The sequence below is a fragment of the Lissotriton vulgaris genome, chromosome 5 (assembly GCF_964263255.1).
Source record: "Lissotriton vulgaris chromosome 5, aLisVul1.2, whole genome shotgun sequence".
NCBI lineage: Eukaryota > Metazoa > Chordata > Amphibia > Caudata > Salamandridae > Lissotriton > Lissotriton vulgaris.
In genome coordinates, this window is record NC_141693.1 from 1,784,031,310 (window position 1) to 1,784,103,398 (window position 72,089).

A 72,089-nucleotide genomic window follows, 5' to 3' on the forward strand; every position below is an offset into this window, starting at 1 on the left:
TCTGGCTATGATCTGATTTTTTAGTCTGAATACTAAACGGATTTGTTCCTGTGAGGTGTGGAACGGTATTGAGAACAGTCTTTTGAAGAATGTAGATTGTGCTGTATTTAATGTTGTAGCAGCTTTAGTATTCAGGATTTCTGAGCCATACGAGATGGAAGATAGGAATTTTGTGGCGATCCCTTTTAGCAGATGACCAGTGGAGCAGCCTATGAGCTTTTTCTTCAGGATTTTAAAGACAAAGAACAATTGGTTTGCTTTTGTGCATCCTTGTTCCACGTGTTGCTTAAAGTTAAGCTTGCAGTATAGAAAGAAGCCTAGATATTTATAGGAAGAAACGCGGGCCAGTGGTTGTTCGCCCAAATTCCAGGTGAAGGTGTGCCTGTTTAATGTTTTATTATGTTTAGAAAAATGCATTACTTTTGTCTTTTGATGGTTAATCGTAAGTTGGTTTAAAGTGTATACGCTCCTAGTCCTGTGATCAGTTTCTGCAGGCCAACTGGTGTTTGTGCTAGCAACACAATGTCATCTGCCTATTGGAGGCACGGGTCGGTATTTTGCCCAATTTTGGGGGGGGGGTCAGCTGGAATTGACTGAAGGCACTTGTCGAGATCTGACGTGTAAATGTTAAACAGACAAAGCGCTAAAACACAACCTTGTTTTAGCCCATTTAATGTTGGATTCTTACCGGTTATGCTGGACCCGTCTCCTTTCTTGATTTGCACCCACGTATGAGAATACAGATTGATAATGGCATCAAGGAGTCTGGGAGGTACCCCCCAGGCTTGCATTTTGACCCATATAGAAGCTCTTGAAACTTTATCGAAAGCCGTTTTGAGGTCTACAAAGCAGGCATACAGAGGCCTTGATTTTGCAAAGGCATGATTGGCTAAAAGAGTGACCACAGAGATGTTCGCAAGGGTGCCCATCCCCACCAGACATCCAGTTTGCGTAGGATGTATTAGGTTTGTTTGACTGACCCAAGCCTCTAACTCTACCAGGAGATTAGATGCGTAAATTTTCATCTCCACGTCTATCAGCGCAATCAACCTGTAGTTGGAGGGATCCGAACGGGAACCCGACTTATAGATTTGATTAAGAATACTTCCTCTACAGGACTCAGGGATCAAACTGGCGGCTGTAACTTTGGAAAAAAGAGGAGTCTGGACTTGAGACCAGAATGCGGGGTGTAGGAACTGGGGTCACCAGTTTCCCGGGGGGTAGCTTGGCACGAGCAGGTAGGCACCCGTAAGCTTAGGTGTAAAGTGACCACACAGCACATACATCCACTGAGACAATGAAACTCACACAATGACTGAGACAACACCAGTAAGTTTGATTCAAATCAATAAATTTTATCTAGATCAAGGTCATGTCTGGTAATTCATTTAGAGCAATCAATAATCACAGTAGCAATAACTCATTAAGGCAGTTCTTCAGGAGAGTAAAGGGAACAATTCAATCATCAATCTACATGTTTCAATAACCATTTCATTAGGCACTTAAATGTTTCGTGACTCAGCATTACTCATTTCATTAGAGGGGTAAACACTTCAATGGAGTAACTAGAGGCATTCAGGAGCCACTTCCTCAAGCCGGAGTGTACAGCCTTTCATTAAAGATCAGGCAACATGTCAATATGCCAAACCCAACATTTCATTAGGTAAAATAAATCAGTTCATTAGATATGCATCAACCTTTCATTAACCAAGAGTAAACATCTCATTAGGTAAGCGTAAACCTTTCCTTACTCAGGAATAAACAAGGCCTTACTCTCATGAAGCTGGTTTCTGTGGCCCATAGGAGAAACATTAACAGACCCCTAGCCAGGGGTTAACTCTTAGAGCCCAACTGTCACTAATGGGCTTGGTCCATGTTCTGGCCCAGCTTGGGGGCCTCCTGCGAGTAATTAGAGCCAACGGGGCCCAGCAACAGTGTTCCCCAGGGGAGGGGCGAACTCTGGGCCTCCTGTGGCCTTCCATGCTCCTCCCCGGGCATTTTCCTTATCTCTTCAGGCCTTCCCGGCCTCTTGCAGAGGTTGGCGGCTGGTAGGGAGGGCCCGGCTCTCTGGTAGGCCCCACGCGGCCTTCCGGTCGATTGCAGGCCCTCTGGGGGGCCTGCGCTGGCAGGTGGGGGCTCTCTGGCTCCTCCTGAGCCCTGATGCAGGGCTCCTTCCTGGTGCCGGGCTGAGGACCAATCAGCGGGCTTCTGTGGAGGGGCGCGCCTGCGGCCGCCAATGGCAGCGCGGCCTGCGGGGAGTCCCAGCCTTCCTCCCAGTGCCGGCAGCCAAGGCGGGGGGCGCGGCCAAAGATGCGGCCGGGCACCCCCGTCACATGGTGAGGGAGGTGGTGGTGTCGGGCCTATCGTGGCCTACTTGAAGTGCACGGCGGCTTCCCCAAAGGCTCCGGGGCCGCCGTGGCGCCTTCGCACACTCGGGCCGGGCTGCGGCGGTGACTGGGGCGGTGACTGGGGGCCCTGGCCGCACCGCACCTGGCGCACCGAAGGACAGCGCCTCGCCTCAACTTTCTTTTGGGCCAGGCATGGCCCACGGCAATACGGCGGCGGCCCTCTCCTGGTGTCTGGGGGCAGATGGCGGCAGTGTCGGCGCTCCTCAGGGCAGCGCCAGTGAGTCTCCGGGCTGCGGCGGTGAGTGGGGGCTAGTCAGCGCCTCAAGGGAGGTAGCGCTGCGGTGCACAGGCAGGTCGGGGGTTCACAGTGCTTGAGGCAGTCAGCACGAACAGCGCTTCGTGAGCAGCTATAGGATCTGGAGTCACAGCGCTTCTCAAGGGGGCTCAGTAGGAGAGCGCTGGATAGGTAGGGGAGGCAGCTTCGCAGTCCCAGCAGTTCAGTAGGGGGGAATGAGGCAGCACAGCGCAGGGGCACAGGGGGCAACCCAGGGGGGCAGAGATGGCACAGCCCAGTACCTGATTGATCCCCAGTAGTCCTGGTGAGCGCAGGGGGGATTTCTTCTTGGCACTTGGTGGTTCAGGCGCCCTTTGTGGAAGCAGGTTCTTGGTTTCTTGAAGGGGAGGGGGGTTGAGTTGAAGGCTGCTGACAGGATTCCTCAGCAGGTCACTGCAGATGGTCCCTGGGTTCCCCTCGCGCCGGACCAGATCAGTGGGCTAGTTCAGTGTTCCTCACACAGCTTGGTGGGCAGCGCCTAAACCCTGTCACCCCCAGTGGCATAGGTTCCTGACTAGGCCCTACCACCTAAGTCTCCTGCGTAGGTTCCCCCCGGTCAGTGATGCCCCAACTGACTAAAAACGTTCCCTCCTTTCTTTATATATGCCCAGGTCAGGTGACCACACTCTAAGGCGGCAAAAGCAGACCCCGCCCCTATTCTAGAAGGTTTCAGGAGCTTCCCTACTTTAACTATGGGCAGGCAAGGCAGGCTGGTATTGCAACAATGTTTAAGGGTTCCAGCCAGCTCCTGGCAACTAGGGTGCTACTAAAAAGACCACTCCGCAGTAGCAGGGGCCTGTGGCAGCCATGTTGGAAGTAGAGAGCACCTGCACCTTAGCATTGGTTAGCAATGGGAAGGTGCTCGGAGACCTAAGGCCAACAAAAAAGAAGGTGGGAAAAATTAGGCAAGGGCAAAAAAAATAGGGAAAGACCACCCTAGGGCTGACAGGTCTAACACGGGGTTATGCCGAAACAGGGCATTTGGTAGTCCGTTCGGACCTGGGGCTCCCTCGGAATTTAAATTTTTTATAGTTTTAAGAAATTGAGTTTCTGAAAACACAAAATCCTCAAGGGATTTGTGGTTCATGGTATCATTAAATTTATCTCGACCTCCAGCATCCTTCTCTGTTGATGATTCACAATTTGGGGCTGATAGGGGTGTAGTTTCATTATATAGGAGTTCGATGTGAGCTCTCCATGTGGCCTCCAATATATCCGAATTATGATGTTGATTCCGGCCAGAACAGGTATAGCACGTGCAAGCTTCCGTCACTCACAGAACAGGCATAGCATGTTATCAGCAGAGGAAGCTTCCGTCGCTCACAGAACAGGTATAGCATGTTGTCAGCAGTGGAAGCTTACATCGCTCACAGAACAGGTATAGCACGTTATGAGCAGTGCAAGCCTCCATCACTCACACAATAGGTATAGTACGTTAACAGCAGTGCAAGCTTCCATCTCTCACAGGTATAGCACGTTATTGTTGCTCACAGAACAGGCATAGCACGTTATCAGGAGTGCAAGCTTCAGCTGCTCACACAACCGGTATAACATGTTATCAACAGTGCAAACTTAATACACTCACAGAGCATGTATAGCACGCTATCAGCAGTGCAAGCCTCCATCGCTCACATAATAGATATAGCACATTTTCAGCAGTGCAAGCTTTTGCCGCTCACAAAACAGGTATAGCGCGTTATCAGTAGTGGAAGCATACATTTTTCACAGAACAGGTAGATCACATTATGAGCAGTGCAAGCCTCCATCGCTCACACAATAGGTATAGTACGTTAACAGTAGTGCAAGCTTCTATTTCTCACAGAACAGATATAGCACGTTATCAGCAGTGCAAGCTTCAGCTGCTCACAGAACCGGTATAACATGTTATCAGTAGTGCAAGCTTTCTTCACTCACAGAACAAGTATAGCACGTTATCAGTAGTGCAAGCTTCCTTCACTCACAGAACAAGTACAGCACGTTATCAGCGGTGTAAGCCTCCATCGCTCACATAATAGGTATAGCACATTATCAGCAGTGCAAGCTTCTGCCGCTCACAGAACAGATATAGCGCATTATCAGCAATGCAAGCTTCCGTTTCTCACTGAACAGATATAGCACGTTACTGTTGCTCACAGAACAGGCATAGCACGTTATCAGCAGTGCAAGCTTCAGCTGCTCACAGAACCGGTATAGTATGTTTTCAGCAGTGCAAGATTCCTTCACTCACAGAACAAGTATAGCACATTATCAGCAGTGCAAGCCTCAATCGCTCACAGAACAAGTATAGCACGTTACCAGCAGTGCAAGCCTCAATCGCTCACAGAACAAGTATGGCACGTTATCAGCAGTGCAAGCTTCCGTCACTCACAGAACAGATATAGCGCGTTATCAGCAGTGCAAGTCTCCATCGCTCACAGAATAGGTATAGCACATTATCAGCAGTGCAAGCTTCTATCACTCACAGAACAGATATAGCGTGTTATCAGCAGTCCAAGTCTCCATCGCTCACAGAACAGATATAGCACGTTATCAGCAGTGCATGCTTCCGTTTCTCACAGAACAGATATAGGGCATTATAAGCAGTGCAAGTCTCCTTCGCTCACAGAACAGATATAGCATGTTATCAGCTGTGCAAGCTTCTGCCGCTCAAAGAACAGATATAGCACGTTATCAGCAGTGCAAGCTTCCATCACTCACAAAACAGATATAGCGCGTTATCAGCAGTGCAAGTCTCCTTCGCTCACAGAACAGATATAGCATGTTATCAGCAGTGCAAGCTTCTGTCGCTCACAGAACAGGTATAGCACGTTATCAGTAGTGCAAGCTTCTGCCGCTCAAAGAACAGATATAGCACGTTATCAGCAGTGCATGCTTCCGTTTCTCACAGAACAGATATAGGGCATTATAAGCAGTGCAAGTCTCCTTCGCTCACAGAACAGATATAGCATGTTATCAGCTGTGCAAGCTTCTGCCGCTCAAAGAACAGATATAGCACGTTATCAGCAGTGCAAGCTTCCATCACTCACAAAACAGATATAGCGCGTTATCAGCAGTGCAAGTCTCCTTCGCTCACAGAACAGATATAGCATGTTATCAGCAGTGCAAGCTTCTGTCGCTCACAGAACAGGTATAGCACGTTATCAGCAGTGCAAGCTTCTGCCGCTTACAGAACAGGTATAGCACGTTATCAGTAGTGCAAGCTTCTGCCGCTCACAGGACAGGTATACCACGTTATCAGCAGTGCAAGCTTTCAACTCTCACAGAACAAGCATACCACCTTATCAACAGTGTAAACTTTCGTAGCTCACAGACGCGGCCCGTGGAATGAGTTGCAGTGGGGCAGAGAGGCGGGGCGGGGGAGGGGCAATGTGGGGGGTGCTAAAATCCGGTTTTTAGCACCCCCCACCCTGCCCCTCCCCCGCCTCTCTGCCCCACTGCAACTCCCTCCACGGGCCGCGGCTGGCTAGCTCATAGAACAGGTATAGCACTTTATCATCAGTGCAAGTTTCAGTCGCTCACAGAAGAGGTATAGCACATTGTCGTCTCTCACAGAACAGGTATGGCGTTACATGAGAAGCACAAATGTCTATCACACATAGCATAGCTAGCTACACGCCTACACCACTACCTTAAGTTTTTACTTTTCAGCTCGGACTGACGTTTGTTTTGAGAAATGAATGCATTTTCTTTATCCTCGTTAGAATCCCGTTCGTCCACAATCGAGATGACGTCGTTTCCTTACTAACTCACCAGGCTGGCACCCATGCTACTATGTTTAGCAGCCTTTCCGGTGCAACATCATCAGCACTTTTTATGCCAGTGGTGATGTCAGCTTTCAAGCTCTTAATAAGGAAATTACACGGAGAGGCGCTGTCAGTAAAAAATACTTTTTGCTCATGTTGTTGAAATGCTGGCGCGATCATGTGGCCCCTCCTGGATGTCACAGTGACCCTGGAACCTGACAGGGGCTCCGCATTAACAAGCAACACACAGGTGCCACCCAATTTCTGCAGCTTCCTGCTGGCAGTGGGCCTGAGTCACAAGTCCAAGTATAGCGGTGACGTACATGTACAGCTGTAAATGGCTCTATTTATACCTGCCAGCTAGGCACAAAAGGATGCTTGTCAGGCGTACATGGTTGGCTTTTCCACAGTTTAACTTTCCACCACAAGTGCGAAGAATCTTTCTCAGCAAAGGCCCACCCAAGAGGTGGGGCGTGGAGTGACAGGGTGTGGTTTGACTTGTCAGTGCCCATAAACTTGTGGGCTTTGACAAACTCCTGTCTGACCCTTTCTCAGCCTGGATGCTGAGCTAAGTGCAGGAGTTGCTCCCCAGTCAGGTTGGGAAGAGGAATCTCTGGTTCCCAAATGTAATGGGGGTGTAGAGGAAGAGTGGAGCAAGCATTAATAGAATAAATTATTTGAAATTGCAATTTCTCCGCCTTTCCACGATGTGTAATTGTATCTTATGTACACTTATCAATTTGGGAATGTCAGCCGTTTAAAAAAAAACATAACTCGATCAGTAGGCCGCCAGGGACTCTGTGAATGGCACAGCTTTCCAGTGAGGTCACTGGCATTTGTGAGTAATGCAAAAGCATATAGCAGCCCTGCTGAAAAGTATTGGCATCATCGTGCAATAACCTGGGGCGTTGCTACCTTGGTGCAGTAGGTGCAGCGACGCCAGGGCCCCGAGGGGCTTATTGAACATTGTCAATGTTTTATGTTACTACCCCAACAGCAGTGAAAGGGGACATTTTCCTTGCTTGTGCCAGGGTCCATGGCACATTGCTGCGCTACTGGCAGTAAAGTTAGAAGAGCCCCGAGGAAATGAATGAAAAAACTACTATGTTGAATTAGTTATAAGTGACCCTTGCCCAAACTGTCCATTAAAGAAACCCAACCAAGAATGTCTGCTATCGTCCATTAAGCATGCTGCAACCCCCACTGTGAAGTGTTGGTAATTTAGCATAAAATGTATGGCAGAGCTGTTGAGATCTGACACTGCTAATTTATTAAAAGAGTTTTATATAGCACTGGCAAGACCCCGGACAGTGGTACGAGGGGAGAGGGATAGATATAGACCAATGTATGTGGAAAAGTGTCAAGAATCAAAGATGGGTGTTGGAGTCCAGGTGGTTGAAGTGCCTGTTGAGGAGAAGATCTGTAGCAAATAAAGTTCTTGAATCCAGTATGTATAAATAGGTTTGATTTATTGTAGATTAGTCCAAGTTAAGTAACAATAAAATGATCCATAGATGTTATAATAAAAACCCCACCAGGAGCAGTTCTTCTCTCGCTCAGCCTGCCTGCCATCAACTGCCTCTACTCAGAGCAGTCAGGTACCCAACATTCTACGGTGTCATCATACATTCTACCAGATACAGTGGCTAGGCAATGGGGAAATCTAAGCAAGGGAAATGCAAGACATAAGCAAGATGTAACACATCCCCCTTCCTTAGAAAACAGCAAACTGAAATTAAGAAAATATATATATACAAAACAGAGAAAAGAACACATTGCAAAATGAAGAGATCAGATTACATTGCATTCAAAAAGATAAGACAATTGCATTCTGAAAAATAATAACAATTGCGTTTTGCATATACATACAATTGCATTCACAAATATAATTGCATTCTCAAATAGTGACCCATCCCCCTTCCTAGGGAATGTTCATATAATCTTCGACAAGTTCCATAGCCAAAATAAATAAAATATGAACTCCTCTAAACATTAGAGCACTTGCGTGGTTCATATCAGCCAATAGAGTAACTTGCGGCTCTTAATAAACTTAAACAATTAAACTCCTCAGAGTTCATCTCAAGAAAATTGAGCAACCAGCCAATCGAGTAACATGCGGCTTTAAACAACATTGAACAATGGAACTCCTCAGAGTCCATAACCAGAAAATTGAGCAACTACGGCTCTTCACAGCATTAAATAATTGAACCCCTCAGAGTCCAAAACCAAGAAAATTGAGTAACTTACAGCTCTTCATAACCCAAAGCTAGGAAAAAAAAAAAACACCTCAAAACTGAGCACCGAAGTGGCTTCCCAGAAAATACATATCCAAAATGGAGCGCCTCAAACATGAGCACCGAAGTGGCTCCAGCAAAAATACACTCTAATAAGTAAAAACACCTGAACAAATAATCTTCATAAAAATTCAAAATAGAAATGAACAGCTCAAAAACAATTGAGCACACTTGCAGAATAGAAATGAACACCTCAAAAACAATTGAGCACACTTGTGGTTCAAAACAGCATGTCAGTAACAAACATATCTGTAAATGAACACTAGCAATAAATAAATTGAGCACCCCAACAAAAGTTGAGCACACACGTGGCTCAATCCAACACATGTAAACTCATAACTCTATTCAAAATAAGAAGTAAATATGCATTTAAATAACATAGACATCAAACACTGTGAGTTATGTTAACAAGAATAGAATAGGCAAGATTGTAAATAAGAATAGTAAGACATATTGATAGCTTCCAAAATAAAAATAAAAAATTAAAATAACAAAAGTAGTCACCGAAGTCTGACTGTTGAAGTGCTGACAGTGTGATCTCTCACCCAAACTCCGAAGTCTTTAGTTGAAATGCTGCCGCTAGTGTAATCCTTCAGCCCAACTCATCATCAAGAAGCAGAAAAACAAAATTCCTCACCAGCAAAACTTCGAAATCTCAACAATATTGAACTTATTTGTAGATCGTAATGCCACATTATTTGAAATCCGTCGGTGCACGTTGCCACATTATTGGAAATCCGTCGGTGCACGTTGTTATGGCAACCTAAATAACAAATTAAAATGGCCGCCACGCTTTTAGAACGTGCGTGATTGCATGAGCACGTACAGGACACGTTCATGTGATGTTCACGCTGTCTCCCTTAATGCACTCACGCGATACTTGTGCCGTTTCCCTTCCTTCCCTGTGTGACGCTTGAAATGAAGGAAAGAGCGCACTCGCGAAGAAGACCTCGGTCTCGCGCTGCATCTTGCGTCCAGGATCCAGAAGTCGCTCTCGTGTTGGCGCCTCGTGATTCACCAGCCATAGATATTCAAAACATGCAGAGGTGAGAAGCGCGCGGTAAAGATTGCTGGCACATTTGAATATTCACAAGTTGTACGGAGAAATTTAACGGCCAATTAATACTTCTTTGTAATCAGTCACAAAAGTTTCAGAAAAGAAAAAAAAATCCACAAAAACATATCTTGTATGTGCTCCCGCAAATAGAGGGCTGAAATGCGCTCCCATTAAACAACAAACTTGGGACCAATGCCTTGAAATGATTTCAGAAATGCCAGTCTTGACTTCTCTCACAGAACACAAGGCACAGAATAAAATAAAACGAAGCTGCCAAGTTCTTCGTGTGAATGTCACTGAATATATTACTGTTGAATTTTTCTTTCCAAGTGCAGACTAAAAAAAACGTGACACTGGTGGGGTTAACCAGGGCGTTTCAGTAAATTTACCTTTTCTTTTCCGGCTTAAGTGGTTCCTTGGTTGCAGTAGTACTTCATTTAAACAGTCCTTTTTCCACGCATAAGTTCAGTTCTTCACCTCGTCGCCAATTTGTAGCAAATAAAGTTCTTGAATCCAGTATGTATAAATAGGTTTGATTTATTGTAGATTAGTCCAAGTTAAGTAACAATAAAATGATCCATAGATGTTATAATAAAAACCCCACCAGGAGCAGTTCTTCTCTCGCTCAGCCTGCCTGCCATCAACTGCCTCTACTCAGAGCAGTCAGGTACCCAACATTCTACGGTGTCATCATACATTCTACCAGATACAGTGGCTAGGCAATGGGGAAATCTAAGCAAGGGAAATGCAAGACATAAGCAAGATGTAACAAGATCCTTTAATGGTCTTTTGAAGCTCATGAAACAAATGTAATGGTGACATGATGCGTACCTGTAGCAGGTTTGTTGGGGTCCCGGGAGCAGAGATCCACCAGCCAATGAGCAGGATGCAGAACAGAAACAGCCAGCGCAAATATAATCGATTACATATACAATATGTTTGACATAGGGCACTCATGTTTGCTTTCTCTGCCTTCGACAAAATTTACCACCCAACACTACTACACACCCTAGAATCAAACATAGGAATCAACAACATTGTCCTAAAATGGTTGCTCTCGTGTCTTAACCCCTTGGGCGCGGCCGCGATTCTGCGCTTGTGCGGCACTTCTGAAGAGTGGGCGGATTCATGACGGCCCCCAGCCGTCATCAGCACACGAGCACCGTGATGCATGACGGCTGGGGGCCGTCATCAGCATGGAAGGGGTAAGATTCGCTCACAACTAGTCAAAATTAATGACTAGTCCGATTCAACAAAGGTGTCCCGCAGTGCTCAATCCTATCCCCCACATTATTATCTATATGAACCATTGACAAAGATCCGGAAAGAAGCCAACCTCCACTACCACCTATACCCTGACGACAAGCAACTATACCTAAAAATCAGATCAGCAAGGAACATCCTCCACCTAAATCAGACATGAATTTAGGAAGTATGTACAAAGTGCAACACTGGCTACACACAAATCACCCACAACTCAACTACTAAAAAACAGAATTTCTACTAATCTCCCATCAAAACAACACATCTCAAATACAAGAGTGGATTACTCAAATGGACGCTGTTAACTGCCAACCAACAATAGTAGACCACATCAAATCACTAGGGATTACAGTGGACAGCCCACTCATATACCGCAGCACAATCTCAAACTCATCAAAGAAATAAAACTCTTCAAATAAATCAAACCCTGCATACCCAAAAATGTGATCCAAGCCATGGTGATTTTCAGACTAGACTACGGGGACTACGGGGATGCAATCCTCACTGGAAACCAAACACCAATATAGCGCAATGAAAGCAACACTCATTGCAGCAGCCGGGCTCATTTCAGGAGAGAAACACTCTGACCAATTTCGCATCCACTCTTGCAAGATGCAAATGGCTACCAGTTGAAGCAAGATGCATCCTCAAAACAGCCTGCATCACACACAAGGCACACCCAAGTGTCTATCGAAAAAACTGACCAGATCAGGAAGAATCCGCACACTCAGGAGCACAGAAACATTGCTTCTGGAACAGCCGAAGTAGAAAAAAACCTAAATCATACACACGTTTATTCACATGAAACGCACCAAGGATGTGGAACTCTGTGGTAAAGGAAGATGCACAGTCCAACTGTGTAAGTAGATAATCCTTTATTGTAGATTGCTTGTAGGATAGGTAAGTAGGAGAAGATATGAAGTATAGATAAAACCCCACCAGGAGCAAGCTCCAAGCAGCTCAGCCTGAGTCGACCAACTGACACTGTGAGCCAGAGAGACACCCAAACATTCTATGATGTCATGGTACATTCTATACCAGTGGAGAACAGTAGAGCAGTAATTTACTACAAACTCCATTCCACCAGAAATCAGTGCTATCCCATCAACAGCCTACTACAAGAAAAGCGTAAAACCTTTACTACTAGAAAGAGACCATGGCATCACGAGGGAATGAAATTACCAGCACTGTGTCCCAAGCCCACTAGGACCTCAACACATATCACTGGCCGACTACCTGAAAGAAAGTATAAACCAAACTCCACATCCAGACCAAGAACCCCTCACCCCCCCAAACTCTAACCAAATGAACAACTGGAAACTATGGGGAACAACATAGTACCTTGCTCACAGACGGAAAGCAAACCGTCTGCAGCTCATAAACCTTACAAACTTTAAATCTCTATCACCAGGAAAGTGTTGAATTGGACAATTACCCCAGATATTCGTTAAAACAAAAGGTATTTACAAAGAACGTTCTATGATTATTGTACAGCGCTCTAATATCCTCTGGGTCATGCATGCGCTATATGTAACTCAATAAATGAATAAATACATAAATAAGGACGTTAGAAGACTACAACACATACAGACTATGTAAGTGAGCAGAAGGCGACTTCAGTTCTGCTCTGGGGTGAGGTGAGGGGGAATTGTTGTGTATTCTTACCTCCGACCCCCACACTCCCCTCCCCTGCAGACTCAGCCTTTGCCCTGGTTTCTGTGGTGGACTCTAGGCCTCAGCTTTGCAGATCTCTCCTCTCTTCACCTCTGCCACTGGGAGTGGGAGGCCACCAGCTGCTTCTGTGATTATCAGGAAGTACCACTCATAACCGATTGGGCGGACCCGATAACACTGAGCAAGAGGATGAAGGAGAGACAAGTGTGTTTATTCTCGATCGCTCTTGAGATCGCCCGGTCTGATTTTGGAGGGGTGTGAGCAATGGTGGTATTGGGAAGATCAAAGAGCTCCATGATATAATGTGTCTTTAATGGGTTTATTAAAAAGTGTTATCATGCCAGAATATCGAAACCAAAATAACATTGCCTGTCAGAAAGATATTCTGCTAAATATTGCTTACAAAAATAATACCCTATGGGGAGGTGCTAATGAAAAATCTATAGACAATAGAATGAGATTTAGGTAAATGATAATTAGTGCACACTGTTTCTGGAGACAACATCTTTGCTGAAAATAGTCAGGCATACAGTGGTTGTGTGATGGTTGTGTGATGGTAACCTGGGTTGGGCTGGGCTGGGCTGGGCTTGTCTTCCTGAATCACGTGGAGATTTCCTGGGCGAAAGCTGTGCACCCCCGTGGATGCCAACAAGGTAGGATTGGGTACAGTATTGTCACAAGACAAAGGTAGTGATCATCACACCACTGCTTTTGCATCGCACGTTCTGAATCCACGTGAATGTCAATAATCTGTGATCGAAAATTAGATGTTAGCCTGTACCAAAGTGCACGAAAAGGCCAAGCTATATGCCTGAGGAGCATGATTCCTGATATGATCAGACCATAAACCTCTAGTACCAATTCCGAATGGAAGCCACGTCCATTCAACCACTTCACTACTAGGTTAGTAAATCTCACTTCCAAACTAATGGAGCACCACTGTGACGTAGAACACTTACACTAATGGAGCACCACTTTGACATAAAACACCTACACTAATGGAGCAGCACTGTGTCGTAGAACACTTACACGAATGGAGCACCACTCTGATGCAGAACACTTACACGAATGGAGCACCACTCTGATGCAGAACACTTCCAGTAATGGTGCACCACTCTGAAGTAGAACACTTACACTAATGGAACACCACTGTGACGTAGAACACTTACACTAACAGAGCATCACTGTGACATAGTACACTTAAACTAATGGAGCACCACTCTGACGTAGAACACTTACACCAATGGAGCACCACTCTGACATAGAACACTTACACTAATGGAGCACCACTGTGACGTAGAACACTTGCACTAGTGAAGCACCACTGTGACGATGAACACTTGCACCAATGGAGTACCACTGTGACGTAGAACACTTACACTAATGGAGAACCACTCTGACGTAGAAAACTTACACTAGTGGAGCATCACTCTGTCGTACAACACTTAAACTAATGGAGCACCACTGTGATGTAGAACACTTACACTTGTTAAAGATTAGACTGCAAACGTCAACATTATCGGCGCCATCTTGCCCCTTTCAAGCTCATTTGTGCGCGTAGGCGGCAGCCATTTTAAGCACCATGACCTTTCTGCCCCTCGCTGATAGCCAGCGCGTCTCTCTCTCTCTCTCTCTCCTAACCTCGCAGGCATCCCCCGCACGCTGACAACCCCCTCGCTCTCACATGCCTTGGGTCATAAACCCCTCTTCAGCGCAGATCGGCCTCAGAATCCCATCCTGTTCCCAGCGCGACACCTCCCTTCATTCCTTTTCATAGTCTCAGGCCCTTTGATGCAAACCCCCCTTTTCCTGTGTGCCCGTCTGTCTTCCTTGTTCCCAAGCCACCACCTGGCCCTGCGGATACTGTTTATTACCCCGTACAGTAGGAAACCTCCCCTCCCCATCAAAAGACCCTCGAGCCGATCAAAAGCCCCCCACTCTATGAGATCCGATCAAACTCCACACATTCCGTGAATCGGCGGAATGTCCAGCTGCGCGATAATCATCACCTGTTGTGACCGGGGTGGGGAATTCAACTGTAAATGTATGTGGGAACGGGCCTGAAGGGGAGATTTCGAGGATGTTCTTTCACATATCAAAGTGTTGCAAGAATGTGTTACGTGCAATAAAGATCATAAACCTGTGTATAAGAGGCCAGGCCTCAGAGATGCGGTTAGAGCACCTCGTGACGATACTTGCTGTCCGAATTGATGTGTTCTCCTCCGGAGAGAATAAACCCTCGTTTCCTGCCTTTCAGTCTCCAGCGCCTGCTTCTTCATTGATTAATATTGGTGGGTCATTGAGGCGACACCGCCGGGCAACACTAAAGGGTCTTTGGTCACTGGTTGTCTTTGCACCCTTTTACAATTGGCGTCCCAAGCGTGGGGCCCATCAGCGACTCGTGGATCCAGTGGGAGAGGTCCTGACGACAGAGTGAACGACTGCAACGATCGGAAGGTACCCTGTCCGATAGACCCTCGTCTGACAGCCGATCATCCGAACTTCACTGGTTCCGAACGGACCTCTCTCGAGTGATCTACGGTCCTGACTGGGAACCATCAGGAGTGCCACGAGGAGTACGAAGAGAAGAGGACGATCGGGCGCTGGATTCGGAAGACAAGAAACTGTCCATGCGGTCCGGGTAAGGTCGTGTAAACACGACAAATTGCGAAATGATTGATAATTGATGAAAAATACTAGTATTACTTTTTGTTAATTTATTTGGAGATTCGCTGTCTGCAAACGGAGAAACAACAGGCTCTCCCTTTACAAACAGTGAAGGATAGGTACGCGTCCGTTGGACCTATCTTTCTCCCCCACTGATCAATTGCCCCTCCCCATTGATTAACTGTTACGGATCGTTTTCTGGAGATTCTCTGTCTGCAAACAGGAAAGAATATGTCCCCTCTTTGCAGATAGTGAAAGGGTAGGTGACGCGGACCTTTGCGGGCCTACCTATTCTCCCCATTGACCATTTTTTATTTTTTATTTATTGACCAAACACTGATTGCCCGCTATTGGTTCTTGAGGTATTCACTGCCTGCAAACAACGTAGAATAGAAATATTCTGTCTAGTCTTTGCACGCAGTGATAAGATAGGTAGTGCTGACTATTATCCCCATTGTGATCCGTCATGCCTGTCTTCTCCCCACTGGTTAGTAGCCTGTTTAGCCCGGACCGCTTATTAGAGATGAACCATCCGGCTCCGCTGGAAGGCACCCCTAATAAGGACATGTTCATGAAGCATGGATTGATCGCTATAGCCTATAGCAAGCTGTGGCATAAATATACGAAAAAGGATCGAGAAAGTCAGTGGCCACTGATAGGATCCTTTGATGACGATAAAATAAACGCACTAGAAACAGCCCTTGGTAAAAACAAGACGACGCCCACTATGCTTGATAGCTTCGGCATGTGGCGCAAAGAAACTGAACAACGTAAAAAGAGAACTGAGAGTAGGTTGGGAAAGGAGCTGCGGAAAGCAGCCCACCTAGCGGCTCAGAAACTAGAAAAAGAGATAAAAGAAAGAGAGGAAGCCAAACAGAAACTAGAAATAGAAACGTCAAGCCAGTGTCCGGTTTGAACGCCCTCCACACTCTACCCTGAATTACCCTCGAAACAACGAGCCAACGATGATCTGCTGCTAGGTCCTCCGATCATCTACATGCCCCCTCCATATGCCCCTTCCCAACCCTTAGCACAGCACCCACCACCCCCAGGTACAAGCGAGAGTAGCGCCACAGCTTCGGCCCCCATGGCCTCTGTGCCGGCCGAACTCCTTGCATTAGATGCTACGCAAACGACAACGTTAGGCGACCCCGAGGCCCGAACGGTTGGTTCTGCAAGAACACACAGACTAAGCAAAAATGAGCGAGCAGGGGTTGACAAGATAGCAAGGATACTGGTAGAGAAGAGGGAAGATGAAGAGTCCATCACGGATGTGTTTAACTCTTATACAGGGAGTCACAGACGACACTTTACTGTACAACTGTGTTACCACGTCTTGAACGCATAGGAGGACTGATATCGAGACAAAGGTCCCCAGAGCCTAACGACTCTGTACCGGAAGGTCGATATCGGGGATGAGAGTGAGAGTGATGTGACGGACCTCCTTACGCGTACGCTTGAGGTTTTCCGCCACCTCACTGAACGGAAACCGACAATCGAACCCACGGCATCCGTAGTGACCAAACCACGAACTGAACAATCTAACGCCATGATGCCGATACGAGAGGCTGCCCCTTACTGGGTTCCTCCACGAGGTGAAGGGACTCACGATGACGCAAACAACAAAGATGCAAAAGGAAGGGTAGTGTACAATTGGGTCTACCAACCATGGGACCGGCAAGAGATTCTGACATTCCGAAAATCTCTGCCTGACCTACGTAAAAACCCCACTGCCTTCTATACTGAGTTGGGTACAGCCCTAGGATCAACGATTATGACCCTGGCTGACATCGACTTGTTTTTCGGGTTATGTCTACCAGCTGATGTGTGGGAACAAATCCGGAAAGTCGACCACTCTGAGCTGTTTGGACATAACTGGTCACAACTCGATGGCATAGATAGACAACGAGAACCCGGACAAAAGCCTTTGAAAGCCATTTTAGACCTCCCGGATAAAATCGTACAGAAATTAAAAACTCTGATCCCAGAAAAGAAAGTGGACTGGTCGATAGTAACGGCCTGCCGCCAGAAACCTCAGGAGGATGTATCAGACTACTTCTCCCGGTTCGAAATGGTGTTCTCCGATTACAGCGGCCAGGACTTGACCACTGCAACCGGACACCATCTGTTTGTCCAGAATTACGTTAAGGGTCTGACACCAGAGGTCTCCTAGAAACTGCAGGCCAGCGAGAGTAGTTGGGCGGCCTCCAAACCTACGGCTATCCTCCAGATGGCCCAATATTATGAACATCAGAAAAATGAAAACGACAGGGCAACAGAGAAAAAGAAGAAGGACTTAAAAGAGAGGGTGATGATTGCCCAACTGCAAGGGGTGACTATAGGACGAGACCAAAACCGGGGAAGCTATCAGACGAACGTCCCTAAGACTACACCTCCCAGGGACCGCACTTTCACTCCCCACGTCGGACGTACAGACATTAGAGAGGACCAGTGTGCTTTCTGTAAAGGAACGGGCCATTGGAAATCTCAGTGCCCAGTTCTGTTGGAAATAATCAAAAATAAAGACCCCAGAGACATAGCAAGCGGACCGAGAAATAGGGGACAACAGCGAGGGCCCCCAAATGACACGACTAACGATAGATCAGGCAGACCAAATACATTTGACCGACCCAGACAGAACCAATGCCAGCAATCTGACTACGATGACGTCCACGACTTTGCATAGGACTGCTCGGGGCAAGGGAGGGATCCAGTCGAGCTCTATGTTGACCAGCAAGGCCCTTACGTCACTGCTAAGGTCCTGGGTACAAAGTCTCCATTTCTGGTAGACACTGGCGCAACACGTAGCGCGTTATCAAAACGACTGATTCCAAGGGCACCCTTGTCTGGCTCACTGATAACATCGACAGGTTTCGATGGAACGCCCTCCACTAACCCTTTGTCCGCCCGATCCTCTTCGACTTAGAAAGCAACACCACTGACACCACGTTTTTGCTTTCCTCCAATAGCCCTGACGCAATTATGGGACTTGACTTATTGAAACACTTCCGAGCGACAATTAGATGTTCCCAAGACGGAGTCCGAGTTTTTCTTTACGACAATCCCGTTCTGCTTAGACATTGCCCTCCCAGACACATGTTTTCTATCACCAACGCTGACACTTCCCTGCTTGACACACTGCCTCCGTATCTGTGGGCCAAAACGGACTCGGACGTAGGGCGCATGATGATTGACCCAGTGCACATTACTGTCCGACCAGATGCAACACTCCCAAAACTTCCACAATATCGGATATCGCCCGAGGGCGAGAAGGCATTGGTAGAGATTATTCAGTCACTGATAGATGCAGGAGTGGTAGAGGAAGTGGTTAGCAACGTTTGCAACAGCCCAATCTTGCCCATCATCAAGAAGCAGGGAGAAGGAGATGAGAAAGCATACCGCTTTATCATTGACCTTCGAGAGATCAACAAAGTGGTGGTACCCCAGTACCCTGTGGTCTCGGACATCACCACCATCCTGACTTTGATTCCCTCCACTGCCACCACCTTCACTGTCATTGACCTCAAAAACGCATTCTTTTCCATCCCCATCCACCCAGACAGCCGATATCTCTTCGGCTTCACCCTAAAGGCCCGCTCATATAGGTTCTGCCGAGCACCCCAGGGCTACACAGAAAGCCCTAGCATCTACAGCCAGGCCCTCAAGAGACAACTGGATAAAGTCCAGTTACCCGATGGAGTGGTGTTAGTGCAATATGTCGATGACATCCTTTTGGCAGCCGACACCACTCCATTAGCTGTCACAGCCACCATTCAACTCCTGCACTTCCTTGCAGAAAATGGCCACAAGGTCTCCAAGAAGAAGTTGCAATTCTGCCAACCCCAGGTCACTTACCTAGGCCACCTTTTGTCCAAAGACGGAAGGAAACTGACTCCTGACCGGATCCAAACCATTCTCGAAACTCCTATCCCTAAGACTCAGAAACAGGTTCGCTCCTTATTAGGCCTCACCTCCTTCTGCCGACAGTGGTTACCCAACTTTAGCCTCATAGTAAAACCACTGCTTTCACTGCTAGCTAAGGACGTCCCTTTCCCACTCCCTTGGACCTCTGAGTGTCAGACCTCCTTCGCGCAACTACGAGATGCCCTCTGTTCGGCCCCTGTGTTAGGTACCCCCGATTATACAAAGCCCTTCTCCCTTTACACTCATGAAAGGGAGGGGTGTGCTTTATCTGTCCTGACCCAGTCCATCGGCTCAAAGCAACGACCGTGCGCTTACTTCTCTGCCACTCTTGACCCTGTAGCCAGAGCCCTGCCTGCCTGCCTTCGAGCTGTAGCTGCTGCTGCGATCTCTATCCGACAGAGTGAGGGGATCGTGCTCTCGAATTCCCTCACAGTATTGGTACCCCATGCAGTTGACACCCTCCTAAACCAAACCAAGACGCAACACCTGACGAGTGCACGACTGACTGGATACGAACTGACTTTGCTCGCACCCCATATCACCCTGAAAAGATGCACCACACTGAACCCGGCAACTCTGTTACCCTTACCAGAGAACGATCCCAATGTGCACCCTGTACATGACTGCGTGACTCTTACGGACGAACAGACTAGAAGTAGGGTTGACCTCAGAGACACGGCCTTTCCCGACCCTGACGGAGAGCTGTGGGTGGACGGTTCTTGCATCAAACTCCCCGATGGCACCACTTCAGCTGCCTATGCAGTCACCACGGCTCGAACTGTAGTCGAGACAGCCCGCATCACGCAACGATCTGCCCAGGCAGCGGAACTGATTGCCCTAACACGAGCCTGCATTCTAGCAGCAGGAACCACAGCGAACATTTACACCGACAGCCAGTATGCCTTTGGGGTGGTTCACCATTTTGGGCTCCTTTGGAGGGAGAGGGGATTCTTGACCTCACACGGCACCCCCATTTTGCACGGGGATCTAGTCTCCGCCTTGATCGAAGCCGTCCTTCTCCCCAAAAGGCTTGCAGTCATGAAGTGCCAGGCACACAAAAGGGTGACAGATATTATAGGACAGGGAAATGCACTAGCTGACATCACTGCCCGAACGACAGCTGAGAGTAGGACGACAACACATATGTACGTGACCAGGTCACAAGCAGAAAAATGGACTGACGCTAGGGATACTATTAGAGACATTCAAATGGCTAGCACACAAAACGAACTCACTGAATGGACACGGGTGGGATTAAAAGATGACGAAGGCTGCTGGCGGACAAAAGACGCAAACAAATGGCTGCTACCTGACTCGTACCTGATTCCCATACTGACTATGGCACACTCCCCTGCTCACATAGGGTCAGCCCCCATGATTGAACTTGTCTCCAGAGTTTGGCACAATGATAAAATCTCAGACTCCGCCAAACGTCTGGTCCAACAATGCATGATATGCCTGCAACACAACCCCGGGAAAGGAACTGCAGTACCCCGGGGAGGGTTTGGGGTCCCAAATCACCCGTTTGAAGTCCTGCAGATGGACTATATTCAACTAGACAGATGCCAAGGCCTGAAATACGTACTTGTTGTGGTATGCGCATTTAGCAAATGGGTGGAAGCATACCCAACCCGTGACAACACTGCTACGGCCACTGCAAAAGTACTATTAAAGGAGTTTTTCCCCCGTTACGGCCTTTGTCGAATTTTGTGGAGCGACAACGGCCCCCACTTCGTAGCCGAAGTTATCCAACTCATCTTGAAGGGGTTGGGTGTAAAACAAAAGTTCCACGCAGTCTTCCACCCCCAATCTGCTGGACTAGTTGAACGACATAATGCCACACTGAAACTTAAATTGGCCAAAATAGTGGCTACCACAGGACTGAAATGGCCAGACGCACTCCCACTGGCCTTGCTCTCAATGCGTTCCACTCCTACCAAACACCACTTGACACCATACAAGGTTATATTCGGCCGGCCTATGAATGTCTGGTCTGCACCGAAACCACCTTCCATTCATGACGTCCCGGACGTCCTAATGTCTGATTACTTATGCCAGTTGACTAAAACACTGTCTGTTATCCATCAACAGGTGCTGCATGCCATCCCTGACGCTTCCAGGGGTCCCGGACACACCATCCAACCTGGGGAGTTCGTTCTGATCCGGAACTTCCAGCGTGCCAAGAGTCTGGAACCCCGGTGGACGGGCCCCTGGCAAGTCCTCATCACCACCCGAACAGCACTTCGAGTGGAGGGAAAACGCAACTGGGTGCATGCACACCACTGTAAGAAGATCTCCTCGACCCTGGCCACGACAGAACACATCGACAACCAAGAAGAGCTCCTGAACAAGGACCGACCGCCACTAGCCTGTTATCCTGATACCGAAGCACTTGAACTTTCAAAATTCTCTGATCCCACTGTGCCATCCAGAGAAGGGTATTTCCTGCGCCGAAAGGAGGGAGCTTCGGCTGAGTAGGCCACGGACTAAGTTGAATCTCAGAACGGTGACCTACACACAACCAAAGGTTACCGGGAAAGAAGCTAAACGAAGTCTGTGGTTCTACTCATCACCAAGCACCTTGAAGATGATGGAAGCGCCAGATAAGAAGATGATGGAAGCAACAGGAAATACCCACTACAGAAACCCAAGAGCAGACAGACTCCACAGCTCAAAGACAATTGCACTCTTCATCACAATCCTTTTCTGCTTTCTCCTCATGACCACATTCTGGATTGTGGAAGAAAACACACCTGCTCACGAAACATTCCTGACTACTGCTCAGCCTACCACCATGAAGGAACATTATTTGATTTCGCTCTCTCCCCAACTCAGAGAGAGGCGAAAGGAATTTTGGAATAACTCTTTCGTACAACTACTTCACCAGCACAACCTTGCCACCAATGCCACCAACTGGTGGATCTGTGGGTTGCTACCCCACGCCACTGGACACTCGATACCATTCATCCCTTCACCTTTCTCAGTTCACGGCTCCTGTCTTGCTTGGCTGATCCTTCTGCAAGAAAGCTTTAAGGACAATGCCACCTCCAGCAAAACCGTAACGCATTTCTACCACGGGGTCTGGCGGAACAGAACAAAGACACACTTCTGCCCGCAGACCACCAACAACACAATCCACTTGGACATTCCTGCTAAAGAGCAAATTGAAATGCAGGTGTTCAATAATCCAACCAGAACCACCTTCTCCTACCTGCGAAAACGAACGGCTGCCACTCTGACTGTGGCCCTGTCAGTCATCAACGTCACAGGCCACATGTGCATAGAAGGGCTTGGGACTCAGCTGGTAGGCCACAGTGCTTGCCGGTTTACCAGAACTCTGGACTCCACCGACCCACCTTCCTTTGTGGCATCCCCAAACATGTATTTCGTCTGCGGCACGAAGGCTTACACCTGGCTCCCCAAAGGCTGGGGGGGCACTTGTTTCATTTCCTTCATCCTTCCTCCGACTTATGTGGCACCAGCAAATCATCACAGACAAAAACGAGCCAAGGACATTGAACAAGCCAACTCAACAGGAGCGCAGTTCCTCGATGCTATGAAGGGACTTGTCCCCCTCTGGGGCCCGATGGCAAACAGCCGTGGCATCCGACATCTGACTCAAGCAGTTGAGACAACAATGAACATCACGGCTGGTATCCTTGCTAACAACACTGCCGAACTTCAAGCGGTCCGCTTGGTGGCCCTCCAGAACCGCCTTGTCCTAGATGTGGTTCTTGCGGACCGTGGTGGAGCATGCCGCATTATTGGGTCCAGCTGCTGTACGTACATACCGGACAACTCACCCTCAGTGTACAAAGCCATCGAACATCTTCATAGACTCTCTTCAGAAGTCCACCAAGAACAAGAAGAATGGTCGCTTGGTGGTTGGTTCTGGAACACCGTTAAGAACTGGGGCTGGAGACTATTCACCATTATCCTGATTCCTGTAGTTGTAATATGCGGTTTATGCTTAGGAATTCAATGTCTGCCACCTCTGTGTACATTATGCGTGAATTGTATTTGCCCTAAGACTGTGGACTTTGGAAACGAACGTATGAGAGCATTATATGATGCCGAGGTTAGGAATTTGATGAAGATTGACATTGAGTAAGCAAGTTGGCTAAGATATGTTGAAAAGGGAGGACTGTTAAAGATTAGACTGCAAACGTCAACATTATCGGCGCCATCTTGCCCCTTTCAAGCTCATTCGTGCGCGTAGGCGGCAGCCATTTTAAGCACCATGACCTTTCTGCCCCTCGCTGATAGCCAGCGCGTCTCTCTCTCTCTCTCTCTCTCCTAACCTCGCAGGCATCCCCCACACGCTGACAACCCCCTCGCTCTCACATGCCTTGGGTCATAAACCCCTCTTCAGCGCAGATCAGCCTCAGAATCCCATCCTGTTCCCAGCGCGACACCTCCCTTCATTCCTTTTCATAGTCTCAGGCCCTTTGATGCAAACCCCCCCCTTTTCCTGTGTGCCCGTCTGTCTTCCTTGTTCCCAAGCCACCACCTGGCCCTGCGGATACTGTTTATTACCCCGTACAGTAGGAAACCTCCCCTCCCCATCAAAAGACCCTCGAGCCGATCAAAAGCCCCCCACTCTATGAGATCCGATCAAACTCCACACATTCCGTGAATCGGCGGAATGTCCAGCTGCGCGATAATCATCACCTGTTGTGACCGGGGTGGGGAATTCAACTGTAAATGTATGTGGGAACGGGCCTGAAGGGGAGATTCCGAGGATGTTCTTTCACATATCAAAGTGTTGCAAGAATGTGTTACGTGCAATAAAGATCATAAACCTGTGTATAAGAGGCCAGGCCTCAGAGATGCGGTTAGAGCACCTCGTGACGATACTTGCTGTCCGAATTGATGTGTTCTCCTCCGGAGAGAATAAACCCTCGTTTCCTGCCTTTCAGTCTCCAGCGCCTGCTTCTTCATTGATTAATATTGGTGGGTCATTGAGGCGACACCGCCGGGCAACACTAAAGGGTCTTTGGTCACTGGTTGTCTTTGCACCCTTTTACACACTAATGGAGCACCACTGTGACATAGAACACCTACACTAATGGAGCACCACTGTGATGTAGAACACTTACACTACTGGAGCACCACTCTGACATAGAACACCTACACTAATGGAGAACCACTGTGACGTTGAACACTTACACTAATGGAACACTACTGTGATGTAGAACACATACCTAGCATTGTAAATAAAAAGGCGGATTGTTTTTCTCAACTTCCTCAAATTGACGATTTAAATACTCACGAAGAAGATGAAGAACACAATACTGGGTGTTTGCAGCGAGTGTGTGTTTGTTTTGGGTGTGAGACCAGCATGTGAGCAAGAGTGAATGGAGAGGAGACCTGGTTGAGGGCAACAAACTGATGATGGTTATGCAGTATGCTATGAAGGGATGACCCAGTTCAAATTCTGTACCTGCTTATTGTCAGGCGCGCAATAAGATTCAATAGGAATAGGAATCATGTGTGGCACTCAGAGGGTGTGTGGCATGTGACATGCTTTCTCCAAACTGCTTTGAAGGATGAACGGTATGTTGGGATTATTGTACGAAGGAGGACGGAACATGATCCTCTCTGATGAGAATAACATCTATAACGAAATAAAATCTTGAAGAGGCAGGTAAAGAACAAAAATATATAGGTATGATGTAATCAAAGGGACAAATAGAAAGGACTGTGTGAGAGAAGGTTCAATATGCGTCCAACTACCCATAACCATGACCAAAAAGGGGAGTGTGGCCTGCTTTACAGAGTTAACAAATAAGTGTGGATGGTATAAGCTTTGAAGTTTAAAATGTACAATGGTGGCACTGTGAATGTGTGCTCAGAGTAGGAGCGGTCAACTGTGAGTGTATGTAAATGAACAATGGTGGCACTGTGAATGTGTGCTCAGAGTAGGAGAGGTCAACTGTGAGTGCATGTAAATGGACAATGGTGGCACTGTGAATGTGTGCTCAGAGTAGGAGAGGTCAACTGTGAGTGTATGTAAATGGACAATGGTGGCACTGTGAATGTGTGCTCAGAGTAGGAGAGGTCAACTGTGAGTGCATGTAAATGGACAATGGTGGCACTGTGAATGTGTGCTCAGAGTAGGAGAGGTCAACTGTGAGTGCATGTAAATGGACAATGGTGGCACTGTGAATGTGTGCTCAGAGTAGGAGAGGTCAACTGTGAGTGCATGTAAACGGACAATGGTGGCACTGTGAATGTGTGCTCAGAGTAGGAGAGGTCAACTGTGAGTGCATGTAAATGGACAATGGTGACACTGTGAATGTGTGCTCAGAGTAGGAGAGGTCAACTGTGAGTGTATGTAAATGGACAATGGTGGCACTGTGAATGTGTGCTCAGAGTAGGAGAGGTCAACTGTGAGTGCATGTAAATGGACAATGGTGGCACTGTGAATGTGTGCTCAGAGTAGGAGAGGTCAACTGTGAGTGCATGTAAATGGACAATGGTGGCACTGTGAATGTGTGCTCAGAGTAGGAGAGGTCAATTGTGAGTGTATGTGGGAACGGATCCCACGTGAGACTTGGAAGATCGAGTATAAAGTGAGCGAGAGAGACGAAGATAGAACATCTATGATGCTACCTTGCGAGGTTGCACAAGAGCGTATGAGACATGTGCCTTCCAAATCCAAGGATTGTGTGATGTCGTGTCTGGCAATGTCTTGTGTAGCCCTGAAGTTTCTGTCCTTATCCTTGAGTTATATTTTGGCTGGGGAATATATTTTTCAAAAATTCGAAATGTTCTATTTATATTATCTGTGTCATATAACACCTATTTTTCTGCAATGTTTTTCATTAATCTTCACTGTTTCCATATTCCTTATTTGTGTAAAGGCAGGAGATGTGTTGTGTTTCCACATGCCTCGTGAGGAGTGTTCTTCATGACAGTTCCAGGACGCCTGCCCAGTGGGAGGTATGGGGTTCTGCTCACATCAGAGTTTTTTTTCCCCTTGATTGAACAATTGGCTTGCAATTGCCGATATTATGTTACGACCTGGAATGCAATGAAGGGAAGCTTTTATAAATAGTCAGAGATTTGCAACAAATGCTTTAACGAGAATGCACATAATCTTGAATTGAATTCTTTGTTTCACTTGGAGCCAGTGTAACTCTTTCAGGGTTGAGGTGTTATGGTCCAACTTCAAGAGATTCGGCTAAAGCAATGTTTCTTGAATGTGGATCCTCTTGACTTTCTGGTTCTCCTTCATTGATGCTCCTGCATACATTGTCTTGTAATGAAGTGTTGATGAGTTTATATGCATCTTGAACAACCACTGGCAAAGCCAATAGGTCTGGTCGTGTTGGGGTTTGCAGTGCAATGTTTTACTTTTTGTTTTATTTAATTATAACACCGTTTTAGAATTGCTGGTACCCTGTAAGGAAAAAAAACCCTGTTAAAGAAATCAGTAAAGCACGCACAATAATTTTTAGACAGGTGTGCATATGTGATCAGGCAATCTAACATCACTCGCAGTGCAATAGAGTCTACGGGCTGACAATATTGCCTCAGTCTATATTATAGCATTGGCAGAAGCTAAATATGAATGACCCTCAAATAGGCCAATGGATAGAAAGGGCTGACCGATAGCCTTAGCATATTTGTGTATCATATTAGTTAGGATTTTCATGATTACATGAGGCTGGTGACACATCTAAAGCTATCTCTCGGACAGATCTAAAAATGGTAGGCAGCCACCTGAAATTGCATACCCTGATTGTACAAACTGCCTCTAATATGTGATGTTCCAATTAAATTTAGAGACACTGTAGAGAACAAGCATTAGCTAAGCCAATGAGTCTCACTTATGCGAGAGCTAATGACTTGGTCAATGTCTTTTAGCCATGTTGTACAACAGAGTGGCTCCTGTTCAGCTTGGCTAAAAATGACTGGGGTGTTGTAGAGTGGCATAGAGTACAATGGCATAGAGGAGAGTGGAGTTTTGCTGCATAGAGTGGAGTGGCGCAAAGTGGCGTTTAGTGGCGTAGACTAAAGTGGAATGGCGTAGGGCAGAGTGGCGTGAACTGGAGTGGCACAGATTGGAGTGCAATTGAGTGGAGTGGAGTGAAGTGGAGTGGAGTAGCATAAGTGGAGTTATATAGAGTAGAGTGGAGTGGGGTAGAGTGCAATGGTGCATAGAATGCTGTGAAGTTGCGCAGAGTGGAGTGGCATAGAGTGGCGTATTGTGGCACGGAGTGAAGTAGAGTGCCGTAGAGTGGCATAGAGGAGAGTGGTGTGGAATGGTGTAGAGTGGTGTGGCCTAGAGTGGGGTAGAGTGGTGTGGCGTGGAGGTCAGTGACGTAGAGTGGCGTAAAATAGTGATGGATAGAGTGGCATGGAGTGACACTGAGGGGAGTATAGTGGAGAGGTGTAGAATGGAGCAGAGTGGCATAGAATGGAGTAGCGCAGAGTAGGGTGGATTAGAGCGGCATAGCGCATAGCAGAGTTGCATAGATCGGAGTAGCATTGAGTGACATAGAGTCGAGTGGGATGGTGTCGATTAGAGAGGCTTAGAGTGCAGTGGTGCAGAGTGATGTGGATTTGCGTGGAGTTGCATGGAGTGCCGTAGAGCAGAGTGGTGTAGAGTGTAGCGGAATAGAGTGACATAGAGTGGGGTAGAGTAAAGTGATGTAGACTGGTGTAGAGTGGCATAGAGTGAAATGGAGTTCCCTAAAGTAGAGTGGCATAAAGTAGAGTAGAGGGGTACAGAGTAGAGTGGCAAAGGATTGAGTGGAGTGGCATAGAGTGGAGTGGCAACAAGTCGAATGGTGTAGAGTTAAGTAAAGTGTGGTAGATCAGAGTGTGGTCGAGTAGAGTGGTGTATGGTACACTGATGTAGAGTGAAGTGGTGTAGAGTAGAATGGTATGGAGTGGAGTAGAGAGGCGTAGATAACTGTGGAGTGGTGTAGAGTAGATTGGCATAAAGTAGAGTGGAGGGGCATATTGTAGAGTGGTGTTGAGGGGGGTAGAGTGGTGTGAAATGGTCTAGAATAGCATGGACTGGCAAGGGTAGAGTGGCATGGAGTGGAATATAGTGCTGGGGAGTGGCATAGAGTGGAATGGAGTAGCATAGAATGGTGTGGAGCGGAATAGTGTAGAGTGGCATAGAGTAGAATAGAGTGGCGTAGAATGGCGAGGAGTGCTGTGGAGCATAGTAGCATTGAGTGGAGTAGAGGGGCATATAGTTGGCATTGAGTACAGTGGTGTAGACAGTCATAGGGTGGCATAGAGTGGAATGAAGTCCCATTGAGTAGAGTGGAGGGGATTAGAGTGGCTTGGAGAGGAGTGAAGTGGACTACAGTGGGATGGAGTGGTGCAGAGTGGAGTAGTGGAGGGGAGTGGCAAAAAGTAGGGTGGTATAGACTGGAGTGGCAAAGTGTGGAGTGGCGAAGAGTGGAGTAGAGCAGAGTGGAGTAGAGTGGAGTAGAGTGGCATAGAGTGGAGTAGGTAGGGTAGAGAAGAGTGGCATGGAGTGGTGTAGGGTAGATTGGCCTAGAGAAGAGTGGAGTGGCATGGAGTGGTCTATAAAGGAGTGTAATGGAGTATAATGGCATGGAGTGGCACAGAGAAGAGTGCTGTAGAGTAAAGTAGTATGGACTGCTGTAGGATGGAGTGATGTATAGTAGAGTGGCATAGAGTGGAGTAGACTGAGGTGCAGAAGCACAGAGTGGAGAGGATTAGAGTGCTGTAGAGTAAAGTATTATGGACTGGTGTAGAGTGGAGTGATGTAGAGTAGAGTGGCATAGAGTGGAGTGATGCAGAGTGGCATGGAGTGGAGTAGACTGGGGTGGAGAAGCACAGAGTGGAGAGGCCTAGAGTAATGTGGCATATAGTGGAGTGGCGTAAAGTGTAGCATAGAGTAAAGTGGCCTAGAATGTCGTGCAGTGGTATAGAGTAGAGTGCTTTGTCATGGCTGCTGCCATGCATCCCTGCTCGGGGAGTGTGGCGCAGCCAAAACCAGAAGTGAGGAGAAGGAGACGGCTGAAGTGGGGTACGTGGTCTAGTGTTTCTACATCTCCCTGTGTTGTACCGCCTCCAAGAAGGCCACACTAGTCGTGGTTGAGATTCTCAGGTGCAGCAGTATAAAGCTGCGCCTGAGAGTCTCTTATGCTTGCAATTATGTTCAAAAGGGCACTGAGGTACTTACTGTTTGGCTGAAGGGCATCTTTTTTCTACTGTCAGCTCTTCTCCACAGCGAAGTTCCTGGCAATGGTGATTTCTGCTTTTCCCGGTTAACTGCTGCAGCTGACTCACTGGTGTTTCCTTGGGTTTTTCATATCTCTCCTCGTACCTACAGAGACACAAAGGGTTCAGGAGAGGTTACCACCAGCTGACTGGTCTTCTAAGTTGGTATGGTGCATGATACCCATAGGTCATTGAATATCAACTTATTGTCCAGTGCTGACTCCATGACCGCTAATGAATGATTTTTTTTTTTGATGGTTGACGGTGGATGATGGTTGTTTACTTTCCAATGGAAAGACACAATTGTTTTTTTTTTGTTTTTTTTTGGTGAACCTTTATTTGAAGCACATGTGATTACAGATATGGGCCTACAACCATCACGGCCGGCCGCTAGACAAAACCAAAACTTTGCAAGCAATATGCATAGTTATAACAGTTCGGGGCCCAGGATAATAAAATAACAGTACATAGTTTGTATGCAGACCCAATAGCTTGAATCAGGATTAAAAAGGTTCATTTTCAAATAAAGAGCTAAAAAGAAGTGCCGCACAGTCGCACCCAATCCCGCTATAGTGTACGAATCAGGATATCCGGAACAGTAACAATGCGGGGGGGCATCCGGGGATAAAATATACATAGCAGGTGAAATGGAGCACATTCCCATCGTGTAACAAGTCTAAACCCCGCCCCTCAGCTCCAAACACACCGCAAGGATCATGGGCGACGGCGACACTAAAAGAGAAGAAAGATTAAAGGGCCATAGAAACAAATACTAATCTAACACCTATCCCACTACCCCCCACCCTGCACACCTGCAGAAGGCCATGGCCTACCCCCCCGGCCGCGTGCCTGTCGCCCTAATAGAACCCGAAATATAGAAGATCGAGAAAGGAAGAAAAGAAAAGAAAAGAAGAGGAGGAGGGCCCTCATCGCGCCGCCCGGCCCCACCCTTCATCCCCACACTTCAAAAATCCCAGAGAGGAAACAATACCGTGGGAAAGAGTAACAAATCCCGAGCACAAGAACAATGAAACATCGATCAAAGATACCCACTGCACCGATTGTCAGTAATAAAGCAAATAGATTGTAAGCCACCTCATCCCTGACCCCGTCTGGCAGTAGTTCCGCCCAAAGTCCTCCCGTTGAACAATGTAAAGCACAGTCCTGAGGGTCCAAACAGCATGGTGAGTCCGGACGGGGCGAAGCCATAAAAGAGCATAGTAATCCAAATCTATCCAATTATAGATAGCAAAGATCAGGCAACAACAACGCCGGTCTCATGTACCTTCCAGAGCTGGCAACCAATAACATCATCCAGGAAAGGAGAGTCAAACAGTCTGGCCACCACCGCAACACAACCCGGCCAGTCCAAGGAGGAAAACAGCGCTCCACCCCCAGCCGCCAGCCGGACACGTGTCCCAAGGATACATCCATACGAACATTCAAGACAGTCCGCGCAGGCATGGGAGCCCGGTCTTCAAGCGGCCCAAGGTGCCCCCAAGGATCTGTAACCTCCTCCATGGATACAGCAGCAGGTCCATCAACCGGCCCCTGGAATAGGACCGTGGCCGTCATTGATGGCGAAACAGCAATGGCGCCCATCCTTGCACCCAGGTCTCGAACATGACAATCAATGGTCTCATGCAAAACTGTTAGGGCAGCCAACACGTCCCGGGGCGTGAACTCCGTCGTGTGTTGCGAGCATCCCAGCCCCATCCTTGCAACAGCCGCCCAACCCGGACGTGAGCCGTGGAGAAGGGCACCAGCCGCCATCTTAATCCAGTCGGCCCCGTCCCTCTTCACCGTATACAGGGACCAGGCCTTACTGTAAGGGCACCGCGGGATGCGTCCCCAGGGCAAACGAACTGTGGGGCAGGGTCCAGAAAGGAGAGTCACCAAGTCCCGCCGGGCCACGGGAGTCGCCCGCCTATGTCGGGGGCAATCCTTGGCTATGCCAGGGCAACAAAATCTGGGGAGGGGGCAGGAGTCAAGCGCCCCCTCCGATCCAGCACCACTACACTGCCCCACAAAGGTCTCCGACAAACGGATCGGGTCTTCACCGCTGGCAGCGGTCTTTCATGTCATCGACACCCACCGGCAAGATCTCCGCCGCCATCAACGGCCGTTGGTGCTGCAGCTATAGCCGGAGGCCCCACCTAATCAACGCCCCTGTCTCACCATTGTGTGGGCCGCAGAGCAGTCGGGGATATTTCCCAGGATCGGAGGCACGCCGGAGCTCCGGAAGCAAACGGTAGGTGCTCGTTTTCTTTCCTGTATCAATTTATGCCTCCGTGGATCAGGATATTCGACAGGATAGATGTGTGGGGCGAAAGGGCTCGCGGAGCCGAGCGACTATGCGGCCATTTCGATTGCCTGCTTGGCTCCTCGACACAATTGTTTTTGATGTTTTTTCTACTATAACACAGTGCCTGAAATTTAAAGACTATTACTTCTAAGAGACTTCTGGCATCCAATGGGACATTATTCAAATCCTTACTCTTATGAATATTTTTTGCAAGACATTTAAGGAATTATATAATTCCATTCATATTCGGTCTGCCTCTGACCTGTTTTATTTTTTAGGTAATTTGGGTGTGGTAGAAACGTCAGCGTAGTAGAGACTATATGGATAATTTTTAACCTACATCTTGTTTTCTTTTCCCATTGGATTATCACTACATTCTTAAGGGATCCAACTGATAGATTGTAGAGGGAGTGAGGGAGATAATAGGTGAGAACATACATGTACCAATTTATGTCATATTGCATGAATTTGCTATACTTTAGAAAGGAAGGTACTAAAGAAAACATATTGCATTCTTGTAGCTGCACGATGATACTTAAGCACTGAGGGGACCTGCAGTACTGAGCGTTGAGGCAGTCATCTGGAAGGGACCTCGTGGACTCCATCTTTTTGTTATTTTCTCCACCTCCCCTTTTGCATGGGTACTGTTCCCACCTGGCATTATATTTATTTCTCAGGTGGTTGCAGGGCTCGGGTGATTTAGAGAACTGGCTTCTGGCATTCACATCTCGCTCCCACAAGATCACAAAGCCAAGTCAGGATTGGTTGTGTTCGGATGTTTCAAGCATGGAGTGGCGTATATTGGGGTGGAGTGGCGTATATTGGGGTGGAGTGGCATAGAGTGGAATGGAGTGGTGTAGAATGGCGTAGAGTGGAGTGGTGTGGAGTGGAGCGGACTAGTGTGGCGTGGGATGGAGAGGCGTAGAGTGGCGTAAAGTGGAGTGGTGTAGAGCGGAGTTGAGTAGTACAGTTGTGGACGTAAGTAACTCAAACAAGGTCTGAAGTTAAAATTAACACAGGTATGACGCATAAAGGTAATGAATAACTGAAATGAAGCGATAAGCCTCATGATAGTGTGAATGTGTTTTAGTGTGGCATTTGCCCATTTTAAGCTGCAGGCAAAGATAAACAATGTCCAAAGATGTACTGAAAAACAGAATTACTGAAGAAAGCAACTGGAAACTAAGGAAGTGTCCTGAAACACGTGAAGTATGTATATGGTGATAAGCAATATAAAAATATGTTTAAACATGCTTATAAAAAGTGCAGCAGCGAAAGAAATAGTGACTGAATCACAGCACAATCACCGGATGAATCAATCTGTGCTTGGTCCAAGCGCCAAACAAAGAAAAGGAAGTGACGCCTAACACAAACTGGCCAATTACGAGGCAGCAAAGAAGAGTGACAATGAAAGGTAAGAAATGGGCAAGCTCCAAGTCTTTTATAGAAAACAATACCCCTCCCAGTGGACCGCGTCTGTGGTTGCAGCAGGCTAGCCTTAAAAACGCTACATTTTGCTAGTATATTTACAAACTTTTGGTGTGGGGTGCACCACTACCCCATACACCATTTGAGGGTCAGGTTTGTTTGTTGTATCGTAAAATAAATAGAATGTTTCATCAAAAGGGACTTCTTTAGAGCTATCTGTAAAACCCTTGAGTTTTCAATAAATGTATTTTTATAATAATTTATATAAAGTTCATTTCCCCTATCGGTTACCTCATTTTACAGTGCAACCTTGGGTTAACATACCTCATATATTTCATTAGATTCAAACCCCACTTCTTTGAAAGTTCAACAGCTGCCTTTATGAACATTTTTCTGCAGAGCCTAATATCTGCCGCGGTCATAACCTATTAGGCTAAACCTGTCAGTGAAAGGCCAGTAGGGTTGGGTCTAAACCACTCATCTGTCAGGAATAGCCGAACAAGTTTCTTGAATTTAACATTTTAGGGGCAGCCGCCTAATGAGAAAGTACATTTTCCTAAGCCAGCCTGTCTCTGACATGGAGTCACATTGGTGAGTGGCTGTTCTAGGGACTAACCCGGCAGCTGCCTGGCTTCCTGCCGCACTAGGGGATTTTTCATGATAGGATTTTTCTTGTATGACGGAATCAGACACTCTGAGGCCAGAACAGGAGGGCAAGAGCACGTGACACACAAAGACGGGCCTCTCGGTGATGCCACCAAGATGAGTCAGGAGACACTGCCGTTTTTAGACACATGCTGAAACACTCCGATACAGACATCGCTGTCACTGGCCCTGTGACGTCAGGGGTGAAGGTTCAAGGAAAGTAAGGGTGGCACACTCCTGTGATAGGCAGTTCACACTCCTGTGATTCTGGAAGTTGGGGCTGGGGGTGCAGGGTCCGGGTTAGGTTTCACCTGGCATCAGCAGCCCCTGGCATTTCCCTCTTAACCTCTGAAGACTTCTTTAAAACCACCCCCTCCTCTCCTCTGGCACATCAAGGCTCAGGGGAAAATTAAGAGAGTCATTAACAATAGGGAATGGATGTGGCGTAATGGTAAGAGCTGTCACCCTTGGAACTGGGAAATCAGGTTCGGGTCTCGGCGTCGGCTCAGCATCTAGTGATTCTGGGCAAATCCCTTAATCTCCCCGTGCCTATCAACAAAGAATGTGTCCTTGGGTGTAATGTAACTGGTACTCGTGTAAAGCGCTCCGATACCTTCGGGTGGAGTTCGCGCTATATACTACTGCAAAAAGAAGAAAAATACAACTGATGAGCTAACGGCAAGAAACATTTCACATTTTAAAACTGCCCCTCTCACCCATTCAGAAGAAGTGTTCGCTGGTTTAAATGAATGAATGTTGGATTTATAGAGCGCATGGTTACCCTGGAGCATCCCAGCGCGCTGTACCACTGGGGAACCCGTCCTGGCTTTCCCTGTGAGATGGTCCCTTTACTGGGCATCCCCGGCGGTGATGGGGCCGGAGTGGAGAATAAGCAAGCTATTGCCCAGAGTTGCAGCGTGGGACCCCATGGTTAGAGTGGCACCGAGGCGAGATTTATCGGCCCGCTGACATTGGTCCTGCACCCGGCCGCGTCAGGAATTGAACCCTGGTCCCGGGCTGACCTCTGCCTCTGGGTCTGCCGCCTCTAACCGTTGAGCCACACTTCTCCACTGATTAAACTGTTCTCCACTAAACTGTTTAATCGTGATCATCTACATGGAGGATCACACAAGGCAATATTAAAATATATTTCCCTCTGTAGGCAGGGGGTCAAAGGGACATTCCAATGTTCATCTTTTCCTCAGATCTTCTGTATTTTTTTAGAAGGACCAGCGACATTCCTGTATTTTTGTAGGGGGGAAGTAGTAAATGTGCTTAGAGCTCGCCATATATGAGATCATATGTCCCAGATACTACTTTTGACGGAATAATGGCTTTCAAAGTTATATTTTTGCAAATATTCATATGTTTTAGTTTTTGTGAAATAAAAAATCTGTCAAATATTGTAAGTGGCCAACATTTGTCTCCAGGCAAACGAGGGAAACGCTTTGCCTCTGTGCACTGACTGTGTGCCGCAAATAGGTAGTGCACAGCCAGTTTACCCCAATAGTGGGAAGGGAGCTCATTGAACCCCACCCTAAACATCCGCCTGCAGGCACTCACTGCACACGCCTGTAGGGGGATCTCTCCGCCCCTTGAAAGTGCAGACCACCTGCACTGTGAAAGGTGAACCGTCTGCTTCAATCAGCCGGTCCATCTTTCACTAAAGTGTTGCACTCGGGCAGTGCATTACAAGTGATAGTGCACACTGTACCTTTTTGCACATTGTGCGTCTACTTAAAGGGGCGCCACAGCGCAAACCGTGATAGTACACTCTTACTGTTATACTTCCCCTGGCCTTGAACCCTTGACCTTCAGACTAAAAGTATATCAGACACATGCATCAAGGCTTTTTGGGATCGCAAACGGTGTGATTCGCAAAAATTGGCCATTTGTGATTTCAAAATTAGCTTTTGCAATGCATCAAGGGTCAAGGCCCTGGCAATTTAAGAATTTTGCAATTAATTGCGAGTTCTTAAATTGCGATTGCATTTAAGGAATCGCATTTTGCGATACCTTAAATGCAATGCAAGCACCACTTTGAAGTAGCGATTTCGCTACTAGGGGTCGCAATTTACCATGAAGTTGAACTTCATGGTAATTTGCAAAAACTTTGAAAAATACACGTATATGCGCAACATTTGTGCACAGATCAATTTCAGGGGTGCAACAGGGTGTCCTTTTGACACCTTTGCACCCTTGAAATTGCCTGCATAATTTGCGAGCACCAATTGGTACTCACAAATTGCGCATGCAATTTCCCATTCATTCCTATGGGCCTGTATGCTCATAGGAATGAATGGGAAGTCATTCCTTATTTGTGAATAGCAATTTGCCAATCGCAAATAAGGAATGTGCAGGAATCGCTATTTTTATAGCGATTCCTAGATGCATAGGCCTTTGTGAGTCCTTAATTGCGATTCCTTAATAATCCCCAATTAAGGACTCGCAAAATCCTAGCGTGATGCATGTTCCTATAATACTTTAACCATTCGGTTACAAGTCTCTCTCCTTGTCCTTGACATGGTCACCCTTACAAATGCAGATGCTTATGTTTGTTGCATCATAAACCATTCTCTATGAATATAGTACCTATTATTGTTATATTGCAAAACGTGTTGTGCAAGTGCCTAACCACGTGTGGTTGTCCTGAAGAAAGCTGGTGTTCAGTGCAGCACGTTTTTTATCAAGCGCCAGCTTCACGCCCCCTCACTCAAGCCCATTCAGTAGCATAATACAGCCTGTTGATTTTCTTCCCTTGAATGACATTATGGAATTATAATTTTATCCTATGACTGAATCGCAGTAGAGAGCAGTACCCAGCACAAGGAGCCTTATTCACCTTTAAATCAGGATCACTCACCGGCCCCCAATCTGGCTGGAGTTTATTGAAAACTATGATCAAACACCTTTCTACAGCCAACAAACAAAAATATAATGCAGTATGATCCCCCCTCCTCGCCATTCCTCCCCCCCCAACCATTTAACATTACAACCTTCGAGATAATATTGGCTCCTTCTGATAGGATGCTTTTCTTGTTCAACTCAGGGACATCTTCAGATTTTTTCAGATTTTTAGAGGCTCTAGGCCAAACATATTTTAGGGGCCCCATTCAGAAAATCTTTGAATTCCTTAACTTTTTTAACTCATTCACACTCTCTTAGGCCAGCTCACCAACAGTTCCATCTTAAGAAATATTAGGGCTCTGGATATAATCATATTTTCGGGATCCTAAATGTAGTCAGTGGTACAAATTACATATCTTAAAAATGCAATTCCCCATATGGATTTCTAGGTACGGAAGAAGGACTACAATTTACAAGAGCCTATCTGTTTAGAAGTAATACAGAACCAGTTTTTCAAACAGAGAAGACAGACTTAAACATCAGTGTACTCAAAATAAAGAAAAGAGGTTAAGGATTTAAAAAATGACAGCCATTGATAAAATACGCAGGATGTATTACAGCCTTTTCAGCATTATTTTATGTCATCAATACAACGTTTTGAATATCTGAACATACTGCATCCTTTGAGGTAGACTTAGTTGGGATCAGAATAGAAGTCACAGACTCTTACTTTAGGATACTGAGCGAGCTTTATTCATATGAATCTAATCATACACATTTAAGCTTTTGACAACAAATCTATGTAATAAATGTTTTACAATGTAATGATCCATTTTCAGACCTTGCTAATGTCGCGGGTGGACTACTGCAATGTGCTCTATCTGGGTACATCTCTAGGCAGGCTAGCGATGCTTCAAAGAGTACAAAACGCTGCAGCCTGGATGCTTCTGAGACGACCTAAATGCTCCTGTATTGGCTCCATACAAGCAGCCATCTCGCAAGGAAAAGACTGGGAGACCGAAGTAATGAGCATGCTATGGGCTTACAGGATCACCCCCACGGTGGTGGGGTACAGCCCCTTCCAGGTGTTGAGAGGCCGACTCCCGTTCACCCGGGACAACGTAGTGTGGAGGGAAAAAACCATAACCAGCAAGTGGTCCCCGGCGGTGGTCCAGCACAACCTTGAGAAGGCCCAGAAGATTTATGCCACCCATTACGACAAACGACGCAACACGAAGGAAACAGAGCTGGAAGAAGGAGAATGGGTCAGGGTCAAGCTTCCCACCCTACAAAAGAAAGGAGAAAGCAAGTATAGTCAACCCTTACAGGTCAAAGAGGTACGAGGCGAGGGGCGTGGCTAGCAGCCGATGATGGCGGCAGCAACCTAGAGAGGCTCCCGTAGCAAGGCGGCTTCCCGCAACAATCCGCATGCCAATCCGCTCACTACTCAGTCCGAAGAGGGTGTCCTGGGTGCGGTGACCGAGCGGCACCGGCACAGAAAATTTGGGAGCGCCTGGACCCCGGTTTCGGGGCGAAACCTCATCTCTGTCCCTTGTGCGAGACGGGCCTGGTGACACGAGGCGAGCATCGGTCTCAAGTGGATCCTGAGGCCGGGCGGAAGTTCACCCTCCCCGGCGCAACCATCCGGAAGTAGCCGACGACGCCATTGCCCGACACCTTTGGCTAGTGATCCTCCCCGACGGCGGTTCTACCCCTCCCGTGGAGTACACGGTGACGCTGGGCATCGGTGCCCCTTGGCTGCGCTCGACACGGACCAGAGGTCCTGCACAGCACCAGTCGCCATTTTGCTGAACTGGCCGTGGCCGCTACAGCTCCGCGGCGGCCGGCGGCACTGGCATAGCACCAGCGAACTTTGGCCTCCCACCAGTTCTGAACCCCCCCTGCATTCCTTTCCCACCCCCCGTGGACAGCGACGGACCTCCGGCCCGCTCCAGCTTCGACTTTGTCTCACTGGACAGCAATGGCGGGGAAGGGACAACGGCAGAATGCTGCTCAGGCGAAGCTTGGGAAATATGCATACGAGAGCCAGTCAGCCACACAATCTGAGCAGCGCAAATCATTGGGGAAGGGTGCTGACAACGACGGCGCTAAAAAGGCCACGCTGGACGACGTGCTACGGGCACTGGAGCAGGTGCAGGCCACGGTGGGTTCGACCGTGGCGGAGGTTACCCTTATCAGAGCCGACCTCCAGAAAATGAGCGAAAGGGTGAAGCAGGTGGAGGTGGTGACCAAATCTTTAATAGAAGACGTTTCTGACCTACAAGTGGCAATGGAGAGGCTGCAGGCGGACAATAAACTTTTGAAAAGTAAGTTGGATGACCAGGAGGGGCGCTCCAGACGCAACAACGTCCGTATTTTGGGGGTCCCGGAGTCTGAAACAAAGGGGGCCATGGACCTGTACGTTGAAGACCTTATAAAGACCAAACTGGCCCCGAAGGGACTATCCAACTTCTTTACAGTAGAACGGGCCCACCGGGTCCCGGGTGGGACGCCTACCCCGGGAGCCGTTCCTCGCCCCATCTTGGCGAGACTCTTCAACTTTCGGGACCGCGATGCAGTCCTCCAGGCCGCTAGGGTGGCACCGCCCATCCAAATCCAGAATTCACGGATTTCGTTCTTCCCTGACTACACGGCGGAGGTCACCCGTAAGAGGAGGACTTTCCTCGAAGTTAAAAAGTCACTTCGCGACCAAGAACTGCCGTACTCCATGCTGTTTCCGGCCCGGCTACGAGTGGTAGCGGATAAGAAGGTCTGGTTTTTCGATTCAGCAGAGACTGCCAGGGAATGGCTGGATGGCTGGCGCACTGTGGACCGCACAACTAACCGTCGACGCAACAGATCGGGAGGGATGAGTCGGCGGGGCTCACGCTCTCCATCCAGGACCAGCGAGAATGGATCACCGCCGCAGGACCAATTGGGAGCTGCTGGCGGCGAATGAAGAGACCACAAGGGACTACCGAGCTACTCCTGAACTTTACTCCCACTGATTTTTCATTGAGCCGTTAATGGACACTGGCCCGGACGCCCAAGGGCTCCAAAGGGACCGCCTGCTTTGGGGGACACTCTCCCCCGACGTGCAAGTACTCTGTTTCAACTATGGGTTAAGCGCTCTGCTAAGTTGGGGTGGCGGGCAGTTTTGAGTCCGTTTGGCAGGGAGGCAGGGTGGGGGGTGTTGGGGGGGGGATTTGTTTGGTTTTACGGGAAATTCATGCTATTGATCGGACAATGTAGAATGTACAGTGCTGTTTACTGGAACGATGCTGGGAGGGTGGGCCATGTGCTGAGGGTTCTGGCCCCTGAGTTTCGATGGTGGTGGGTGAGCGGCCTAACGGGATGCAGGCGGGTGAGACGCGATTGGGCAGCTCCTCCCTCAAGCTTCTGGCCTGGAACGTGCGTGGTTTGGGTGATAAAGTGAAGCGAGGCCTTGTTCTGTCCGAGGTCAAGCGTCATAAACCTGACCTCATACTCCTTCAAGAGACCCATCTAATGGGTACTGCCACCAAGGCCCTGGACAGGCGAGGGTATTCAATGTTGGCCCACTCCGAATTCTCCACTGGGTCCCGGGGCACGGGTATCCTGCTCAGAAAATCCTCAACTTTTATCACCAGTAGCACAAAAACTGACTCACAGGGCTGTTTTGCGGCAGTGAGCGGTCAATGGGAGGGGCGCCCCCTGACAATAGTATCAGTGTACATCCCGCCGTCCTTGCACTCTGTGATGCTGCCTGCCCTGGGCGATTTCCTACTGTCCCTCCCCGAGGGTGACACCTTGTTAGGCGGGGACTTTAATGCCCCTGCCGACCCACAACTCGATAGGTTCCCAGCAACCGCTCTCCCCGGCGGTACCTCCAGATTCCAGAGGTTCCTTGAGGCGTTGGGGCTGGTAGACATATGGCGACACGTCCACCCAACACTGCGACAGTACACCTTCCACTCCACCGTCCACAATAGCCTGTCCCGCATTGACCACTTTCTGGCGCTGGGGGATGGGTTGCAGCGCGTAGAAGAGGTGCTCATTCACCCAAGGGGCATCTCGGATCACTCCCCACTGACTCTCACCATTACTTCACAAACACGCTCACGCCACCGCATCTTCCCGATGCGTGCCTCATATCTTAAGGTGCCTAAGGTCCGGAAGGCACTGCAGACTGCCACGACACATTACTTCATGGAGAACGAGCCTACCGCAGCCTCGGCTGAGGTGCTATGGGAGGCCTACAAGACTGTCCTGAGGGGGCAAGCCATTAGCTCCATAACTTCGTATAGACGAGAACAGGCGGCGGAACACTCGGCGCTCGCGATACGACTGCGTGAAACAACCGCTGCCCATGAAACGGACCCCACCGACGACACACTGCATGCGCTCATGCTGGCCCAGCGTCTCTATACAGACCACGCTCGACACATTGCACAAGGTCACATCACTGACACGCAAAACCGGGTGTATGATTTGGGGGACAAGGCGGGGAAAATGCTGGCCTGGTTAGATAAAAGAGGTGGGAGTGCCAAGGGGATTCAACAGGTTAGGGATGACCAGGGGAACATTCACACGGACCCAGCTCGGATAGTAGAAGCGTTGGCTGCCCACTTCGAGAAAGTTTACACCCCGGAGCGAGACGTCACGGCCATTGCGGCCCAGGGCGCACTGTATGATCTGCCCATCCCGGCACTGTTGCCCGAGGCGGCGGCCGAGCTTGAGACGCCCTTCACTGCTGACGAACTGCGGATCGCCATTGGGGCCCTGCATACGGGCAAAGCGCTCGGACCGAACGGCATCCCAATTGAATGGTTCCAGGACCGCACTGCCGTTCTTAGCCCATACCTGCTCCGAATGTATGAGGAGTGTCGTAACGCGGGGGTACTCCCGTTAGACCAACGAACGGCCACGATAGTGGCTATCCCCAAGACTGGCAAGCCTCCGGAGGACTGCTCCTCATACCGTCCTATATCCTTACTCAACGCGGAAAGTAAAATTCTGGCGAAACTGCTGGCAAATCGCCTCATGCCCCACCTCTCCGACCTAATTCACCCGGACCAGTCCGGGTTTATGCCCCACAGGAACACCTCACTCAATCTACGACGGGTGCATGGGGTGTTGGCCAAAACGGAGGAACTCGATGGACCCGCGGCCATCTTGGCCCTAGATGCCAAGATGGCCTTTGACATGGTTGAGTGGGCTTATCTCTTCGAGGTTCTCCAGTACATGGGTTTCGGCCCTGTCTTCATCTCTTGGGTTAAACTGCTGTACACCAAGCCGGTAGCGCATGTGGTGGCGAATGGACACATTTCACGCTCCTTCCCGCTCAAGCGCGGCACTCAACAAGGCTGCCCTCTTTCCCCCCTGCTATTTGCGCTGTCGCTAGAGCCTTTGGCAATCCGCATTAGGACCACCCCCTTGCTCAAAGGGATTCAGTGGAGGGAGGGCTGGGAGGACCGCATTTCGCTTTACGCGGATGATATGCTTGTATACCTGACAGACCCTGACCACGGCATCCCGGCTCTCTTGCGTATCTGCAATGCCCACGGGGAGGTGTCGGGCTACACCATTAATTGGACTAAATCTGAATTATACACCCTGGCGGGCGGCCCACCCGCGGTTGGCTCTGACTGCCCCCTGCGACTGGCCGGCCCGTCCTTTAAATATCTTGGTATTCATGTTACGAGCGACCCGGCGGAATTCGAAAGATTGAACCTGGCGCCGCCGCTGGATCGCCTCAGGCGAGATGCGAGCTTCTGGGCAGGGTTGCCGCTAACGATGCTGGGAAAAGCAGCCCTCTTTAAAATGAAATCCCTGCCCCGCTTTCTGTATATTCTGGACAACACCCCCTTTGCGGTGCCCCCCAGGTACTTCAAGAGGGTGGCGGCGGTGGTCTCTGGTCTGCTATGGCACAATCGCCCAGCACGGATAGCTCACGCCAAGCTCTGTAAAGGCTGGTACGAGGGTGGCATCGCACTTCCTAACCTCCAACTTTACTACTGGGCGGCTCAGCTTAGACCGATTAATCAATGGCTGCACGCATCGCAATCGGACCCTGCATTCCAGGCAGATCGGGCCCAGCTAGGGGCGGGTACCCTGCTGGCCCCGCTCTATGACAAACGTAAACTCAGGTTGTTGAAGGGGCCCACTAAGATCACGGTAGCCGTCTGGCATGCAGCCACTGCCGCGCTGGGATGGAAGGATACTATTACCAAGCTCACCCCGCTTTGGGATTCACGTGCCCTGGGCAACCTTCGAACCAGCAAGGGGTTCTCCCGCTGGGACGATATTGGCATCTCAACAGTGGGAGACATGTGGGACCGTGGGGCTGTCATCACGTTCGACCGCCTAAAGGAACTCTACGAAATGGGACCACATGAAACCTATCGGTATGTTCAAGTCCGTCATGCTCTGCTGGCGGTTATTCCGGTGGGGTCAACTCTCCCAGAGTCGTCCCCGCTAGAGGATCGCCTCTTGACTGACTATATGGTGGAAAAGGCCACCTCCCTTACCTACCGGAAACTCTTGAATAATTCCCCAGACCCGCTAGTGCCTCTTAAGGGAAAATGGGAACAGGAGGTGGGGGAGATGGATGAACACGAATGGAATGAGGCACTGGCATCCCCTAAAGAGGCGGGCATATCCTCTAGAATGAGGCTCATCCAACTCAAAGTTCTGCACCGGACATACTACACCAGGACATTGCTTCACCACATACAGCGAGCCCCTGACCCCTTCTGCTTGCGCGGCTGCGGGGAGGAGGGCACACTACTACACACACTCTGGGACTGCTCCCTTATACAAACATATTGGCGTCAGGTCATGCGCACCGTCTCACAAGTCCTGGAGGTCTCCGTGCTTCCAGAGCCACGTCGCTGTCTTCTTAATGTGTGGGAACCTACTGACCTGCCCCGACATGGCCGCCTCTGGGTGACGATTGGTATGATGATGGCTAAGAGGGACATCGCGCAGCGCTGGGGGGTGGCAGATCTACCGAAGGCCTCACAATGGTGTGTGAATATGGATAGGGCCATGGTCACGGAGCGGGCGGTGTATTTTTCCAGGGGGTGCCCGGCAAAGTGGAACAAAGTTTGGTCCCCATGGAATGTTTACCGGGGTGAGATTTGTGAGCCACTCCCCGAAGGGGACACACTAGAATCGGATGAGGAAGAGTGAACGTGAGGGGAGGGCATGATGGTGGGGGGGGGGCTACATTGGGAGGGGGCGGTATAACGGAATGGGGCGATTGCTTGGTATCTACCAAGAAGTGCAAAGCACTATTGGAATAGACTCAGAAGCACACTTCCACCTAACTGGCATTAAGTTTCCTGTGTCGATGGCAACGTGTTTTCCCGAAGTTTGAATGTTTTCCTTTTTCTTAGGTATAAAACAGAAAACGAAAACCTCATAATTTGGCATGGACCATTCGCGATTCCTTCTCCACAATTTCCTTTTGGAGCCTCATCCTTAGGTCCTCACGACCGCATGTACTGTATTAATGCATATTTATTTGCCTATGCACTTTCTTAGCGGCCGGCCCGGTTGGGTTGTAGGCGACGAGCTGTGTACTACTCTGTGAAGGCTCAATAAAGGTTTTCAAAAAAAAAAAAAAAAGAGGTACGAGGCAGGGCTGGTCTCCTCAGCGACGGCAAGGTGTGGTCCCAAGACCGCATGGCTAGAGTCAACAAGATTTTAACGTGGCCCAAGACAGAGGAGGAGGAGATACAGGTGGGGTCCGAAGAAATAAGGCCTCCAATTGGGCATAACTCAAATGAACCATCGGAGGGAGAAGGAGATGACGGAGAAATGGAAACTCCAACCACAGAGTCAACAAACAGGGACTATACCCCTGCTGGCGAGGTACAGAGAGAAGATCAGAGAGACGGTGAGAGGTTACTTGGAGAGAGAGAGGCGGAAGAGAGTATGCCGGTAAGGTACACCCGCAGGGGCAGAGCAGTCACTGTGCCCTCCAGATATAGAGACTTTGAAATGAGTGGACATTAGAACTTGGACTGGTATTGTTATCTTTGTTGTTGTTAAAGGGGGGAGATATGTGGTGTGCGCTCTAGTCTACGAGCGTGAACGCGATGACGCGTCACGCCGTAGACGAGAGCGGAAGGGGCGCGCATGCGCAAACGGACTAGATTGAAGGCGCGAAACCCCGAGTCGGCAGTTGGCGACCGGAGCTCCTACAATATAGACGCTCGGCGCTTTATGCTTGTGCTAGCATTGTCACTTATTAATAAATAAGTTCATAACTTACAGTGGCTCCTGGGATTGAGTGTGGGGGCAAGGAGGCAACATTATACATGGTTTGGCCAAACTTCACTGGCTCCCAGTTAAACATAGAATCGCCTATAAAGCCCTGTGTTTTTTGCATAGGATAATGTATCGGAGGGGTGTCAGCTACCTCTTCCCCCTGATCAAGGCTCATACTCCCTCCAGAACACTCAGATCTGGAGGAGCAGCGCTGGCATTGATCCCCAGAGTTCATCGTGCAAGACTGGGGGATGCTCTATTGGGCTACGTGCAGCCAAGCTCTGGAACTCTATGCCAACTAACCTAAGACTTGAACAATCGGAGGCAAGCTTCTGGAAAAACGGAAGACCTGGCTTTTTAGAAAGAACGAGTAGCCCATCTGCACCGGACTCGTCAGTGCCTGATTTATGCTCAGCCCTGGGACACTCCCTTGGAGTAACCAGGCGCTTTATAAATCTAAAATTAATTAATTCATTCATTCAAATCAAATCAAATCAAATAAAGCTTTATTCGGTTGTAGAGAAAACATCCATAAAAGCACAATATATTTACATCTGAATAAAAAGAGTGCAGGTAAAACGAATTATATCCAAGAAGAATAAAATGTCATAACAATGACAGGTTTTTAAGTTAATAACTGTTAGGTTTTCTCAATGTTCCATTCTCCCATAGGAAAGCACTTTTAACTCCTGATATGAGAGCGACAACAGTTGGAGTATAAAAAGCTATACGCATACAGGGAATGAGACAATACAATCAACTTAGAAGCTTACAGGTTAAAAACTTCGAAATATCAAAATTGATACAAAGGTGCAGCAAATTATGGGCAATGGCAAAACAGACCGACCTTGTTTTGAACAAAAATAGGGATCATTATTACTCTAGATTCTGCCTATGCTTAACAACCAGTTTCAAAAAGTTTACTATTGATTTGGCAAAAGATTCAGCATCTTGAAATTGAAGGGCAAGGAATGCCGGGCGACACCTGAGTAGGCCCATGATTTTTAAAATGGGAGTAAGCCACTGTTTTCTCAAGTCCTGATAGAATTTGCAAAACAATATTGTGTGGATCGTAGTTTGGGGGGAACTGTCATCACAAGGACAAGGTTGAAGGACTTTTTCCCAGGTGTTCATTTTAGGGAAGGTAACCAGATAGTGAAAGATGTTTAATCTTAGCCTGATTAACAAGAGTATTTCGTAACCCGAAAGTTCAAATGTTAGGTAGGGCTGGACCGTCATTGATGTTTGGATTTGTAGTGAGTGTTGGACGGTTGGTTTGGAAACCTCACTAGACAGTCGTAAAGATTCAAGATGGGCCAAGCAAGCTTTTTTAAACCGCTTCCTCGGAATTACTGCTATTGTTAAAGGAGAGGTATAATACTGTAGCATACCGAGGTCACTGAAGAATTGCCTGACGTACGCTATCCAGGTGATTTTGTGTGCCTTATCAAGGGAAATACAGTCCTCAATGAATTCCCTGCAAAGAAAGGTTTTGCGGGATGACCATATACGGTGCCACAAAATTCATTCATTTTCATAACACCCCAAATTAACTGGAATACAAACACAATTTGTGGCTGCTACGTTTCAAGTGGCTTTTATTAGAGGTATATGAATCTGGCACTGACACATTATAGCATTGTTGGGATATGGGTCACAAACATTTTATGAAAAAGATCCACTAAGTAAGCAGCAGTGCAACCTTCTCTAAAATGCAGAACAGGCACAGATCAGACTACAGTACAGCAAACTAGGCCTGGGAGGAGCTTGCGGAGTTTCACTCCGTGGAATTCGTAGATTTACCGAAGAACTCTGCCAAATTCCAAGGAGTTCCATGAGTGGGCGGAGTATTGCTCGACAGCCACCCCCAGCAGGGCTCAGCTCCACTTCCGACAGTAAGGGGTGGGCCCGCAGTGTCTGAATTGGGTCACTGGGACTAGCACAGTCGGCCTTACACAGAGGTAGGTGCTCTCCAGACACGCTTCTGCAAAGGCAGCCCCTGTAGGAGCACAGCTGCTGCCGGGGAAGGTGGTGCTGGAATCAGGTCCTGTCCCTTCGCCACGCCATGGCTCGCCTTGAGATGAACCGAACATTACTTTTACTGGAAGGGAGGTACATATCCCAGATGATTTATTCTAAGAACCTGAGTAGAAAATAGATCCCCTAGGATCAAGAGGAGCAACACAAATACACGTATTTGTGTTTTCGTTGTATACCGTCTTGCTTTTTAAATTCAATTGGATTTCACACATGAATCCTCAAAGCTAAATAAAGATCGTACAGCACATCGGAGTCCTGAAGAAGTCTGTATGAGGACGAAACGCATTGGTGATTATGAATTTTAAGAAATTGAAAAAGGAATAAAGAATTTTCATAACTGCAATCAAAAACTTACCAGCGTTTCTCTTATTTTTGTTTGGGAAGATCTTGATACACTGTTTACTTGATGTTGAGCTTCTAAAGTTTGTGGATTACTAACAAGTTCCACGAACACGATATATTAATTTGAGTGCTGGGCCACCCCTTGTTTGATTTATCATAGTGATATTTGTGCCACTTCTTTTTTGGAACATACAGAGGTCGTGTTCCAGGCCCCTGTGCACCAGAAAATGTCATAATAGGCTAAGCCTAGATAGGGTATTGCTGACTGGTGTGGGGTCTTTAGCCTTGACTCTTCCTTTTGAATTTCTCAATTATTTAAATATCGGCAGGAGTGTTGCAGCAGAGACTACTGCACTTCTGCTGCATGCCTGGCTGTAGGGTTGCTGCCTTCCCTCACATAAGCTGTCCGGGGACGGGGAAGCAGTGAGCGGCGATAGCACAGAATGCACAAGAAATCCTAAATTGATCATTTAAAATGCATTTACCAAACTAAATTTTCCTCTGAAGGTTTCATGCCGCGCGTTGCATGCATGTCTATAATGGGAAAAGCAAGAAAGTTCCAGCATGAAAAACACTGTTGGCCATAAAGTCAAGACTGGCTGAAGGAGCCAAATATATTTTTTTAATACAGCATTTCCTACCACAGTTTTCGCGATTGTGTTGCAACGCACATAACAGATGTGGTGTGATACTGGCCAACTGGCAAGTATAGACAAGCTTCTGTGGTATTTTCTCTCACACATCTAATACAACGACTGCTGTCCCCTTCGATCATCATGCCCATGACCAACATGTCTCTAAGTGGCGCCAGTTCTTGGTCGCCCATCACGAGTGTCCAATAGAATACACAGGGAGCCGTTCCAAGTACGGGCCCACTCCCCACCCCACCCTGTTGTTTGTGTAGTCTGACTTCCACCAGCCCCACTCCGCTGCTGTTTGCAGGACAGTGGCGGAGTAGAGGTTCCAGACCATACCACACAAACTAATTTTACAGTATGCACCTTGAGCAGGATGCTGGGAGGTAGTCGGTGAATGCGCAGGCTGTTGAGGGCGATGCTCTTGAATCCAGAATCATTGGAACCTCCACACTGCTCTTCGGAAGGCCAGTGTTGGTCATCATCGGCGCCATGGGGCATCTTGTGTGGGGTGGCAGCTGGAAGGGCGGCTTCCTGGTTCCTACACACCATTTCCCCTCCAGTGACTGCAGTGGAGAGTAGGGGGTGGCTCTCCCCCCTCCACTTGGCACTGGTATGACAACAGGAGAGAAACAAACCACACGTTCAATACCAAGTCCTACTTCTAATGACAGTTACAGTGGTAACACTAGACTGCACGAGTGACTGTTTCTCGTTAATGGTGAATGTTGCGATGCCTAATATAGTGGTGTAACACAGGCCCCCGCTGCCCCCTCATAGTGGGGGCCCCAAAGCTCCAGGGGGCCCCCTCAGCACAGTACTCTGACAGGAGGGCTCCTAATTGAGCCCAGGGGGGGCCTCCACGTGCCTTGCAGGGGGATCCTCTCAAGTTTAATTATGCCAGTGGCCTAATATGGCCTTCCTGCTGATCCGGACATGACTGGGACGTGTTTGACAGTGCTATCTAGTGTTATAGACATTCAGTCTTTGATATATGAGTCTGCACATGAGCTTCTGAACTACTTTAGTTCATTATTCTATCCAGGAATAGAAACTGAACAACTTTACTGGTGAGCGGCGCAAGCCCAGGTAAACTCTGCTTCGCCGGCGATTGGCTGCGGTTTTTTGCCAAACTCCATGCTCCAGGCGGAGCTAAGAGAGGCAAAGCTCTGTGGACTTTGCCAGTGGAGTGGAGTTTACCGCCCACCCTTACAGCAAACACCTCTTGCGCATCCAGGCAGAAGTAGTGTAACGTCACCAGTGCAAGCTTCGCTTAGATAAAGAAATTGGCAAGTACTAAAGGATTTGTGGGGAATAGCAATGCAAGTGACCTGACAGAAGGAAGCTGCATCAAGAGTTCAAGGCTCCCTCACACAGAACAGGGGGAAACAGGTGCAAACCTCACTGACACACAGACGAGGTACAGCACGGACAGCAGCACTGAGAGGTACCTTGACATATGCAGCTGGTTCTTCACAGGGAGAGAAACCAAGCAAACTTCCCCCCCACACAAAGTAACAGTCTGTGAAAGTAGAGCAGAGCAGCTGTGCACTTCTCTTGTAAGTGGAATGAGGAGTATGCACCGGACTGAATGTGTTTTGTCTTTACTTATAGGAATATACTATTGAAAAAATTAAACTTGTAGAGAAAGATGTCCAAAGAATGATATTTGCTTAGAAAGCTTTGGTGATTTTAGAGAATGTATGCCACTTTAGTATTGTTAAAAATTATGCATAAACATAAAGGAGTCGAGTATGCAGATACATATAAATAAGTACAACACTTAGACCAAGCTCTAAATGTATTAACAATACATGTATCAGAAGACAGTATTGTAATATATGTTTTTAATATTGTGATAATTGATGTTATCACAAATAATCTATCTGGCCCTCTCTCGTACTCATAAATGAGGCACTGTTTTGATTTAAAATAAACTTTTTTATAGATGTTGAGCAGAGTTAAAAAAATATTGTATCGCTCTGAACAGATTCCCTGTCTCCTCTTACCAAAAATAAATTAACTCAAAGTGGCTTTTAAACCAATCAGGGGCTTATGAGCCCCTGGCAACACTTTTGCACCACTGTTATGTCATTTTTCGTGACACATCAGCAGTACAAATAATGCACCCCTTTGCACCAATATTTACAAAGTGATGCATCTAGGCAGATGCGTCACTTTGTAAACCCCTGCGCCACATTATACCTGTGTCAGGTATAATGTATACAGTGTGGGCGTTCCCCCGCAAGAAAGCCTTGTAGAAGTGGTGAAGGGAGATCTATCTGCGTTACTTCTAGGACGCCACTGCATCAAAACCTTACGCCTGCCTCATATCAGGCGTAAGGATGACGCAGTGCAATAGGTAAAGGCCTCCCCCATGCATTGCTGTAGTTGCGTCATGCTTACGACACAACTCCAGCAATGAATACGTTTTGTGCCAACAGATAAGTCAGGATTCATGACGCATCTGTCAATCCTTGTGACATGGAGTGCCATACAGTAAATACGCGCATCCATGGTGTCGCAATGAGGGCACAGTGAAAAGTGTTGCATTGCTGTTTTACTGCAGCTACGAAAGACTTTTCATAAACGAGGCCCTGAATGTTTATCAGCTTTGGAGGTTTTCAGAGCGGGCCATCAGGCAGAGCACAGCCAGCTCAGGCACGCAGCAGAGAATACACCCCGGACTTCCAGGGGGTCCCAGTCTGCTGATGCCATAAATTGTCTCTGACAGTCCTGAGTCCTATTCTGCACATGTCCGGCACAGCTAGCCAACATCTTCAACCGTTCAGTGTCAGTAGGCATTGTCAAGCAAGGAAATTGAAACCCATTGTTTAATGGATATTGTTTTTTTTTTCTTTTTTTAAAGGATCCTTTAGGATACTCCTCAGTAAGATGTAAAGGAATCCTTTAGGATGCTCCTCAAAAAAATATGTAAAGGGATCCTTTAGGAAGCTCCTCAATAAGATGTAATGGGATCCTTTAGGAAGCGCCTCAAAGAGATGTAAAGGGATCCTTTAGAATGCTCCTCAGAAAGATGTAAAAGGATGCTTTAGGATGCTCGTCAAAAAGATGTAAAAGGGTCCTTTAAGATGCTACTGAACAAGATGTATAGGGATCCTTTAGGATACTCCTCCGAAAGATGTAAAGGGATCCTATAGGATGCTCCTCAACAACATGTAACAACATGTAAAGGGATCCTTTAGGATGCTCCTCAATAAGATGAAAAGGGATCCTTTAGGATGCTCCTCAACAAGATGTAGAGGGATCCTTTAGGATGCTCTTCAACAAGATGTAAAGGGATCCTTTAGGATGCTCCTCAACAAGATGTAAAGGGATCCTTTAGGATGCTCCTCAACAAGTTGTAAAGGGATCCTTTAGGATGCTCCTCCATAAGATGAAAAGGGATACTTTATGATGCTCCTTGACAAGATGTGAAGGGATCCTTTAGGAAGCTCCTTAATAAGACATAATGGGATCCTTTAGGATGCTTCTCAACAAGATGCAAAGGGATCCTTTAGGATGCTCCTCAAAAAGATGTAATGGGATCCTTTAGGATGTTTTATCCAACTCAGGAGGATGTACGGCCAAGAGACCTGCTGTGCTTGACATTACATACCAGGGGGTGCAAGAGTCCCCTGAGCCACCACGCCTCTACTTTGCATATAAGACACTGTTGTTGGCATGCAGGTGGGAATGAGTGGGTTTAGTACTCCTGTGGTAGGTTTGCTAACTGAACACCAAATAGTGCTGGAACCTGCATCAAAAATAAATTCCATTATCAGCAGGTCCCTGTAGGAAGCTGGGTGTGTATATACTATATCAAAGTAAGGTATAGTGTGCACAGAGTCCAAGGAGTCCCCAGAGGTATAGCACTGGCTAAATTAGATCATCATTAACAGCTCTCTTTGTGGTAGTATGGTCGAGCAGTTAGGCTTATCAGGAGGATGTGTTAAGCATTTATTGTATTCACTCAATCAAGGCAGATGGCACACACTCAGAGGCAGAATACAAACCAATTAGGTAAGTATAAAAAGGTCTCCTTATATCTTAGCACAGTCAAGTAAGAAATACTTTCAAATGCAAGAATGTACACAGAATTGTTTTTTTAAAGGTTTTATTTATTTAGGCACAAAGCAGGATTAACACATATAAATCAATATTCATCTTTGTCTGCAAAACACATATAGATCAGGGATTAGCAAATCAATGGAACATATCCGAACATCCTCTAATTCAGACCCGCACCCGCAGCCCAACCCTCCCAGCCCTATGTAATATAAGAGGTCCATCACGAGGCGAAAGCATCTGCATCAAGTTCTGGTGTTTCGCAAATGTCTCCTCTGAACTTGTTCCATGCCCCCCAAACTTTTTCGCACTTTTGCGGGCATCCACGGTGTATTAAGACCGCCCTTTCTGCGGCCATTGCCTCGTCCATATCTTTACACCACTTGCGAAGCGTAGGTAACGTTCCCGATCCCCACAACATAGCAATATTCCGTTTCGCCATCATCATGCCAAGCATAGCCCAATCCTGATCCTGAGGATTAAGGTCATTCGCTTCCCATACATTCAGTAGGCAGCGCCTTGGCTCCGGGAGGACAGAGATTTCTAGTGCTTGAGATACAGTGCGCATTATTTTGACCCAGTAAGCCGCAATGCGGGGGCAGTCCCATATAGTGTGGTAAAATGTACCCTCACCTCCACAGCTGCGCAAACAGTATTTATGTGTTGCTGCCCCCATTACGTGAAGAGTAGTCCTGGTGTAGTATGTGTGGTGTAGCACTTTGAGTTGGACCAACCGGAGCCTAGACGGGATCGCCGTCTCACAGGGCGAGGATAGGGCCTCCTGCCACTCTGAACCATCAAAGTCACCTATCTCCCGGGACCAGGTTCGCCTCAGCTTGGATGTGGGGTCCGGCAAATTATTGACCAGTTTACGTTATGTTAGGGAGGTCGCCTTTTCTGTCATGTGTTCCGTCAGGAGCCTATCTTCCAGTGGATTGGATTCCTGCAGTGCCGTGCCCGGTGGTATGACTGTCTGTAGCGCATGACGGATTTGCAAATACCGGAATTTCTCAGTTTGCGCCATGCCAAACTGTGTGTGGAGGTGTTGGAAGTCGACCACCGCTCCCTTTTTCCAAAGGTCTCCCACTACTGAGAGGCCAATATTGTCCCAGTTCTGGAAGCCTCTACTCCCGCGGAGGGTACCCAACTGTTGGAAGTCCCATAGCGGCGTCATCTGTATGATTAACCTCGCACATTTCAGTCGTATATGCACCTGGTACCAAATGTGTATTGTGTACTCAGTGGGGCCAATTAATCCCAGGGGTTTTCGGCGCCGGTAGAGATTAGCCATCAGGCCTCTTTCTTCCAGATTTTGCCTGTCCGCCTGATATGCCGGCTCATCTTGTGGGGTGTGCAGCCAACTATTTATTCATTTAAGGTGTGCCGCCCAATAGTACAGCTGTAGGTTCGGAAGTGCTATTCCTCCATCGTACCAGCTACGTACGAGCTTGTCCTGCGCAATCCGTGCTGGTTTATTCCCCCACAGTAAGTTGGCGACCTCCGGTGCTATAGTCTTAAAATAGGTTTGCGGGATCAAGAATGGAGTGTTTTCGAGGACATAGAGGAAGCGCGGCAGTGCCATCATTTTATAGAGCGCTGCCATTCATAGCAGTGTTAGGGGGAGGTTACGCCACACGGACACATCACGTTTGAAGAGGTCCAACTGGGGCTTTAGATTTTTGTTATAGAACTCAGAAGAATCAGTTGTTGCATAAATACCCAGATATTTAAAAGCGTCAGTAGTGATGCCCAGTGGGCAGTCCCCAGGTAGCCGCGGGGGCGGGCCAACCAGAACGTAAAGGACTGACTTGGACCAGTTTAGTCTGTAGCCGGACACCCTGCCAAACTTGTCGCAAACATTTAGCAATTCCAGGATGGATTTTCTAGGGGAGGTGAGATATAAAAGTACGTCGTCAGCGTACAGGGATATGCGGTCTTCCCAGGCGTCAGTCCACTGAAGGCCTCTGATAGAGGGCTCCCATCTAAGCCATGCTGTGAGCGGTTCTAGTATCAGCGCGAACAACAGGGGGGACAACGGGCATCCCTGCCGGGTGCCTCGTGCCAGCGGGAAGTCCCTGGATATATGCCCATTGGCCGCTACATGCGCCATCGGGTTATTGTAAAGTAAGCGGATCCAAGCACAGAACTTGGATCCAAATTCCAAGTGTTGTAATACAGCAAACAGGAACGGCCACTCCACCGTGTCGAACGCCATACTGGCGTCAAGGGAGAGGATAACCGCAGGCTCATGAATAAAAGACCGGCGGGCCAGCACCGCGTGGAGTTGCCTTAAATTAAGAGCCGTACTGCGGTGGGGCATGAATCCTGACTGATTGGGACCTATCAGGGACGCAAGATGTGGAGTCAGTCGTATCGCCAGTAGTTTGGCTAGAATCTTTGGTTCGGCGTTGATTAGGGAAATCGGCCGGTAGGAGCCTCACTCCGTGGGTGGTTTGCCCGGTTTGTGGATTGCCACAATTGTGGCCAACCGTTGGTCACGGGGTAGCTCGCCCACCTGGAGACTATCCTGGAACATGCCCAGCAGGCATGGAGCAGTTATCTGAGCGGTACGTTTATACAGCTCGACTGGGAAGCCGTTGGGGCCCACAGCCTTGCGGGACGCCAGGGAGCCAATGGCCATCTCTACTTCCTCGAGCGTGAGGTCAGCCTCCAGTAGCAAAGACGCCTCCGGCGTAAGCCGTGTCATGGCGAGATCCTTTATATAGCCGCGCGCTTCCTCAACTGTGAATGCAGTACAGGAGGCATATACCATCTCAAAATGGTCAGCCAGCACGTCTACTATATCCCCGGGGGCCGCCAGCAGGGAGCCATCAGGGGCACGCAGTTGTGCAATAACCCTCCCCGCCTTTCCCTTTTTGTCCAGCCAGGCTAGCATTTTCCCGGCCTTATCTCCTAGCTCATACACCCGGTGCCCCGTGGCCTGGAGGCCATCTAGGACCGCCTCCTTTTGGTATGCCACATACTCCGCTTGTTTAAGCCGCACTCGTTGTGCAGTGAGAGGGGTCGGGCTGGCTGCATGTAGAGCCGTTTCTTCCGTCAAGTCTGTCTCTGCTTGATCGAGTTCAGCCCGCTTGTTCCGTTTATGGCCAGTAATTAAGGCTATAGCTTGACCACGAGTCACCACTTTGTAGGCTTCCCAAGGGGTACTAGGGGAATCTACAGATCCTACATTTTCTTGGAAGAAGTTTGTAGCAGTGCTTAAGATACCCTTCGAGACCTCCGGTACTTGTAGATAACTAGGGTGGATGGGGAACACCCGGCGTCGGAGTGTCAAATGGCGTGTATAGGTGAGTAATATTGGCGAGTGATCAGATATACCCCTGGGACAGATATCTACCTTATCTATTCCATCCAGTCCGTCCGCTGTTACCAGAAAATAATCTATGTGTGTGAGACCGTCGTGGACTGCGGATTGGAATGTGTATTGTCTGGTAGTGGGGTGCTTATATCTCCATACGCCTGCAAGCCCTAGGGCGTCTATGAGTCCCATCATACGACGGTTGTGCGGTGTCGACAGCTTTATGGGATGTCTATCCAGCATACCATCTACGATATCATTGAAGTCGCCCCCCAACACCATCACTCCCATCAGTAATGCAAGTAGGAACGTCGTAAGCGCCGAATGCGCCGAATGCGCCGTGGTATGCAAGGATGGGGGGATGTACACTGAGACAAAATTGAACAATGTCCCCTCCCATTGACAAGTAGCGGCTGCTAAGCGGCCCTGGTCATCAATCCGTGTCTGATGTAGTATAAGTGGGAAGTTCTTTTTAATTAAGACACCCACCCCCCTGGACCCAGAGGAGAATTCTGCGTGGGCCACCATCTTGTAGCCCCATCTGTCCATGGCCCTGCAAGTAGATCCCGTCAGGTGCGTTTCCTGCAGAAGGGCGACTGCCGGTGCTCAGCGTTTTAGATATTGCAGCACCAAGCTTCTTTTCACTTTATCCCCCAGTCCCCGTACATTCCAGGTCAACATAGTCAACGGGGTCCCCGGGGTCGGTTGGGTCATAGTACGGTTAGTGTCCTGTGTAGGATGTATAGACATGAATTACAAAAACAAAGCGTATCACCTCTCATCAGCATCCAAACACATCGCTGCAGATGACACGTTGCTAGGGTGTGCAGACATGGCTTACAAAAAACAAAGCGTATCACCTCTCATCAGCATCCAAACACATCGCTGCAGAAGACACGTTGCTATCAGAATAAGATTACTTTTGATTAGTCTTGGATTACCTTTCAGTTTTCTTAAGTACTTGAGGTAATATGCGGAGATATCATATACTGGGGGTTGTCAGTTGCAGATAAGTACAACAATTCTTAAGTTAAAGCATAGTTACTTTATTTTTATCCAAAACAGTAGGCCAATGTGGGAGAGTAGGATCTGCTTCCTATAGCTACCCCCACTTTTTGCTGTGTTTCACTGGTTTATCGACTTTAGTCTGGCTGTGGCCCTGCTAATCAGGACCCCAGCCTAGCTGTTCTCTCTCTAAATTGATTGCATGTACATTAGGTACACTCCAGATTGGTTACTGGGTTACCCTTGTGAGTCCCTAGTATATGGTACCTTAGGTACCAAGGACATAGGTACCCCAGAGGTCTACCAGGGGCTGAAGCATGCATTATGCCACCCCTGGGAAGCCTTGAAAAATGGCACCACAGGTCTGCACTTGCAGCCTGGGTAAGGTGGTGTAGCACCCCTTACTGGGATATAGTATACCTATATCCACCATTTAAAACAGACACATATTAACCTATAAGTCACACCTATGGCAGGCCTTGACAATCCTGAAGGCAGAGTGCTTGGTTTTGTGTGAGAGGGTGCCCTAGCATGAGTTGAGCCCCTCTTCATCTTTCGTAATCCCTTCCTTATAGCCGTTCTGTGATATGGCCATACCATATACTCTTAAGTGCATTATAATCCTTGTGGTAAATGCTAACTTTGGAATGCCTTTATCAAAACATGCCGTGTTTGGTGTCAAACACTTTGGAATACTACCCCCCACCCCCCCACCAGTTCTGATGGAGGGGGTAGCATTCCACCCTTGTAGAGGGAGATGACATGTACACACTTACTTTCCAGGTAATAGTTTTGAAGAGCCTCAGCATCACAAAATGGATGCTGCTGCCACAGACACGAGTCTGACCTCCTGCAGCTGGACGAACCTCCGGCAGGGGAGACCTGGACAATAGGTTTCCTGTCCAGGGAGGTGCCAGCCCCTCCCCAGACAGGCTTTAGTGTATTGGGGCAGGGTGGGTTGCATTCAGTGAATGCTTTTCAGACAGTGCCTGGGGCACACAAGGTGTCCCCGTGCATTTCCCAGTTCAAACTGGTTGCTGGGGCACACAGCACTAGCTCTGGTGCGAAACTGGAGAAAGGGGAAGGGGTATACACACCCCCTCCCCAGGTACTCCCATAGGTGGGATCCTAGAGTTAGTCCAACCTCTAAACTTAGTATAAGTATAGGAACCCAGTCCCTAGGACTTTAGATTACCCTGGACGAAACTCTGAAGATGAAATCTTGGACCTTTCAACATTCCATATCGACTGGAAGATGGAAGAAATCTCCCTTGGGGTCAAGGAGTGACCCCCCTGTACAAACAGGCACCAAAGAAGCATCTTGCCGGTCTGCATTTACAAGGCTCCTGACGGATCCCGAAGAATCTGCGGCACAGGACACAAACTTCCAGATATCTCCGAGTCTGACATGAGTCTCCAGTGAAGCTGAGACCTGTAACTATCACGAGAGATGTGGGACCGGAACTCCTGGACATCCTACAAGTTTGCAAGTGCACCTACTTCCCGAAGTTTCCCGAAGTTGTGCATTGGGCTATTTGTTGCCCTTTCCCCGAGCGCCTTTTACACCAAAGCTGAGAGGCCTACACTCCACGGGTGTTCCGTTGGCCCGCTTTCTTCACCGCAGCTCGAGGCTCCTTCGCGATCTCTAGTCCGTTGGCTAGTGGGTCCCCACAAAGGACAATCCATTGTTTCTTGGGCTTTCCTGGTTGCTCCAGACGTGCCCTGACTCCCCTCCAAAGGGTGAGTCCCTCAGACCTTGCTGGTCTGCACCGAAGCCAATCTTGTCATCTTGCTTGGGTTGCTGTTGCAAAGGCTTGTTGGGTCCAATCCAGATACCGACGCTGCAGCACTCGACATCCGATGTGGGACAGCTCAAATCCAGCTCCTGGTTGTCGTCAACACCTCCTGGACCTCGTGGCTGGAGAGTCAAGCTTCACCTACTTCTTCCTAAAGCACCCAACTTCGGCTGGCATCTTCTTGTCGCCATTCTGGTCACTATCTAGTGACCCAGACTCTGTCCCCTCTGCTTTCAGGTTCTTCAGATCTCTGATACACCCTTGGATCCATCGGGACACTTTTCTCCTGGTCGCCTGCAACACTTCTTTGCAGCTCTCCATTGAAAACAACGTTGAAATCCGACATGAAAAGACACCTATGCACCCGGCTTCCCTGGGTGAGGTAACACGAGTACGTTGGTGCTCCCGTGGGTCTTGACTCTCGAAGTGTCCAGTACTGAAGGGGTTCCACCATAGTCCACTCCTAAGTGTCCCTAATCTTTAACTTTGTAATTTTAACTTTCGCCATTGAAGTCAATGGTGATTCGCGGCTGTGTTTAGACACTGCACGCATCCCCCGTGGGTCTCCTGCGTCCCTACCGTGGGTTGTTCCTGGTTGCCCCAGCGGTTCTAAAGGCCCTAGGCCTAACTTCTATCCCTCATGTGGTTCTTATACCACTTTCTTAGTGTATGGTTTGTGAGGCCCCTGGGGCAAAACATATACTGTGCTATTTACTGTGTGCTGTTTAAGTTCTTGTATTGTACTTTTGCCTCTAGCCTCATAAAGAAATTAGAGGGGTGTGTTTTAGAATAAATACATATATTTCATATATATACCTGGTGTGGTGCTCTTTCATTTGATCATTCAAGAGATTATAGACTGGTAAAACAAGCTGCTTTACATTCCTTCAAGACTTAGCCTGAAGGCATCTCTCCACAGCTACGACTAGGATAGCTTTCTATAAAGGTTGTCTTAAACCTACCATCAATAAGGGTCGTTTGGACTGGAGCAAGGTGCCCACTAGAATAGTGGACAGCATATGCCAGGCCAACTTCTCAAAGTCAACACAGACATTTTTAGGAACTCATGGCATTGGTTCCTATGAGAAGAGAAGTGTTAACGGTTCACAGGTAAGCAAACGACTTAACAGTATGAATTTTTGGGTTAGGACAAAGATTCCCCAAGGTCCAGTTGGACACTCAAATTGCACCACCAGAGGCACCGGGACAGCGATGTGTAGAGTGCAGGGACCCAGTGTTAGCCAATGGGACTAAGGGGGCCGTCAGTCAGGGACTGCTTTCAAGCAGACCACTCGACTGTGGGAGCAAAGCTCCAGGGGTTAGGATCAGCACTACAGGGGCCAAAATCAGAAGAGGAGCTGCACCACCAGCGACACAGGGGCAGGCGGATGCAGAGTGCTAAGGAGAAGTCAGGGAACCTGTGGATTTCAATGGAGATCTTCGGTTTTGAACATACGTTTATGGTGACCACCGGCTGGAGAGGTGAATTGGGTTCTTGCGGGATGCCTGTACTCTGTTGCTTGGGGCATCGGGTGCAGTGGTGTCTTTTGGCAACGGGTCTTCTTACCAGCTCTGGTCGCGGTCGGTGGGACCCTTCAATTTGGGGATGTAGGCGTTGGATTGAAGCTTGAGGAAGGTCGGGGATCACCAGATCCTAGGTCAGGATCGCTGGGGAGACCTCGTGGTGTTGGGTCACTCGAACTTGGGCCGTGGGCACCGTGTGCAGAGTGGTGCAGAATCGCAGGGTCGCCTGAATCGAGGTAGTGTTCTTGGAGTCTTTGTTGAGCAAATCCTCTGCTGGCGGAGCGCTGAGTGCGGCGAACGCTGGAGACCCTCGGAGCGCCTGTATACTCCCGGCCCACGGCGGCAATCAGCGAACAGCGGACAGACCAGCTGAGACAGCCGGAGCAGGGGCAGCGGTGAGCGTGCGGGGAGCAGACCTCCCCCGAATGGCGGCTGGCCGGAACAGCGGAGCCCGGCAATGGCGGACGGTCCGAGCCGAGAGGGGCTGTGACTGCCGATAGGACGCGGGGCGGGAGGCCGCTACTGAGCGCTCCCCTGTGCTGCGATCGAGGCACCCTGGACACTGTGGTGCGCTGTCATCTAGGCTTACTCCTGCACTGAATCCCTACGAGAAGACATATCTGCACGCGCTGTGGGCCCGTGAGACGCTAAAGACCCTGGTGTTGCTTAGGGCCTGACAGGCTTTGAAGAACTAGCACAAATGGCATCAATGAGGTGAGCTGCGGCCGGGAGCGAGACAGAGGTGCCATCTGAGCCCCTCGGGATTTGCGTTCTGGTGCTTTCCAATGAGCCACTGAGCCTTACGTGATTCCCTATTGTCTGCTCACAGGACTTTTCTCAGTTCGCTCCACAAGTGGACTGGCCGTTTTCAACCTCTTCCGACCCCGGCCTCGGCGCTCTGTTCTGGGCTGCACTGGACACTCTGCCCCTGGCCAGGGAACCTGGGAGTGGCGCTTCCACCTAGCTACAAGGGTGGCTCCAACGCGCAAGCGGGGGGACTGCTACTGAGCCAGACGACCTCGACACTTCCCTCGGGGAGCAGGGCACTGAACACTCTGAATGCCCTGAGTGCTCGGGGGGGTGGGAGGATTGAGTAATTGGCCTCAAGAGACCTGGGCCCACCATAGCGCAGTCGGCTAAGACCTGCACATAAATCTAGTGTGTGGTGCTGAATGAACAGTGGGGGACGACTACACGGCGCCCTCGCACTTGGGCGATGCACCACAACATAGAGACGCGCGGCAGCTGCCCGCCTCCCCCTGTCTGCTGCTCCGCATGGCGTGAGAGTCCTTCACGCTCCCTGACCTCAGAGTGTTATTTCCTGCAGACTGGAGGGGTGACGGAGAAGCCGGAGAGTCAACTTACCGACCCACAGAGACTCACGTGCGAAGGCCACTATGTGGGTGTAGAGGGAACTGACTGGCACCAGGAGCGTAACGGAGGTGAGACCGAGGGAGCCCGAGCGACGCAGTGACACAGGGTTGGGCGGGAGCTGGCTGGAGGGGTGTGGTCCGCCAATTTGCCCAAGGAGAAGACACAGGACAGGCCCCCTCTCTGAGGTGAGACGCTAATAATCCTAAAAATTGCACGCAAAGTGGAAAGACCTGTTCCCACAGAAGCGCAATATGGGGAAACTGAGAGGCAAGAAAGAAGGAGCCCAACAGCAGTCCGACACGGAATTGTCAGGGCATGGTGAGCAAGACCAACAGGATCAACCGCGCGACCGACAGCTGCAACTGCAGCTGGACAAAATCTTGGCAGCGATAGTGGACACCAAGACGCCGCTGCAGCAAGATATAGCGCAAGTCGCGACAGGGCTCGGCCTTCTGCGAGCGGACCACGGCAAACTGGTGGATAGAGTCACAGAGGTTGAAAATACACTTCAAACTGTGGTCCCGGTACATACTGCCCTTAAGTCTACTATGTCTGATGTCCTTGACCGAGTGGGAGCACTAGAAAAAAGGGCAGAGGAGGCAGAAGGGCGCAACCGCCGGAACAATGTCTGCATAGTAGGGCTGCCCGAAAAAACGGAAGGTACGGATATGGTGAAATATCTGGAGGAATGACTCAAGACGAAGGTGGCTCCCGAAGGCCTGTCTTCATTCTACACACTGGAGAGGGCCCATGGGGTGCCTGCTAGACCTCCGCAACAAGGGCAGCCCCCGTGGCCGGTGGTGGCAAGGCTGCTGCACTACCGGGACAGAGACCTTCTGCTCCAGAGAGCGCGCATAGATGGGCCATATCAAGTGGGAAACAACACGGTGAACCTTTTTCCGGACTATACTTATGAAACACGATCCTCCTTTTTGGCTATTAAAAGAGAACTGCGGGCGGAGGGGCTTCAATACTCGCTGCTATTCCCGGCTAAACTGCGTATCATTGTTGATGGCTCGACAAACTTCTTTGACACACTGGAAGAAGTCTGCGAATGGTTAGAACTCTACAGAGCGGGAAAGGATGGTACCGATCGCAAGGCGCGGAGCCCCACGGAGTTCCAGCAACAGAGAAGATTGAGAAGACAACGACGTCGCCAGGGAAGTCCGAGAGGGCCACTATCGCAGCAAGCAGAGTCAGAACGGAGGCATGCGCTAGAGGCGGTAATGGCTTTGTCGAGCCCGCACAGGCACCACTCCCCGGAGAAATCAGAATCAGACATCGGCGATGAAGGCTCGGATGGAGGGCAATCTGAGGCGGACAGCACGCACCTCCCGCCGGTTACGCCAGCCACAGCAGATGGCATGCTGGACGACAGCTGAAGCGATTGTAAGACTGTGTACAGACCACCACCTTGACATTGATGGTCCCTCCACAACAGGTTTGATGGGAGGAGGGAAGAGAGATGGAAAAAGGGCGTGGGCAGAAACATGTAGAAATGGAGGCAGGTGAGCCAGGCGAAATAGCCGACCTGAAGAACGGTAGTTGATGGGGGCCCCTGGACACCCGACACTGGAACTAATTGACTTTAGGCTGATTGGGGGGGAGAGGGAAGAACAGAGGGGCTTGGTCCTACAGGGCCCGGTTGCCCAATGCAAGTTGGAGGAATTGGGGCGGCTACCCGTTGGTGACCAGGACCCCCTCACTGCCCATAAGGCACGCCCACGGAAACTGCTGTTGGGCTTAGCAGTTGAATGACGGAAGCCATGGTTTGGATGGGGACTAGGTGGGAAACACTAGGACCTGTTCTTGGGGAGGTGGGGTGTTTGGGACAGTTGGGGGGATGTTGGGGAGGGACCACCACCTATGTAGCAGCAGAGGAATGTTTTCGATCCCATGAAATGCTTTGGGAAAATGGCTGATTCAAATAACTTGAGATGTATAACCTGGAATGTGAGGGAGCTGCACACTATGACGAGGCGACCCAAGATTCATGCTTATCTGGTTCGCAGAGGGGTACACATAGCACTACTACAAGAAACACACTTAATAAAAGCAGAGGGGATAGCGCTGCAGCGCAGATGGAGGGGCCAAGTATACAACACCACCTACTCCGCATTCGCTAGAGGAGCACTGATCTGGATTAGGGCGGGTGTTCCTTTTCAATTGACTAGGCAGACAATTGACCCGGAGGGTAGATACGTAGCCATTGAGGGGAGGCTCAGAGGCAGGGATATCGCCCTATGCAGTGTATATGCACCTGTAACCAAAACTGGGTCTGGGCTCGCGGGCAATAAGGACAAGCCTCACTAACAACTGAAAAACCAAAACGAGCACCAATATTGCCACTTACTTCTTTGTGGGGCTACTAGTGACCACTCGATCATTCACTCAACCATACAACCTATACAAAACATGAAAAAAGCTATACATCAGTTGATACAAAGGTTATTTACAATTCAAATTAGTACCACACAGCAAAGGAACAACTTTAAATTTTTACAATGTTTTGTTTTTTGTACAACGATCCTTGATTTAAGGGAAATCTCGTCAGGACCACGTAGCAGCGAATGGAAAGGAAAGGCGTGAGTCAATCTGCTAGAAGACCCACCCTCTGTCAATTCTAACATTAAAAAGGGAACCTAATCCTACCTCAAAGGTGCTCGTTTTCTTAGTGGTCCTGACGAGATTTCCCTTAAATCAAGGGTCATCGAAACGCGTAGACCTCCTTTCTACAGCATTAGGATCGTTGTACAAAAAACAAAACATTGTAAAAATTTAAAGTTGTTCCTTTGCTGTGTGGTACTAATTTGAATTGTAAATAACCTTTGTATCAACTGATGTATAGCTTTTTTTCATTTTTTTCATGTTTTGTATAGGTTGTATGGTTGAGTGAATGATTGTGTCTTTGTATGAGAGAAATTTGAGTTAGGTAGGCAATGTTTTCGAATCTTATGAAATCTTTTCGAAATATGTGTTGTTGAAATTTGAAGATTAAATTGATTCATTCTGGATTGAAAAAAAGCGTCCTGAGATTTACTGTTTAGTTCGGTAGATCGAGTGGTCACTAGTAGCCCCACAAAGAAGTAAGTGGCAATATTGGTGCTCGTTTTGGTTTTTCAGGTGTATATGCACCCAACACTGACCAGCTGACCTTCATGACAAAATTGTCTGGTGCTCTAGCGCATTACCTCGCGGGTCCAATTGTGCTGGGGGGGGGGACTTCAACTCTGTAGCGGATGTCTCGCTGGATAGATCCCACCCTCCTCTGGCAGACTCCCCAATACACCGTCTGACCAAAGGCAGACTGGATTGGCAAGTGCGTTGGGGATTGATAGACACCTGGTGTGCGCAACACCCAAGAGATCGAGATTACTCCTATTTCTCTGGCATGCATGAGCTGCACGTTAGACTCGATGCGGTGCTGTGCTCCCCGGCAGTGCTGCCCACTATTGTATGAACCGAATATCTCTTCAGAACAATCTCAGATCATAACCCCCTGCTAGTCTCCATGGAATGGATGGTTGGGGTCTCGTGTGTCCCTACTTGGAAACTACTGCCTGAAACGTTAGACGACCCACTTCTCCATGCGGCGCTTGAAGAGGGGATTACACAATATTTTACAGTCAACGCTGGCACAGCCACATCGAGGGCGACAGAATGGGACGCCTTTAAGGTGGTCGTTAGGGGGCTCTGTATAGGGAGGCACGCAGGTATACGGAAGGTGCTCCAGGAAAATCTGAATAAAGCTGAAACTAAACTACGAGAGGCTGAAGTGGCGAGACCTGGCCGCCCTGACTTACAAGTAGCGATTAATGCAGCCAAGGAAGCGTTAGCAGTGGAAGTAGTGCCTGGCGCTGTTTTGACCACAGAGCCTACACAATGAAGGCGCATGCAGAGGGAGACAAGGCAGGTATGCTGCTGGCCTGGCTGGCCAACCCCACAAAGAGAGGCTCCTCTATTTTGGCTTTAGAGAGTGAGGAGGATGGAACGATCTATACCCAAAATGACATTATGCAGTGTTTCAAGCGATATTATGAGGATCTCTATAAAAGTAAAATAGAGATCGGAGACCCTACTATTGACACTTTCCTAGACGAACTGAACCTCCCAGGACTGGACAGTGAACAGGCGGAAGACCTGGGGAAAGAAATCGAACTGGGGGAAATTCGGGGCGCCATTAAACATATGGTCCGCAATAAAACTTCGGGGCTAGATCGATTACCCATAGAGGTTTATGGAAAATATGTAGACGTGTTGGCACCGAGGCTCCAAGAAGTTTATAAAGAGGCCAAAGCGACAGGCCACCTACCCCAGTCAATGCGTGAAGCGTTGGTGATACCATTGCTGAAGCCGGGGAGGGAGAGTGGGAACACGACCTCCTACTGGCCGCTGTCGATGTTGACCACCGACTATAAGATCCTGAGTAGCCCGTCTACTGCAACAAATGACCGCGCTGGTCCATGAAGACCAGTACACCATGATGGTGGCGGGGACCTTTAAGGCAGTTACATGCCTATACACTAGAATGCTCCGCGTAAACCTGCCGCCCTTAAATGCACTCAAAGGGAAGTGGGAAACGGACCTAGGCAGGGACATCCCTGCGACAACCTGGCCACAGATTGTGCGTAGAGCCTGGAAGAGCACTAGGAATGCACGATTCCAATTGGTGCATTTCTACATCCTCCACAGAGCATACTTGACGCCTGGGAAGATCCGAAAATACTTTGGGGTGGAAGAGACGGCATGCCCAAGATGTTCGGGAGAGGGGGTGGAACTCGACCATATGCTGTGGACTTGCCCAGCGGTGGGACACTACTGGAAGGACGTGGGTGATACCCTGAATGAGGTGACAGAGAGGCGGCTGCAGTTCGACATGGCCGTTTGTATACCGCATTGGTTCCCACACAAGCCCAAGAACAAGATTATGAGCAAGTTCATAGATATGGGACTACTTTTAGCAAAACGGGAAATCACGAAACATTGGAAGGCAACCGTAGGTCCCACTAGTAAAAGATGGACAGGTGAGTTCCTAAAATGGGCCACCAGTGAAAGTGCATTAAGATTTCAAATGGCGCGCAGGCGTAATGACGATAAGGCACTGGAGGCAGCGACTGCATGGGAAACACTAGTGCAGACACTACAAGACCATAAGCCACATGACACAAGGGAGGAGCATGACACGGATGAGTAGTGCTGAACCAGAACACACCGGGCACATCATGTAACTTAACGCATGGCTATTCCTGGGAGAGCATATTCACGGAGTTTAGATGCGGCTGTTTGAGTAGGTGGTGGGGCGCAAGGGAGGGGGGAGGGAAGGTATAGGTTTATAGGGATAAACGTAAGGGCCAAGTTATTAAGGGGCCTGCCTCATCTGTAGCATTGACTGTGGCAGCCAATGTATCGTCCTACCATATCATATATATCTAATGGGGGGCTATTTTTTGTTCTTTTCCTGGGATGTGACGATAACTATCACGCAATGATCCATGTATGTTTTTGTATGAAAAACCAATAAACTATGTTTCAAAAACAAAAATTAGCCTCTCTCTAATTGGCTGGGTGCCCTCATCTTCAGGATGGATTGATGAGATGTGTGCTTCACCTCCCCTCCACCACCTGAGGGGTGGAGTTGGCAATAGTGAGCACATCTCTCCTCCTAACATGGTTTTCCCGCCGATTCTCCCACCCAAAGTGGAGGTCAGAACCGGTAGAAGCCCATTGTTGGGGGCAGAAAAAGGTAGGGACAGCTTACAATGGTGGCAGGCCTTTGAAACTTCCCCTTCATGGACCCAGCTCATCCTGGGGTAGGAGGCATGACACCTCTGCCCATTAACCTCTTCCTCCTTTTTAGTCTTGAAAACCCTGAAGACACCTGATTCCTCATAACCTTCAAAAAACACAGTAGCCATTGCACTGGTACTCTCACACATTGACTACTGTAACAGCTTTTATCTTAATCTGCAAGTTAATCTCATGCAGAAATTGCAAACAGTACAGACTTCTGCAGCTACAATGCTTCAAAATCTGCCTAAATTCCAATTTGCTATCCCACCGCTTCATTGGCACCCAGTGAAAAAGTGAGCTGCTTTTAAATCACTCTGCATTGCCTGTAAAGCCTTGGCTGGAACAGGTCCTGAGTATTTGAAAAACAAGTTCAGCTGGTACATTCCTAATAGATCGCTCCAATCCAGCCTTAGGAAAAAACTTGCCCTGACACCGACTTACCACCTGGGGTGTCAAAGGCTTTGTGAAAAACACTGCACTTCTTTGTAATGAACTTCCTCTGAATTTAAAGACAGACCCCACTTTTCTCATTTTTAGGAAAATACTAAAAACCTGGCTCGACAGTAAATAAAATATCCTCTGTGAGACCCGATTTGCACATTCTCCTGCTTCAGATCAGCGCCAAGAGGTCGCAGGGCATGAGGGCACTTTATAAAACCCAAAATCAAATGAAATCAGAATGGACTTTGTTTCTGAACCCAGAGAGCGGAACCCCTCCACCCAGGGGTCCAAAAACCTGTCTGGTGGTGGCAAATGGCGGGCAGCCATTTAGGAACCACACCAGACTGTTTTTTTTTAAGGGTGCACCTCTAAGATGCCCTTTGGGTGTATTGTACATTAAATTCCACACTAGCATCAGTGTGGGTTTAATGTGTTGAGAAGTCTGCTACCAAACATCCCAGGTTTCAACAAAGCCATTATGGAGCTGTGGAGTTTGTGATGATCAACTCCCAGACCATATACTCTTCATGGCTTTACAGCACTTGCAATGTCTAAGAATGGACTTAGATGCTGTAGGGGTACAGGGTGCATGCTACTGTACCCTCAACTGGGGGCTAGTGCACCCTGCTAGAGGTGTGATTTACCTAGGCCCCAGGCAGTGGGTTGTTGGCAAGGCACACGTGTGCCATGTCGACTCTTCACTTTTCTCTGCATCAAAATATGAAACCTGCAATGGGAGTCTGTAGCTGTTAAGGTGCAGGGCCTCTAAGGTGGATACAATTGGTGCCGTAGCCCTTAGACACCTTGACTGATCACAGTGCCTTTGGTACCCATGCTACCTTTTACAAGAGTCATATCTATGGCCATAGATGTGCCAATTGTGGGTACAAAGGTACAGTTTCTCAGAACCTGATTGGCAAGGACCCAGGGCACATCAAGTCAAGTTTCATCAGAAGCCAGGGAAAAAGTAGAGGGTAACTATGAAAAAAAGGGGCTCTTTCCTACAGTCCTCTCACGTGACAATGAAATACCCCTTCTCTTAAATCTCTGGTGTCATATGGACTGTGTGCTGTAAACACAAGCATCCCTGTACCCAGCATTAAATGGTCTCCAACTAAGGTTGTAGCAATGTCGGTAGTGAGCATGCCATAAACCGGGTCAATCTCGGAGAGAAAATAGTCCTCGGCACCAAAATAAAAGTGGCCTCCATTATTGATTTAGGCTCCAAAAAAAGTGTCCCATGTTTGTAACTCGTGGCAATTTTGAACTTGTTAAAACATGCTGTATGAATGTTTAGCAAGATATGGAAGACTGCATGGATCTGAGATTGCATGAGACCTTGCCCCAAATCCCAAAGTGCTCTACAGGGGCTGCAGACGACCACGTCTGTTATTGCTTTTAAATAAGCAATCTATTTTTTTTTATGCACTCCGTTTTCCTTAGAAGAAAAGAGGATATGTGTTTAAAAAGTTACACAAACCTTTTTATCAGGGATATAGCTTCAGGGAGTGGAAGGTATTTGGGTAGTTACACAACCTAATACATGTATTTTCTGCTTAATAGTTGGGTACAGGTGCTTTCAGTTGGGTAGTGTGAGGTGTCTGTGAGATTTTGTTCTCAATTTTGATCATCAGAAAATGCTTTAACAATTTCAACAGGAATGTTTGCCTGAGTACAGACCAAAACACATACACACTTTTTTCGACTCTTTTTTTTAAAAGTCTTCAACAATATTAGTTACTTTACAAAAGAATGTGTTTTCTCTCACTTACCAATACACATTTGTCTCCCTTTCCATTGGCCCTTTAGCCACTCTCATGCGCCCTGCTTGTTGTATAACCACTAATCTTACTGGCAAGAGCCACACCCTTGCTTTTTAGAGAACCGCACAAATGTGGGTCTAGTGCGGCCCCTTTCAAAAAGATAACCCAGCTTTCTTCTTAGGGTTGCTGTTTTTGGGATGGTGAAGTAGATGATGAGGAGTGACCTGGTATGAGTAGTTCGACGACTGTGATGAATAACATGGAAGAAGTAGAAGAAACACAGTTGGATTATGAAGATCTGACAGAGAAGGAGGAAGATAAATGTTAAATGTTGTATACTTGTAAAGTGCACAGCTGCCCCAGCAAAGGGGCGTCCCGGCACTTTATACCGCTGGGGAACCCATCCTGGCTTTCCCTGTGAGATGGTCCTCCTGGGCATCTCCAAGGTGAAGACAAGCATCCCCGGCGCTGATGGGGCCGTTAGTAGAGATTAAGCAAGCTATTGCCCAGAGTTGCTGAGTGGGACCCATGGTTGGAGTAGGCACCGAGGCGAGAATTATCGAGTCCGCTGACCATGGCCCAAGACCCTGCCGCGTCGGGAATCGAACCCTGGTCCCGGGCCGACCTCTGCTTCCGGGTCTGCCGCCTCTAACCAGTGAGCCACACCACTCCAATTAAAGAGCCCAAAGAGAATGTGCAGCATATTGAATTGAAATGTGGGCAGAGCATGTTTCGGTCATAAGTAGACCCTCCTTGATTAGCAAAGGCATGGAGGTTGGTGTTTTACAGGCACCATAGCAGAGGACAATTGTATCATACCCCATAGAGGAGGAATGGAAGGCATCAGAGCAGGTCCTGACACTGAATTCTGGCCTGGCGCCTTTGAGCAAGTGAGAGATCTGGGGTCGTGATAGGAGACCGAATGTGCCGGGAGGCACCTGCTGGCCTTTACCAAGGTTTTTTTTGCAACTGAGAGTTCTGTAAGGTCAAACACAAATGCTCTAAATGCAGAGTGAGGCATACTCTTACGCGCTGCTTTACTAACACAGGGCAAGTGGGGCATGGGTCAGAAGCAGTGGGAGCTCATATAGGTAAGAGTGGTGAGGTGGGGCGGGGCGGGGCTGGTGGAAGTTGACAGGCGACGGGATAAGTAATATTGAATAAAGAAATAAATAAAAACACTTACTTTGCGCTCGCCGCATCACCAATACGGCGAGCGCAAAGTAAGTTGTTTTATTTCTTTCTTTATTTAATATTACTTATCCCATCGTCTGTCGACTTCCACCAACCGCCACCCCGCCCTACCGCTCTTAACTGTGCGAGCCGCTACTGGTCAAAAGGATGTTATGCAGGCGTTTGGAGGAAAGGGTTGAGGAAGTAAAGGACAATTGAGTAAAGCCTGTTACACCAGTTAAGGTAGACAGATTACAAGTTTAGTTGCAGAGTGAAAGTTGAAGAAAAGCTGCAGGAAGGTTTTACGGAGCGTTGTAGGCTAAGATATGAAGGTTCCAGGCTAAAGCATTGGGTAGAGATTTGCTTTCAGCGTTTTAATAAGCTTTTCAATACTTCTCTATAGATGGGAAAGTTTCTAAAGAGATGGAAGGAAACGAAAGTGATCCCGCTGCTACAAAAGACCAATGCTGATCGGACACAACTTACTAATTTTTGTCCTATCTCACTTCTACCTGTGGCATCCAAAACATTAAAAAAAGCAGATTAACTGCCAATACTCAAAATATCTTGAAATGCATAGCTTGTTACACATCTCTCAATTGAGGTTTGAAGAAGTCGATTCAATCTGGTGGCCATTATATCAAGGAAATGCAGCTGTGATATTTTTAGATCTATTACCTGCATTTGACACCATCCCCCACCCCATCCTTCTACAAAGGTTGGCAAATAGTGGAGTGGGAGGTCAGGCCCTTGACTGCTATTGTTCCCTTTTAGATTACAGAGGATAAGCTGTCTGTCACCTCCTCTTTAATCAGACACCAAGTCCCTTAATCGTGAGCCCTACTCTGTGTAACGTCTATATGGCCCCATTGGCTCCACTGGTGGAGGAATTCGAAGTAAAGATCGTCTCTTATGCGGATGGTATGCAGCTGTTCCTCTCCTTTAAAAAGAGACTTCGGTCTCCTTGGAGTCCTTCAACCTTTGCCTGAGTCCGATGCTTGAGTGGATGCTGCCAGAAACTTACAATGGAACCTGAATAAAACTGCAATACTGTTGTTTGGGGCCTACACATCTCCAAGTTGAGAGAATTACTTCCCCCAACTTTGCCGCATCACCCTCCACTTCAGCAGAGGTGATTAGGAATTTAGGAGTCAAAATTGGTTGTCAACTGCCTTTCAAAGCACTAGTCTCCGCCGTGGTGGGATCTTGTTTAATGCTACTTGGGTGCCCAAATAAATCTTTGTTTCATCTTCCACTTCTTGTTAGCAAAATGGTGTTCCTTGCAATAATGGCGTAAAAATTGGATTATGCAAATACGTTGTATGGAGGCTTCCCCAGGTCTCTAATTAACCATTTTCAGATGGTACAAAATGCAGCAGCTCGACTGTTGTTAAGAATTCTTCATCTCGCCGTGACCATATTTCCCCCATCTTTTGTTATTGGCAGCCAATAAAGGCTTCTTTTTAAAACCCTGTGTTTGCCCACCATGCATATTATGGGTTGGGTCCCTGATATCTTACAGCAAGGTTTATTCTCGATCATCCTCCGAGGGCTTTAGGATCATCTGATAGTCTATTAGTGGTAATTCCTAAGTTCAAACAAACCAGGAAAATGGTTCAGCTTTTTCTTTTTTAGCTGTGCAAGCTTGGAACCGCCTGCCTATTAAGTTGTGCAGTATTAAAAATGAATCCACTTTTCATAAATCCTTAAAAACCTGGCTATTAAGGATCTAATTCTTGCTGTGTTCCATGAAGTAACTGGTGTTTTGTATCCTCACACCATGACACTCTTGGAGTAGCTGGGTGTGTTACAAAGCATA